The sequence below is a fragment of the Callorhinus ursinus genome, unplaced genomic scaffold (genome assembly GCF_003265705.2).
Source record: "Callorhinus ursinus isolate GAN/ISIS: 27379988/994484 unplaced genomic scaffold, GSC_fseal_2.0 scaffold61, whole genome shotgun sequence".
Classification (NCBI taxonomy): Eukaryota; Metazoa; Chordata; class Mammalia; order Carnivora; family Otariidae; genus Callorhinus; species Callorhinus ursinus.
Window position 1 is genome coordinate 1644058 of NW_027397123.1, and position 68347 is coordinate 1712404.

Below are 68347 nucleotides of genomic sequence, written 5' to 3' on the forward strand. Positions count from 1 at the left end.
CCCTCACACCCACCCAGAGTACAGGTGAGGAAATTGGAGGTTCAAAGGAGTTGAGTGACCAGCTCACTGCTGCACACCTGGAATGGTGGGTGGAGTCTCTTCCCAATGCCTCCCCAGGCTCTCCCAGAGCTGGGTCCCTATCTATCTGGGATACGGCAGGCAGGTTTCATTTTCTCCCCATCATCTCTGAGGCTAGACTGCCAGGCTGCCTAGAAGGCTTGGCAGGGCCAGGGCCAGAATCCCCAAGCAACATCTCCACAAATGAGGAAGGCTACAAAGAAGGACATGAGTATTTGCCCAACTTGCCTCTGGAATAGATTTCTAAGCCCTATGGGGTGCAAGTCTCTCCCCCAGTGCACAGAGTGTGACCTTTTTGGCCTGAGGGGATTTCTAAGAAAGTTGAAGGGAAGGAGGCCTTGCCCAGCTTCCTGAGTCACCTGTGCAAGTGGAGGCCCCAGGCCGCCTGCCTGACCCCATGGGTTCCCTCAAAGCTGCTCCATGTTCATGATTACGTGTGTGGACAAGGAGGAAGAAAGGAAGAGCCGCCAGAGTCTAGAGGCAAGAAGGGAACACCCACAGGTAGGCAGCAGAATTGGGGCCAAGCCTGGAGGCCGAATTCAGCCAGATGGTACCCTGTCCCCGTTTCACTGCTGAAGCACATAGAGACCCGAGAAAGATTGCAGAGCCTCGGGGAAAGATGAAAATCATGGATGCGAAGTGATTTTGGTCAAAGCCACTCCAGTCTCAGGAAGGTCTTGGTCTTCCCTTGGACAGGATGCATCCTCACTCCAATCCTCCTGTGCCCTCAAAGGCAGTGTTTCACGGTGTGGAGTAGTCTATACTGGGTCATTATTTAAAAAACAACAACAAAAACAAAACAAAGAAAAACAAAAACCAATTGAGTGGGGTATGTCTAGAATTTTTCAAAAGTGACATAGAAGAAGGAAATGCCAGAGATTACCACAGGTGGTAAGGCTAAGTGTTGTCTGTTGAAATTTTACGGGCACCCAGTTGAAATGTAAGATGTATTTCATTTAAAAAGATTTGAAAGATGAAATTTTTTTAAGGAGTCCATTTCTAGAATGGGACATCTCACGTAGTGTTGTTCTGTGTTAATTTTGGTAGAGTTTAAATCAGCAATCCCATAAAGAAAGCAAGCACTTGCTGAAATTTATTTTTAAAGGGAAGGCCATTTTTATTAAACTTGTACATTTTCTTCTCTTCCTTTCAGAATCCTAATAAAAAAAGACTTGTTTCTGCTTACTAAAAAAACAAAACAAAAAAAAACCACACAGAACAAAGGAAGCTATTAAGACATGACTTTTGTGATGGGAAAGGACACTACAGGATTCAACGTAAATCAAGAAAACTAAGACCTGGGGCAAAGAACTAAACTGAAGAGCAGCTGACTCTGATCTGGGGCCAGACCGCTCACGGTGTGAGGCAGAGCCCTCCTCCGAGAGGGTTCCCAACACGAACCCAAGCGGGAGAGCGGGACGCAGCCCTCTCACCTTCTGGAGTAACAAACAGACCCGAAGCCCTAATGATTGCACAAATACAAACCAATCACTCTATTTTAAAAAGCACACACACATGCTCCACTGGTCTCCCCTCCCATCCCAGGTGCTCGTCATCCGCAGGGAAGCCTGAGGAAGGGCGGCCTCTGGCTCGCAGGGCCTTCACAGGACGTAGGTGTTCTTCACCAGGTGCTCCTTGTCATCCCCAGAGCTCCAGACGGTGCTGAGCGTGCGCTCCTGGCTCCTCCGGGCCACCCGGATCAGGCAGACCACAGAGGCGCCCAGCAAGACGATCAGGACCATCACGAAGAGCCCCACCAGGACCACCACTGGGGAGGAGAGAAAGGCTTCAGAACCGGAAGGACGAGGAGGAGCAGAGCCAGCGCAGGGCCACACAGGGCTCACACGGGACTCGTGCAGGTGGGCTCAGGGTGAGGACCAGCAGCCCTTGTGCCAGGCCTCCGCCGACCCCAGCCTGGGAGGGTCTGGAGAACGGGCACCGCCCGCCTGGGAGGTCAGCAAGGAGTCTACAGTCCCGAGAAGCAGATTCCTGAGAAAAGGAGGCGTTGTGCTATGTGCACCCACTGGCTCTCTCTGTTCTTTCTGAACAAAAAGATCCCATTTCCACCTGTATTTCCACCTCTCAGGGGCAACCGGTGCAGGAGTCCCAAGCCACCAAATGGGTACCAGGATGTAAAAAGCACACACCTCTGGCTCGTGTGTAAACATGAAACCCCAAGGTTGTGTGTTCACACAGCACACTGACCAGCCAGAGAAGGAGGTGGCCGGCAGTGGCCGGGGCGGCTGCCTGCGGAATGAGGTTAGGGCAGAGGCAAGGGTGTGTTCGGAGCGGCGCTGGGAGGGGACCGTCGTGCTCCTCACTGCCCGGGGGGGAAACCACACCGCGGCTGCCCCACCGCTGTCTCCTCGGTCAGCCAAGACGCTCTCCTCAGGCGGGGCTCCAGCTAAAGAAGGTGGCCTCCCACGGCAGCTGCCTGGCTCCCTCTCCCCATGTGGCTACAGGATGGACAGGGGCAGCCCCCTCTCCACCCGCAACCCTCCACACCCGGGCCGCGTTCTGCCCCTTGCCGGGCAACCCAGATTCTGGCTTCGCTCCTCTAAACCACAGCAGACACGCAGGCCAGGTCTGGGCTCCTGAACAGGAAAACAAGTGGAAAGAGGAGGCCAAACCAGTGTGGCCGGTCCTTTGTGCAAACACGATCATCCATGACTCAGGCTCGGAATCAGAAACAAAAGTGAGAGGAGGCCCGGGGTCTTGTCAGACCAGCCTGCTTCGGGACAACAGCACGGGCCCTGCCTCGCTCGGCCCACACACAGCAAGGGCTCTCCAACTTCCTGTCACCCGTGACCAACTCAGCACACCCCACAGCAGCAAAGTTCCCTCCAAATCTGGAGCCAGTCTCAGGCCTGTGTGCAGCAGACCCCACAAGCCTAACAGCACAACTTGTCCTCCAGTCACCCCAGGGCGCCCGGGTGAAGACTGCCTGCCTCCAGCCCCATTATACTGCCTGGCGGGACAAACCTCCAGCATTATGTTCCAAGCTGTCTGACCATTCTCGTGCCGAAACAGGACTTTCAACCCAAAAGATGTTTACGGTGAAGGATTATGTGTCAGAGAACCACATGAGCCTGCAAAAACACTGCAGAGCTTAAGTCAGGGAAGGCAGGTGGAGGGCCAGAGGCCTCTTACCTTTAGTGCCACGGGGCAGGACAGGATACAACTGCTTGCCTGGAAAGGAACACACAACCCTAAGGTCAGCTCACAGTCCTCCTGCCCTCCAGAGCTGCCACCAACTAGGTGCTCACAGAGGCTCTTTCCGAGGGACTTCTTCCAGCTCTTTTGAGGGTTCTGAGGCCTTGACACCCTGGTTCGGAACCTAGGACACGTCTGTGCAACAGCTGGGCCTAAAGCCTCCCTTTGGGGAGGGAGCCAGAGAATGGTAGCGTCCAAATGACAGCATCGCCAAGGTCTTCCTTTTAGGGATGGGGAAATGGACCCATCCCACGGTCCTCACAAGAGGCCTCACCCACACATCCACCCAACATTGTTTCTTGCATTTAGGAATCAGGTGGGCTCACCAAAGCAGCGGTGCATGCACTCCTCCTTAGAGAGATAGCTGTTTTTATTGCCCCGGCACCCTCCGTAGATGAAGTTGTCACAAGAGTTCGTCTCCACATCGAAGTACCAGCGTGGCAAGGATGAGTGGCAAGGCCCAGTGACTGCTTTGGCAGTGCAATATTCTGGGAACGACACAACCCAAGGAGGACAAATTAGCAGGGCTCAGCTGTGAAGTGGAGCTGGAATATTCCTGAGCAGTCGCACCGCCGCCAGCCAACAGACACAACTCTCCGCTAGAGGGGCCTATAAATACAGACGTGGCCAGTCGGGCCCACTGGACACTCCTCCATGTTTTGGGGTATCTTTCTCTTTACAGCCAGACCCCACTGGTAAGGAGATCACTCCATGTCAGGCACTGTTCTAGGCACTTCATGCGTACTGACTTGGTCTCTAAGAGATCTGTCATGGGCCCCTCGTTTCATCCTCAGGAGGCAGAGCCACCCAGCCAGGGAGAGGTAGGAGCCAGCACACCACACGGCCTCCCGCCGGGAAGCTTCCCCACCCCCGGCTGTGCCACACGTGCTTCCCGCAGCCCTGGGGCATGCCTGTGAGTTCCACCACCTGCGGAAGGTCGGGAAGCTCTGCGCTACACTACTTCCTTAGTGGAAATACTCAAGTGTGTCTCAGTTCCCAACTAAGGAAAACATGTTTTTCCCATACATAAATTTTTTTTAAGATTTTATTTACTTGACAGAGAGTTAGTGAGAGCAGGAACACAAACAGGGGGAGTAGGAGAGGGAGAAGCAGGCTTCCTGCTGAGCAGGGAGCCCGATGTAGGGCTCGATCCCAGGACCCTTGGACCATGACCTGAGCCGGAGGCAGACGCTTAACAACTGAGCCACCCAGGCACCCCCCACCCCATACATAAATATTTTCAAAAACTTATACCTTCGTAGTCGAAAATATCACCAGAGAGGTCATCAGAATCCTGCCTTCTGGAAACTAAAACAGAAACATCCAAGTCAGGGAGGCTAGGATGGACACAGTATGCACAGCCTGGCTGGAGCTGAGACTAACAGGGCCCACTGAGGGAGCAAGGACCCGCCGGCAACTAGGAGTGGAGTCCCCTCCATGGGTAGGCTTGTCGCCCCCCAGTCCTCACGGGCTCTATCACACACTGGAACGCATGCTGGATGGGGAGGCCTGCCTGTCACCTCAGGGATCCCTAAGGAAACTCATCCCAGCCACAATTTCGGGGGTGCTGAGGAAGACGGTCTTGTTCATTCCTTGACATAGTGAAACGGCCCCTCACCCTCCTGGAGAGATTTTCTTCTAAAACAGAGATACCATGCCTGTGCCTGAGGATGCTAGATGACCTTGGAGGCCAGCTTGGGAATGAAGAGTGAACCTAGGCAAAGCAATGGTCAGGACAGTTGCAGGATTTCTGGTCTAGCAAAACTGGAAAGTGACTCTAACGAGCCAGCCAACCACTGAACTAATGAAACGCTCGCTCTCACGTGAGCACTGATGTCAGAACCAGAGGACCGAAGCCAAGGCTGCAGTCAGTGCAGAGCCACTGGCCAATTGGGGGGCTGTGCTCAAATGGGACGGGGGCAGAGTCCCTCCCTCCACAGCAGGTCTTGCCCAACAGAGCCCACTGCCTGGGAACTGGCCTTCAAGAAAGCTGGGCTGGACTTGCCAGTGCATCTGGACCACTCACCCCAGGCTCCTGATGCATGCAGAGTCCTTTAAGCATAAAGGAGGAAGGGGGCAGCTGCTGTCAGCACTACAAAGCAAGCTGACACAAGGCTCGAGATCAAGGACTGCAGTGGGAATGCAGGCGGGGGTGGCAGAAGACAGAGGACTCGGCACAGGGAGGGGGACGGCAAGGACAACCGAGGACAAAGGAGACAGAAGACGCAAGGAGAGGTGGGGTGGGCCAGTGAGACAGCACAGCAGGCAGAGGCCAGCCCAGGGACAGGGAAGGGGCCTGTGCTGCGGGCCACAGCAGCATCCACAATCCCTTGTCCCCCAGGAGGAAGCGGAGGCGAGCCTGGAAGCACGGCAGCACCCCTTGGCCCTCTCGGCCGCTGGACATGAACTCCCCGGTGTAAGGATGCCAGCTAGCAACCGGAAGCTGGCAGCCCAGGCAGAGCCCCGGCTCGTCGATTCGGAGTAACAGACCAGGAGGTGGGAGCCCTTATACGACTCCCAAATCACACATGTCCTTCTCGTGGTCCGGATGGCCCTCACTCCATCCTCGGTGGTTTTAAGAACCTACCACTTGGGACAGAGGAATCTGCTCCATTCCTGCTGGTGGCCAGATCATCAATGGTGTTCTCTACGAGGGGACAGACGACACGGTGAGAAAGCGCACCTCAAGAATGCCCCATAACACACAGCGAGCAGAGTCCCCAAGCAGCCACGGTCCCACGTGCCTCTCACGGTGACTCCCATTTCTCCTTTTGTGGTGGGCCCTTCGATGTACGTGTCAGACCACAAGCCTGCTGGAACTTGGAAATAAGGAACCAAGACTGCCCCTGTGGATTAAACTTTAAGATCCCTCACTGGTAATTAGATCAAGGATGTCTGAAATGACTTTAAAAAAACAGAATGGCTTCCAAGGCCAAATAATCTGTTTAACTGTATTAACTCACCCCATGAATTTAAAAAGGTATGCAGCAGTCCGAACATACTCGATGCCGCCGAGCTGTGGGGACTGGGCACCTGTGCAGCTAGGTATAGTTTACCTCACACACGCACACAGAGTGACGGCGTGGGGCAGAGAGGCCTGCTGGTTAGGGAAGTACGAGGAAGGAAGCACCGGCAGGGTCTAGGAAGGACAGGAGTTGGGCCCCCCCTGCCTCCCCGCTGGTCCCAGCAGAGCTGGGGCAGAGGCACGGGGCCGGCATCACCGGATGCCATCAAACATCCATATCACAAACCAGCGCGCCTTGTTCTGCGCCTCTCCACAGCAAGCGATCTTCTGGGAGTCCGGCGGAGAGGCTCGCCTACACGGACTAAAGCTACAGCAGGCTCTGAGACTGGAGTGTCTGGTCCCCTGGGGAGTTCTGGTTCTCATTATAAATGAATAAACTGACATTCTCATTCTCATTTGGCTTCCCACCGAGGATGCCTGCTTGGGAGAGAATATGCTGGCGGAAGGCTCCAGCGGCGAGCTGCTCTGGCAGTGTTAGCTCTCCTCCCAGACTCGGGAGAGACGCTGCAACGAGACTCAGTGGAGTCACACTCAGCTGCCAACAAACAAGCTTTCTGGGCCCTCAGACTCTGGACCACCTGTAGGGAGACAGCTGTCTGCCTTCTCCCAGCAAAACTCAAGAACCCATGACCCTTTGTAGCAACATCCTGTCTGAATGCCCACTGTTCACTGCTTGTGTTCTTAAAATTTCAACCGTTTTCCTGAAAAATAAGGAGAAACTCAAACAGGCAGGCACATTTCCTACAGCTGACTCTTAATGGAGAAAGGACAGAAAAGGTAGCAAAAAATGTTTCCCTTTAATTCCTGCTCCCATGCCGGATCATAGCGGACAACAAAAAAAGTACAATAAATGGTATTTTCCTCAGTCACCATCTGGTAAGGTTGCCAGTTGCCCCCCAAAAGGTAAGGGACTTGCCTGTATGATCCCAAAATAATACCTGGCCACCTCAGCTTTCCAAACGCTTATCGAATGTCTTCTGGGCAGCACAACACAAAGATCATCAGAATGTTCCTCGAGGTGCTCTGTCAGTGTGGGCTTGTGTGCTCAAGCACTGTTTGGAAGCTCTGGCCACACCAAGGCCACTGTTGTTTCCCCCTCTTCACGTACAACTTTAATAAGATACCTGATTTCTGAATGCAGAAGTCAAAGCCAAGGGAGATTACAGCCAGTGCATGAGGAGACATAAAACCCAACGAGGATGCAGGGGTTGTCTCTGGACGGGGGAATCCCAGGACCCCGGGATCATGACCTGAGCCGAAAGCAGACGCTTAACCAACTGAGCCACCCAGGCGCCCCAAGTATGTTGCAGTTTTAATTTGACTCATACCTTGGCTGGCTGGGTGAGCTCCTCAAGTCATTTGTCCCAGAGGTAAAAATAACCCCAATGCCCAGGGAGCAGGGAGGGCAGCCTGTCTGGGTGGCCTGGAGGACTCTCCTCTGCTAGGCCTGGCAGGGCACTGGCGCTCAGCAGTGAGAGAAAGGAATCGAGGAGAAGAGGCAGTCATGTCCCCCTCCCCCAGCTCCAGCCTGTGGCCTGCTCCCCTTTCTGGGAAGAGGAGGTAGAGGACTGCTGTGAAACCACTGTGTGGGTGACCTTCAAACTGCGCCTGTTTCTTCTGCTTTTTAAAAACATCCCCCAGGGGCGCCTGGGTGGCTCAGTCATTAAGCATCTGCCTTCGGCTCAGGTCATGATCCCAGGGTCCTGGGATCCAGCCCGGCATCGGGCTCCCTGCTCTGCAGGAGGCCTGCTTCTCCCTCTCCCACTCCCACTGCTTGTGTTCCCTCTCTCACTGTGTCTCTCTCTGTCAAATAAAATCTTAAAAAAATAAAATAAAAATAATTAAAAATAAAAAAAAATAAAAACATCCCCCAGGTTCAGCCGTGAAGAATGCGCATAATGCAAAAGGCATCACATCCCAGTTAATAAACTGTCTCTAGGTTATACCATTTCCCCAGGGACCAATGTCTTACCTGTGACACCAGCACATTTCTCAAGACACTCCTCCTTGGTCATGTAGTTATTTTTATTCCCTTCACAGCCGCCATACACAAACTGCTGGCAGGATCCATCAGTGACATTGTACCACCATCTAGGGAAGGAGGCCCGGCATCTTCCCACTATCTTCGGGACTCGACAGAAGTCTAAAATATAAAGCAGAGACCAGTTGGCTTGGCAGGACAATCCTGCCAACAGAGAAGACACACAGACCTATCAGAGGAGGCCCACAGTTTTCCTGAGCCCCAAGATCCAGCACAGCTTCTCTGTGAGCCATTTCTAAAGTGCTGCCACCAGGCTTAGTGATTTCTTCCTTGTTTAGGAAAGAAACACATCATCTAACAGAGATACCCACCCACCCAACTTAACTATATTTCAGTTGCATATTGATTCTGTCCCTGCCCTCATTTATTAAAGACGTACACCATTCAGTGTAGAAATATGGCTTTCAAAGGCAAAACACACAGCTGACTCGAGGGGAAACCTCGCACTGAAGGATGTGTCTTAACCTTCCTTATCCACTGTTTGACCAGGTCAACCACTTCACACCCAAATTTCCACAAGAGCCTCAAAAAGAAGCTCCTAACTCTAGTCTTCCCACCTCCCAAGGCAGCTGAGGGCACTCCTCTGCTCCAGTACTTGTAAGGGCCACATCTGAGCATTCCAAGAGGGGCCTGGGTTTCAAGGTACCCCCAAATGTGACCCTCCTCTAGTACAAGGGAAACAAACAAAATGTTATGAAATACCAGCCAGCTACATTTGCCTCCCAAAGGCCTAGAGAGCTGCCGTCTCTTAAGAAGGTAGAGATAAGCAAGTGCTGGAGGTATCACCTGCACCAAAATAAAGACTTTCTCCTGGAGGAATCAGGAGGATGGAAAGCAAGCTGAAAAGAGAATGACCTGACAATGTGATTCCACGTCTGCCCAGTAGCACCCTATCATCTTCCTGGGATTCTGAGTCCACATCACCTCCTTTACCTTCCCTGGCCTCCACCCATCTCTTGTCTTCTGGCATAAGCTCCAATCTGAGCAGGGTGCTCAATAAACATCGCAAATAAAAGTACTCCAGGGCCCAACACTTGGTTATATGCTGTCATTTACTCCTGATTATTTTCATGTTTGTTAGGTTTACTTCACTAACTAGGGGACAGCTTTCAAAAGCAGAGGGCAAGACCTCGTTTCTCCCAATATATGTCACAATAATGGGCATGAAACCAAATGTTCCACAAAACATTGATCTATGGACAAAAAGGCTTGTAGTACTGAGCAAAACCTCAAGGTGCTCTCATACACACCGATAAATCACAGGTAACTAGTGCAGCAGAAAAAGCATATTCTTTTTTTTAAGATTTTATTTATTTATTTTAGAGAGAGAGCACGAGAAGGAAGAGGATCAGAGGGAGAAGCAGACCCCCCCGCTGAGCAGGGAGCCCGAAGCGGAACTCGATCCCAGGACTCCAGGATCATGACCTGAGCCGAAGGCAGTCGCTTAACCAACTGAGCCACCCAGGCGCCCAGAAAAAGCATATTCTGAAGTAAGAAATTTTCTGTTAATTTGAAAGCAACCATCCTTTAATCACCAATTAAAAAGTACCTTACCTGGATACTTCATATGAAAAGAATCATTTAATATGTCCAGAAAAGGCAAATCAAGAGAGACAGGAAGTAGATTACTGCCTGCCTGGTCCTGGGGGGGAAAGGGGGGGTTGGGGGATGGTAAGGACTGCAAATGGGCACAGGGATTTTTGGGGATGATGGAAATATTCTAAAATTAGATTGTGGGATGGTTGTACAACTCTGTAAATGTACTAAAAATCACTGGATTGTATGATTTTATGGTATGTAAATACTTTAAGCAGTTTAAGAAAAAACAGGGGCACCTCCTGTCACATTAATCAGAATCAGCTGGGTGTGCACCTGTTGCAGATACTTTTGACAACGTGCCAAAGGTCACAAAACATATACAATCAACAAGGCCCAAGACACCAAAGGAAAAGAGTTCTCTGGTGTATGATTTGCTCAATGGCGGCTGTCAAATGTCTGAGGCAGCACTGCCATTAACAAGACAAGATGGAGAAGAGCCTCACAGGAACCACGTATGACCCACAAGTGAAGACGACCTCAAGGCGGGGAGGACCCAACTGCTGCAGAGGTGAACAGCCTATCCAGTGCCCTGCCAATCACTCGGACTGCTTGGTGTCCTTGCTTCCTGAGCAGTTTCAGGGACAGTCTTTCAGACAAAAAATCCGAGAGAGGAACTGCACCCTTTAAATGGGTGAACTGTATCACAGGTGAACTGCATCTCAAAACAGAGAGAGAATGCCGAACAAAGCTCGAAGCAGCTAAGGTGGGAACCTCCAGACACCACAGCAGAGAATGCGACGGGCTGACCACCTACCTCGTTAAGGGTGGAGATGTGGTAGCTTCTCCTGAGCAAGGGTGCTGGATACACGTTCGGTACAGGTGAAGAAGGGGCTGAGAGTATATAATGGAGAGAAAACCCTATCCGGGGCTGGAGAGCAGCTAGCTTAGTGAAGTCACACTGCCCAGAATCTGGCCCTCATCCCTGTCAGCTCAGACACTCGCGGTGCCCTGGCTGATGAGACGCAGGGATGTGGGCGCTTGCTGGCAGAGGGCACAGGAGGATGCTGAGAAACACCAGCCAAGCGTGTTGATGTACACATCAATCAACACACCACCTCAGAAAGCAGGCCGAAACGAGCAGGTCCCCTGGAGTCAGAATAAGGAAGTCTGCTGCAAGATTCCCGTGGACATCCTGCTCCGTCGGGATCTACCAGGCAGCCCAGAGGCGCAGAGCACGCAACTCAGGACACACCTCGGTCAAGACACCGCAGTCAAGGTGTGCCTCTGGGATACCTCCTTCCCTGACTGCCACCACTGCCTGATGCCGCTTCCTGACTGGCACGTGATGGTGTAGATGTGACGGTGTCTTCGCAACAAATCCTGAGGCCGGGGGGCCGCTATGTCCCAGAGAGCGGCTCTCGTCTGCTCCTAATGATGACACACTGACTTCACAGTGTAAGTTTCAGAAAACAGCCTTATTTTGAGGTTCCCTGGGTGGGGTAGGAGGGGGTGGGGAACCTTCACTTTTGTCGCAGGGGAATTTAGAAATTTTTTTTTTTTAAGTAGGCTCCACACCCAATGTGGGGCCCAACATGGGGCTTGAACTCACGACCCTGAGATCAAGACCTGAGCTGAGATCAAGAGTCAGATGCTTACCTGACTGAGCCAGTCAGGCGCCCCTAGAAATGTCTCTTTATTAAGAGAAAACTTGGACTAAAACCATAGTATGTCTGTAAAGACAGAATGCTAACAGTTGCTGAAGCTGAGTGATGGTCCATGTGGGCTCACACAACTGTGTGTATATTTGAAAATTTCTGTAATAAAGACAGAAAAAAAACTCACCTGTTTTTTTTTTTACACAAATTTGATTAGAGTAAAAGTAAGAGCTCCAAGTAGCAGAATAATTGCCTGAAGCTAGGTTCCATCAAGGTGAAATTTAACCATGTGTAAGAGTCCTTTCTGCAAGTCTGGAAACTCCCTGTCAAATGGAGAAAATTCTCACTTTGCCCCATGCTTTTACTAACTAAATTGCTTTTAAGCCTCTATGAGAGAAATTGTTACTGTCTAGGCTTAAGAAGTGAACTCAAGGGGCGCCTGGGTGGCTCAGTCGTTAAGCATCTGCCTTCGGCTCAGGTCATGATCCCAGGGTCCTGAGATCGAGCCCAACATCGGGCTCCCTGCTCAGCGGGAAGCCTGCTTCTCCCTCTCCCACTCCCCCGGCTTCTGTTCCCTCTCGCTGTCTCTCTCTGTCAAATAAATAAATAAAATCTTAAAAAAAAAGAAGTGAACTCATGAAAAAGCATCAGTGCACTCTCACTGTTCTCCACGTGGCTGGTACAAAACGCCAGAAATACTTCAGGATGTTAACATGGCTTCCATGACTTATCACCTTCTTTAAAGGGCTTTTTTTTTTTCATTAAAGCACTGTACTGGGGCGCCTGGGTGGCTCAGTTGGTTAAGTGACTGCCTTCGGCTCAGGTCATGATCCTGGAGTCCCGGGATCGAGTCCCGCATCAGGTTCCCTGCTCAGCGGGGAGCCTGCTTCTCCCTCTAACCCTCCCCCCTCAGGTACTGTCTCTCTCTCATTCTCACTCTCTCAAATAAGTAAATCTTAAAAAAAAAAAAAAAGCACTGTACTTTAGGAGATCCAGATTAAAATAAAAATGAACCAAAATGGGGGCGCCTGGCTGGCGCAGTTGGTAGAACATGTGACTCTTGATCTCAGGGTTGTGAGGTCAAGCCTCAAGTTTGGTGCAGAGATTACTTAAAAATACAATCTGAAGAGGGGCGCCTGGGTGGCTCAGTCGTTAAGCGTCTGCCTTCAGCTTGGGTCATGATCCCAGGGTCTTGGGATGGAGCCCCGCATCGGGCTCCCTGCTCCGCGGGAAGCCTGCTTCTCCCTCTCCCACTCCCCCTGCTTGTGTTCCCTCTTCGCTGTCTGTCAAATAAATAAATAAAATCTTAAAAAAAAAGAGAAGAACCAAAATGCTGAGCATTACTTATTTCTTGAAACCCCTCATGCTACCTTCACTAAAGCATTATGCTAGGTACATTATGTGCACTATTTCTAACAGTCACAATAAAACTGCAGAGCAGGTAGTAACACGCTCACTTTACAAATGAGGACACCGAGGCTAAGCTAACCAGAAGCAGAGCTCAATCTGAATTCACATTGGTCCGGTGAGAGCTGGGCATTAACATAACTACCCCTCCCTCAGACAAACAGAAAGAAAAAGCCACACAACACGCAGTGGGAAAAACATGAAACCGAAGATGCCTAAAAGCCAAAACATTCCTCAGGGTCCTTAACACAATCCGAGGGCTCAACAGGCCAGGCCCTTTGCTGGGCCTGTTTACAGTCACACTCAATGACAGGGTCACGGACAGCACCACACCAACTGGCCAAGGCTGAGGGGAACTTGGTAGGACCAATTTTCAGGAAGTTATTCCTTAATAAATCATTCTATTATATTAAGAGATGATAAAACGATATATTGGTCTTAGAACAGCATTGGAAAACAATCATGAGAAATACGTCTCTAGGGGCGCCTGGGTGGCTCAGTTGTTAAGCGTCTGCCTTCCGCTCGGGTCATGATCCCAGGGTCCTGGGATGGAGCCGCAGAGCCCAATGTTGGGCTCCTGCCTGTTTCTCCCTCTCCCACTCCCCCTGCTTGTGTTCCCTCTCTCGCTGTGTCTCTGTCAAATACATAAATAAAATCTTAAAAAAAAAAAAAGAAAACTATGTGTCTAGTCCTATTTGTATGCTCACAAATGCTAGTGCAAAATGAAATACATCCTGTAAGTTTTCAATGCAGAGGAAAAACGGAGAAAAGCTGAGGAGCACCAAATCTAGAAATACTCACTTCAGAGTATGTAAAAATGGAATTTCTGTCTTTAGGAAACCCTAACGTTCTCTTGGAAAAGCATCAGAAATGGTTAAAAATCATGTATTGTCTGAAATATGAACCTAAATTACAAAACCCCAGCAGGCATTTTGAACATTAGCTATTATAAAATTGCCAAACAGCCTGGTCTTCGTCATGGAAAACAGGTTCCTCCGGTTCTAAAGTCATCAGAACTTCAACCAAGACAACAAGCCAAAGGCTCAGACACCTTCACTCCATGTGCAATCAGCTGGAATAACCTGCTGTCACCTGCTAACAAGAACATCACAGTAATTTTAGGCTTCCAGGCACTGCCAATCTAATTTAACTCTACAGGCTTAAGAAGACGGTATCTAATCATTCTCCAAAAAGGCACTATTGCAGTTGCCTACTCTAAAAAAAAATTTTTTTTTTAAGATTTTCTTATTTATTTGACAGACAGAGACACAGCGAGAGAGGGAACAGAAGCAGGGGGAGCGGGAGAGGGAGAAGCAGGCTTCCCGCGGAACAGGGAGCCCGATGCGGGGCTCGATCCCAGGATCCTGGGATCATGACCTGAGCCGAAGGCAGACACTTAACAACTGAGCCACTCAGGCACCCCAAAATTAAGATATTTTAATAAAGTATTTCAAACATTCTGAAAAGTACAGAAAATACTGTAACACAAGTCTATCTACTTCTCAGCTTTACCAAATTCCAACCCTTTGTATACCCCTTACTTCAATCCTACCTGCTCTCTCCCTTGAATCAACAACCACCCTGAACTTGTTCTTTTGTTGTTGTTTTTTTTAAAGATTTTATTTATTTATCTGAGACAGAGAGTGAGAGAGAACACGAGCGGGAGCTGAGGGGGACAGAGGTAAAAGGAGAAGCAGACTCCCCACCGAACAGGGAGCCCAACGTGAGACTTGATCCCAGGACCCCGGGAACACGACCTGAGCAGAAGGCAGATGCTTAACCGACTGAGCCACCCAGAAGCCCCTTATTTTTTTTATGACCCTTCAGAGTAAGTTTACTTCTAAAACAAGTGAAAAGAACTTTCCTAGGAGTCTAGCCCTTGATACACTTTTTACTCCCCTGGGTGCTACACACTGAAGAAACCTGACATCTCACCTCACTGGCTGCCTAATACAAGCAAGCCTGGGACCATCTCAGCAACCTGAAGACACTCATGAAGTGGTCCTCTCCCTCGCACCCATCTGTTTTTCTAGAGCAAAGCTCAGTAAACTTTTATGGTGGGCCAAACACTGAACACGGGCAGTACTTGCTCTGCACCATAGTGTGGAAAGCAACAGGAAAATTTCTGTCTTCCAAGTCCTTTAAATTTGTCAAAACATTAAAAACTGTGGGTTTTAAATATATAGAATGAAAAATAGTAACATTAGTATTTACTTAGTACAATCTGGCTAAAATATTAGAGATTTGAGAATTAAGGTGTTCAAATTTGCCTTAAGACAAACATGTAAATGAATGAGGATGGCTGTCATTCCAGTCAAACCTTACTTACGAACACTAAAACTTTATTTTGTGTAATTCTTACATGTCTTGAAATATTCTTGAATATTCTTGACTTTTTCAAACACTACAAAACGTAAAAACCATACTTAGCTCGCAGGCCATACGCAGGCAGCAACCATGAACTACAGTTTAGTCTCTTCTTTAGAGTGTTTATAAAAACACCCTGTTCAGATTTTCCACCCCTTTCACTATAGCACTCAGCCAGTCTTGTATGTGCAGTCACAAGCTATCAAATAGTCTCCCAGCGTTCACATTTCTTATAACACTGACCACGCATTCCTCGGGTTTATCCTTTGCCAAGGACTCTGTAGCACACCCTTCCATCACTAAAAACAGCACTTCTCTTTCCATGAAAGCAACTCAGAATTCTAAGGACAATGGCCACAGAGAAATTCTGTTGTAATAATCCTCAGACATTTGAAAATCTTATCTATACACACACAAAAAAGAGTACAATTCACTCCTCCGTATCAAAAAGCAAAGAAAGCAATGAAGAGTCTTGTAATCCAAGTGTTTTAAAGAATGGGGGCAACAACTACCACACCCACAAAGGGCTTGGTGCTCGCAGACCTGTACAGCTGAAAATTCAACGTCAAGACATCTTGTTTGTGCTGGTTAAGTAACTTATGAGACATACACACAACAGAATACTCAGCGCTGTTCCAAACAGGCCAAGGTGTGTGCGCCGGTATTGAAAATGTCTAAAACTAAGAAGGGGAAAAGCAGAATGGTTTACATATTGTAATTCCTTTCTAAACTTTTAATTTAGACGCGTGTATAAATATACGTTTAAGGAAAGGGCCTGAAGGAGGGGTACAGGCTTTTCCCCAGGTTTTCTTTTCCATTTGTATCTTTCAGTACAATGTGAGTGTTCTAATCTTCTGAATGCATTACTTTTGTTTTTTAAGGGTCAGCAGTGGTTTTATCAGGACAGTGGATTATGGTCCCTTCTGTTTAAAATTTTCAGTTAAAAAACTTAAAACTCGGGGCGCCTGGGTGGCTCAGTCGTTGAGCGTCTACCTTCGGCTCAGGTCATGATCCCAGGGTCCTGGGATAGAGCCCCGCATAGGGCTCCCTGCTCTGCGGGAAGAGTGCTTCTCCCTCTCCCACTCCCCTTGCTTGTGTTCCTGCTCTTGCTATCTCTCTCTGTCAAATAAATAAAATCTTACAAAAAAAAAACAAACTTAAAACTATAGGATAAATAAAATTGAACGTGCTAAATTTCTTAGTATCTTGATCAGTACTAAGCAACAAGTGTTTGAATAGCTATTATATGTAAATAGGGTCACCATACAGTATACCCTCTGGATCAAGACATTTTTCAGAACGAAAGGGGGTGTTCTTAGTAGTTGCTCTGTGACATATGGTGGCATAAATTGGAACCCTCCAAGGTAAACTAGGGTGAGCAGCCATCCTACATAGAAGGCACTGACTGGGGATGTGGTCTTTTGCCCTCCAGGGATTTCCAAGTAGAATAAGACTCATTGGGCAGAAAAACAAAACAAAACAAATCACACATGGTAAAGTATTTCAATCACATCTGAAATTCAAAGAGCTTGTAAGCCAATATAAGGTACAAAGGAAATGACCAAAGGCTCTAGTGTAGGGGTGTGACACTTATGGAACAGGCATTTGGCAAAAGCATGTAAGACAGATCCTCATTCTGGTAAAAGATCTCTGTTTGCAGGAGTCCCTGGCTGCCTCTTACGAGCCCGCTGTCTTACCTAGATGAGGCAGTCCTAACCTTCCTGTGCCTATCTCCTCACTCGTAACATGGGAACAACAGGACATGCAACAAACGCATACTAACCTAACAATAAAGCCGGAAAACATATAAACCCCATATTCTTTAATTCAGCAAGCCACATATTCACTGATTTAGGCCTGGCTGCTTAAAAAAAAAAAAATGCAGATTTTAGAGGCTTGGAGTATGTAAACCGGAAGCTTGGGAGGCTCAGGAAGATAAGGCAAAACTCTGATTATGGATTCCACCTATCTCTGACATAGTAAGGGATAGATACTTGGTCACTGCCCCCACCTCCCTGTGGTTTCTTAAGTGCTAGGGGCACCTTTGTTCTAATAATTGGTTTTTGACCCGGGTTCCTGACACAAGAGCTAAGAGCCTGGGAATCTCTGGAGTGATAATGAAATGACTGGTGGCTGGGGGGGGCCCCTAGAGAGCTTCAGGATGGGGGCTGGTTGCCAGAAAGACAAGGGAAAGACTGATGGGTTGTTAACTTTCGCCCCACCCCCATCCTCCAGGAAGAGGTGGGGGATGGGAGTTTGAATTAATAATCAATCATGCCTACATGCTGAAGCTTCCTGAAAAACCCTAACCAAAGGGGTTAGAAGAGATGGGTTGGTGAACACATCATGTACCAGGAGGCTGGCTCACCCCAAACACCACAAGGACAGAAGCTTCTGTGCTGGGGACCCTCCCAGACTTCCCTCCATGTCTTCATCTGGCTGTTCATCTATATCCTTTATAATACACTGGTAAATGTATCTGAGTTCTGTGAGCCATTTTAGCAAATTATTAAACCTGAGGGTGTTGTGGGAACCTTTGATTTATAGCAGGTAGGTTGGAAGTACAGGTGACAACCTGGGACTTTCAACTGAAGGTGTGGGAGGAGCAGGTTGTGGGACTGAGCTAGTAACCTGTAGGGTCTGTGCTAACTCCACAGTGTCAGTGTCAGAACTGAGTTAAATGGGTGTCCACTGAGAACTGGAGAATTGCTTGATGTGGAAAAGCCCATTCATCTGGTGTCAGAAATATTCCGTAGTAAACAGTTTTCTCTTTAAAATCTAATTAGTTTAGGGGCGCCTGGGTAGCTCAGTTGTTAAGCATCTGCCTTCGGCTCAGGTCATGATCCCAGGGTCTTGGGATCGAGCCCCGCATTGGGCTCCCTGCTCCATGGGAAGCCTGCTTCTCCTTCTCCCACTCCCCCTGCTTGTGTTCCCTCTCTCGCCGTCTCTGTCAAATAAATAAATAAAATCTTTACCAAAATAAACAAAATCTTAAAAAAAAAATCTAGTTAGTTTAGCGGTAAAAGCTGAGACTGTTAGCAAGAGAACTATCTTTAGGACATTAGAACTCAGCCCAAGTTTAAGTGAGGGGGTCTCTGTGTGATTTATACATGATCTAAGTGTTTTCTGGCAAGTTTGTTAGCAAAAAGTCCCCTTCTGTGACGTCTAGATTTATGTTGCCTGCTTTGGAATGCACTATTTATTAATCTTGAGGCTGTCCTGACAATGGCTTATCTGGGAAAGGGCACTTGAATTCACTGTTGAGTAATAAAGCAAGGAGATTCATCAGCTTTTCCTCCATAGTCCCTAAAGAGATAAATTCTGGGGGCATGCACAGATGCGTTGTTTTTTTTTTAAGATTTTCTTTATTTGTCAGAGAGTGAGAGAGAACGCACAAGCCAGGGGGTGCGGCAGGCAGAGGGAGGCAGGCTCCCCGCTGAGCAAGGAGCCCAACAGCAGGACTCGATCCCAGGACCCTGAGATCATGACCTGAGCTGAAGGCAGACGCTTAACCGACTGAGCCACCCAGGCATCTCAGATGTGTTTCTTAAAAACAACTCAAATGGGAGGGATTTCTTTGACACACAGACAAGTGACGTTAAGAGTGTTGTGAAGATTAAGGGAGTTTTGTATTCCATTATAAGCCCTTAAAACAGGGCCACCTGGGTGGCTCAGTCTGTTAAGCGTCTGCCTTCAGATCAGGTCATGATCGCAGGGTCCTGGGATCAGGTCCCACATTGGGCTCCCTGCTCAGCTGAGTCTGTTTCTCCCTTTCTCTCTCCCTCTGCCTCTCCCCCCTGCTCATGCTCTCTCTCTCTCAAATAAATAAATAAGAAAAAAATTAAAAAAAGAAAAAAGCCCTTAAAACATTTAGCACAAAGCTTTGAATAAATAGTAGATAACATATTTTGATGAGGCCAGACTAATAAAGGGACAGTGGGAATGAAGGTAAAAAAAGGGATGACACAGTTCACTAGAAAGTCCGACTGAATATGGTAGCTGACAGGACACAGGGGATATGGAAAACCACAAATACAACCTCAAGTCAGAGTTGATCAAACCAACTCAACCATCACTCCTCCCTTTGTTTTTCTGCTGTGTGACCATTTACCGTGCCTCAAGTGACACCACTCCTTATCTTCACCCAGAGTAGGACAATGGCAAACTATCACATAGATCAAAGTCCTGCAGCCCCACATTATCCTGGATTAAGTGTTCAGAGCCTGGGGAAAATAAGAAAAAATATGCCCTGGTTACCCATTTGTACCTTCCGTATCTCTTCACCGAAGAATGAGAATCTTTAAAAGTTCTGTGTAACTGAAGAGGTACTGAGTATCAGGGAGGTACTCATGGCTGTTTTAATTCCACTGTGCCAAATTCCAGAGTTGACATTTATTTTACGATCAGTTTTATTTCAAAATGGTCTAGAAATTCACCTATTTTGGTTAGCTGAGTAGGTTCTACATACTTGAGTGCTTCTGATTTCAGTAAAGAAAGCTACTGACTACCCATCTCCTCTAGGTTTGGGTGCCTGGAAGTTGTCATTATTAGGATAAATAATTCAAAAACTTTAAAATAACCCTTAGGTATTTATGAGGAAAGAACATTTACAATGACAAATCCAACTTAAATTATAAGACTCATAATATCTTGTTTTAGATATAAAACCTTGGCATTTTAGATATAAAATATTTAGATATAAAAGTTTACATTTTAGAAACCATCAGCACAATGCAAACTACCACTCCTACCCACTGTCACCTCATATTCATCACTCAAACAAGACTATAAATTCTACCCTTACCGAAATCTATAACTAGAATCACAGTAGCCCATCTGAATAACCTGTAAGGACAGTTTCAATGTCCTTCATGGGACTGCCTGTTAATTCAAGGGATTCTTAACCTTTTCTGAATCATGGACCATTTTCACAAATTGATGAAAGCTAACGAACCCTCTCCCTCAGACAGTGTTTCTCGAACTTTTTTTCATTATCATCCCCCTAAGGAACCTTTTTAGACATGTTTTTTCGATTACATACCATTAAATTTCAATACCACACACATACTGTATATCTATTTATAAGGAGTGGCCCTTTGAAAGGTCACAAACTATGATAAAATTTTTCACCCACTTAAGAGCATGTCCTAGACTCTAAATGACAGACCCAGGGACACATATAAAATATGACATGAACTCGTGATATATGAACTCAAGGACTTTAGAAGCCATGGACCCAGGACCCTGTTGGGTGAGATGCATCTCAAACACTAGCATGTAAAACAACAGCTAAATTTTTTGCCCTTTCTAAAATGGATTTCCAATCATGAAAAATGTACATCAAATAATTTAAAACTAAACTCTAAAGTTACTGGGCCTCAGCACCCATGTTCCAGCATCCCTTTTCAGTTTTCAAAAAAAAGATCTTATAGGAAGCGCCTGGGTGGATCAGACGGTTAAGCGGCTGCCTTAGGCTCAGGTCATGAAACCGGGGTCCTGGAATCAAGCCCCATGTCGGGCTCCCTGCTCAGTGGAGAGTCTGCTTCTCCCTCTGCCTGCCTCTCTGCCTACTTGTGCTCTCTGTCAAATAAATAAATAAAAATCTTTAAAAAAAAAAAAAGATCTCGTCAGAAACAATACATGAAATGACATTTGTGACCAGGACTGCATAAAGACACCCATAATCCACATGCTAATGCTTCTAGGGTCACTGTGAAAAATGCGTCAGTCATATGACCAGTGGGCCACCAAGGCTTCCTGGGGTCCATGAAATCATTTCAGTGTGACCCCTTCAGGGTTCTCTCCCCTCTCACATGAATCTCAGGCTACCTCATCACTTACTTGGCCTCAGCACATGGCAGAGGCTTGGACGCCTGGCCAACTACCTCAAGACAAGCATGAGAGTTGCAAATGACTCTGGGGATAGGAAAAATGAGAAGTGCGCGGAGACCTGGGTGAAAGGGAAATCTGCTTTCTCTATCATGGCTGAGCTCTCAAATGCTGACCAGGGTAAAGGAATGTTTCAGCAGACCTGAAGGTGAGGCCCTCAATGTTCTTTAGGGACTGTCACCACTTGAGCTTCAAAGGCCATGTTTTCAGTACTAGCACACCAAATACATACTCATTGCTCATTTTATTACTGTACTGTCTTCATTACAAGGTAGCTGCCATGCATTCGGAGGTCACTGGTTTTGTTCAATGCTGTTTCCTGGGCCTAAAACTGTACCTGGCACGGGGTAGGTGTCCAATAAATATGTGTTGAACAGGGGCGCGTGGGTGGCTCAGTCGGGTAAGCATCTGCCTTCGGCTCAGGTCACGATTCCACGGTCCTGGGATTGAGCCCCACGTGGGGCTCCCTGCTCAGCGAGGAGCCTGCTTCTCCCTCTCTCTCTGCCTGCCATTCCCCCGCCTGTGCTCACTATCAAATAAATAAAATCTTTCAAGGGACGCCTGCGTGGCTCAGTCGGTTAAGCATCTGCCTTCAGCTCAGGTCATGATCCCAGGGTCCTGGGATTGAGTCCCATATCAGGCTCCTTGCTCAGTGGGGAGCCTGCTTCTCCCTCTGCCTGGCTCTCTCACTCCCTCATTCTCTGACCAAAAAAAAAACACCACACAAAAAAACTTAAAAAAAATGTGTTGAATAAATATTTCAGAGTATCCTGGAACAAATTGCTTTAACTGCAAGCAAAACAAGTGCCTCTTCTGTGAAGGCAGGAATACCAGAAGATGCTTAGGCACGCCTGGGTGGCTCAGTCAGTTGAGCGCCAGACTCTTGGTTTCAGCTCAGGTCATGATCTGATGGGTAATGGGATGAGCCTTGCAGCATCAGGGCTCCATGCTCAGAGTCGGCTTGAAGATTCTCTCCCTCCGCCCCTCCCTGCCACTTCTGAGGGTGCCCTCGCTCCCTCTCAAATAAATAAATAAATCTTAAAAAAAAAAAATACTAGAAGATGCTACTTTGGAGAACCCTCAGCTGATCACCAACACCAACTGCACTTTAGCTCTTTGTCATATCTCTGACCGCTCAGTTTACAACCATCCATGGGGGTGAAAAGATAGGAGTGGTGACTAAGAATATGCTTATTGGAGAAGTGCTGGGAAGTTTGTCCTTTAAGTCAAGGTGCTGGAGAAACTGTAATTAACCCAAGAGGTTAATGGAAACTGAAGATCACTTGAAAGTGCAGTAGAGGCTCTCAAATGAAGGCTGCTACATTTTTCTCCAGTGGAAAGTCCCAAGAACAATCAACAAAAGACCATGAGCCCAGTACCCATTAATGCCAAGCTTTGATGCCCAAGGTCAGGCGTAAAGTTATTGGCAGCAGGAACTACACTTAAACTTCCCAAAGGAATTTTTAAGGTTTTATTCTGAAAAGGAATACACAATTGACCTTTCTCTTGATGCTTTTCTTAATAACATTTTCTTTTTTCTAGCTTACTTTAAGAATACAGTATTTAATACATGTAACAGAAAATATGTGTTAATTGACTGTTTATGTCATTGGTAAGGCTTCCAGTCAACAGCAGGCTATCAGTAGGTTAAGTTTTCGGGGAATCAAAAGTTACATGTGGATTTTCAACTGCACAGAGATGCCCCTAACCCCTGTGTTATTCAAGGGCCAACTGTATTATCTGCCCTTGAATTGAGTGAAAAATTACGTATTTTGGGCCACTCCAAATAACAGGACTTGTCACCAGGGGAAGATTAAAACACACACACACACACACACACACACACACATTTGTGGCCACCTGATAAAGGCTTTTCCCTCCCTAACAGCAATGATACACACGCCCCATACTATACAATTTATAAGGAGCTGTTATGTTTTCTCTACCTCCATTTACTAAATGGAGCATATTCTTAAGATGGGGGGGGTCACAACTCAAATGCTTAGAGATACGGTGGGTGGGCCAAGTACATAAAGACTGAGGGAAGGCGCCTGGGTGGCTCAGTTGTTAAGCGTCTGCCTTCGGCTCAGGTCATGATCCCAGGGTCCTGGGATCCAGCACGGCATTGGGCTCCCTGCTCGGCAGGAAGCCTGCTTCTCCCTCTCCCACGCCCCCTGCTTCTGTTCCCTCTCTCACTGTGTCTCTCTGTCAAATAAATAAATAAAATCTTAAAAAAAAAAAAAAAGACAGGGAGAGTAGTACATGTCCTTTCCAAAACGAGCACTATGGGTGCTATGCAGGAACACTGACCTGGTGCCAATGATCTTCACATTTTTCAGGCAGAGCCCCAGCCAAATTTTTCCATAAAAAAAATTCCCAATTCTAGAAACTACAACTCACATAAAGCCTGTTTGAGGCCTCTTGGGAACAGCCAGTTTATGATCTCTGTGCGCTTTCCATGGCAGACTGGCACTCTCCCTGAATGCTAGAAACACCCAGAGCAGCATCAGCTTTCCCCCCACCTCCATCAGCAGGGGTCCGGATTCAGGACACCCTTTGTCCAGACTCCAGTGTCTGCTATACCCCAAACCCCTTCCTGTCTGCCCTCCAACACCCAGTGCCTGCCCAACATTGTCAGCCTTGAAACCACATGGCACTCCTATCACTTGCTTATCACCTCATCAGCCCCAGACTCCTGAATTACCCCCCTCATCCCCATACATCCTATTTTGTTCCCATCTCTCTGTCCCCTAACTTCCGGGACTTGGGAACTCAGCAACTACCTTAAGCAAAATCTCTCATTTCCTCAATTTCGTCTTGGAACATTCTCATCACTTTCTTACTCTAACCAGACCCTGCTTTCCCCTGAGGACATGCCCAAGAGGGGAGGTCTCCTTGCTCCTGGTGCTGCTTCTACACCATTCACCCTCTGCCCTCTCAAAACTCCAGCTATTAATCTCATCATCAAAGTAGACTGTACCCCACCTTGTGCATCATCCATTAGCCCAGATCACTACTCCTCATTTCGTGACTTTAGCTCCTGGCTGCCTCTCATCATTCTCAGTGATTTCCGTATCCAGGTGGGTGACACTCAGACCACCCTGGCCTCTTGGTTCCTAGACCTCTTCTCCAGTGATCCTGTCCTCTCCTCAGCCTCGCCCCACCACGGTTATGCCTAGACCTTGTCTCAATAAACACAACTTCTTGGAACCTCTGCTCCAAGCGTCTCACTCACTGCCCATTGTATCCTGTCTTTCTAGTTCATTCCCTCCAAAACCTCAACTCCAACAATCCACTGACCCTACCACCTTTCCTCTACCCCTCAGCCCCCTCATGTCTTCACACAGATCAAGTTCCTTGACCAACTATTACGATCGTCCCCTCACACACATTCACGACACACTTCCCCACCTCACCACACTCATCAAAGCAGTCAGAAGGGGGGAAAAAAATCAAAACTACTTCCGGCCTCAAATTAAACTACTGAAAGCCTTCAAACAAACAGAACTTCAGATAAGCAAGGTCATTAGTTCACCCAACCGGACAGGAGTACTTCTGAAAGGTCAGGAGGTCCAGCCAGCTGCAGCAGCCAGAAAGGCCACTAGGAAAAGAAAAGGCCTCTGAAGCCAGACTTGACTTTGTCAATTACGATTGTGTGACCTTAGGCAAGACCTGTCTAACTTCACCACCCCACCAGGTTGTTTCAAGGATTAAACACATGGGAGCTCAGAGCAAGCAGTAGAGGTTAACCCTAAACTCAGTTTTGTTTTGTTTTTTAAGATCTTATTTATTTCACAGAGAAAGAGACAGCGAGAGAGGGAACACAAGCAGGGGGAGTGGGAGAGAGAGAAGCAGGCTTCCCGCCGAGCAGGGAGCCCGATGCGGGGCTCGATCCCAGGACCAGAAGCGAAGGCAGAAGCTTAACGACTGAGCCACTCAGGCGCCCCCTAAACTCAGTTTTGATAAAGTCCCAGGGCAGGTAACTGGAGGGTACATCCTAACATAATTACATCAGTGAAAAAAGTCCAGAAGGGCTGTCAAATTCTAGTCCAGACTGCAAGAAAGTTCAACACCTGCATTTTTTTTTAATGAGTTCTGTTTTATTTTTCTAGATTTATTTATTTGACAGAGAGAGAGAGCGAGCACAAGTAGGCAGAGCAGCAAGGAGGGGCAGAGGGAGAAGCAGGCTCTCTGATGAGCAGGGAGCCCCATGCGGGGATCCATCCCAGAACCCTGGGATCAGGACCTGAGCCAAAGGGAGACGCTTAACCGACTGAGCCACCCAGGTGCCCAACACTTGCATTCTTGATTCCTTGACCTACAGAGCTGATTCTCTCCCCAATGACCCTGGATATCCCCATTAGCTCGATTTCTCCTCTCTGCCCCTGGCGTGGGGAAATTAACAGCCTTCAGAAGCCACCACAGGTGATGACTTGGTGTACACACACCCTGCTTTCTCTTTCCACCCAAAATGCTGGCCTAGGAAGCCACCTGGCTCCTGCCTACTTCTCCCACCTCACCTCCTCCTCCAATTCTCTCCCCACCCCCACTTCTATTCCAGCTAGGATGGTTCTTGTCTTTTCCTTGAATACCACCAGGCTTGCGCCAACCTCGAGGACTCTGTACTCCATTACCTCCAACTGGACTCTCATCTACTAGGTCTTTGTGTTAAGGCTCAAGACGTCACCCTCCTCAGAGAGACCTCCCCTGACGACCTGAGCTAAAGCAGGCCCATCATCTAAAATCACGTTGTTTGTGTACTTCACCTTGTTCATTTACTTCTTAGTAATTTAATACTGCAGTGACTGCTCTTTATCTAAATGTTTACTCATTGTCTCTGTCTCTCCCACTAGAATATAAGCTCTTTAAGTGCAGGGACCTGGCTTGTCTGAGTCACAACTCAGTGTTATCACCGATGCCAGCATCATCCCTGACACATCTGGGGCTCAGTAAGTTTTGCTTGAATCAATGAATTCTTCTTTGAAAAGGTTTTTTCCAAAGCCTGGCTGTGCTTGTCTGAAGCAGCTGAGGTTATGACAACACTTGTTCAAAAAGACCTTCCCAGACCAAACTTCCAGAGAATGTAGAAATTTAAATTGGGCCTTATTCTCCACCAACCTGTTAAGGGCCAGTTCCACGAACCCAACCCCAGCTTCTCAATGCCAATACTCTTCTTACACCAAGGGGTCCCCCCTCTTGCACCTTGGCAAAGTTTCTCCCCTCCAACACTTTTGTTCTTCTCCTTCCTTTGGATATCACTGAGAAACACCTTTCTTTTTGGAGGCGCTCTACTGCAACCGAACCAGCTAAGATTTCTCGGGAGGCTGTGGTCCAATAAATCTAAAGAGGTGGGCGTGGGGGCTTCTTCCCAGAGGCTAAAATTGCCATTACGTCACCTAATCCAACCCCCACCCTCTCAGGCCTGGCCTCCCAGGGATCTCCTGGGCAGCTGAACTTCCCTCTGCCAGGAGGAGGCTGGTCTTCTGCTGGGCCTCTCACCCCCTTCCTGCCACAGGAAGGGCCAATGCCACTCCTTCTTGGTCAACAGTCCTAAGTCTCCTCCCTCACCCGCAAGAAACTTTCCCAACCCTGGCTCCGCCGCCCGTCCTCACTCGCAGGGGCTCCCAAGCCTCATCCCCAGGCTCAATCTCCCAGAGCCCGCCCCACCACACCCCCTGAGCTTCACCAGGTCGCCCCCAATTCCCTCTCCCGCCGATTCGCCCCGTTCAGACCTTGCCCAAGGCCCCTCGCACCCCAACTTAGCCCCCGGACCCTAATGTCCCGCCCTCGGCCTTCCACTCCTCCCGGGAGACCCGCCCCGGCCCTCACCGTGGACGCCACGTTCTCCCTCGGCCGCCTCAGCCCGGAAGAGGAGCAGCGAGACCAGCAGCGCGAGGAGCGCCCCGCACCGCCTCGGCCCACACCGCTGCGCCATGACCGTCTCCACCCGGTAGCGCAGGCGAAGCCTCGAGCAGCCGGCCGTTAGGGTCTCGCGATCAGGTGCGGGAAGACCCTTGCCGCGCACGCGCGCTGGAGAGCCTCGTGTTCAGGTGCGGGCGCTCCCAGAGGGTGTGCGAGGTGCTGCGCCGGCGCTCCTGCCGAAGTCCCCGGGAAGACCCCCACTCGTCGGACCTTCTGTGTGCGGACACTCTGCCTCCTACGCCCACGATGTTTCTGTCCGCCCCTCACTCGCCCCTTGCCCCCGGCGACACTCAGCGACTCTCCCACGGCTCAGAACCCCACCACACTTCCAAACACTGAGTGGGCGCTAGAGCCAATGGCGGCCGCCTCCGAGCGGCTATCGAAGGTGGCTGGTCAGGGAGGGGGGCGGGGCGCACCTGGCGAGGCGGGGCGCGCAGAGCGCAGGCGCAGGGAGCCCGCACCTGCGCGGCGATCCTCCTCCCTCGGCGCACCTGGGCTGGCCCCAGGATTGGGTGGGAGGCAAGGGTGGGGCTTGAGTTGGTCCGCCCAGGGTAGGAGCTAGCCTGCGGGGAGGCGCAAACCTGCTGAGCGCTGGGGCCCCCTGCCTCCCTGCTCCGGGGCTTGGTGACGTCCTTGTACCTTCACCCTTGGGCTGGGCCTCGGGGTGGGAGAAGAGGGTACAGAATGCTCTTCCTAGAAGTCTGTGGTTCCTGAAAGTGTGGCGATGAAGCTCGCCTCATTTCTGCCCTCCTTTGAGGTTGAGGGATTGATTCCTTCCTAAATTGAACGTTCACTGAACGCCTATTAGGCGCATTACTGGGAACCCAGCGATGACCAAGCCAGACTAGTCCCTTCCTCACCAGACAGGAACAACCAAGAGTAGTGATGACAGAAGCATAGGACAGAGTGATTAGAATGATTGGGGATGTGACAGGGAAGCACAGACTGAAGGATCAGGGACTGAGGTGGTGGAAGTGCGGAGGTGGCTTTGATAATGTTAAACAGCTTAACAATAACCCACAACCCTCGGACCAACTTGGCTTTGATAATGAACCCTGAAGGATCAGAAGGGCTGATGGACAAACATTCCAAGCATCCGGAACAGAAAATGCAAAAGGCCTGAGGCAAGAAAGGCAGCAGTGCCTTACAGGATCCAGGGCCACTCCCACTATTCAGCCTCCCTCCTGGCATAATAATATGTGAGGAGCCTTAATTGGGTTATCAGAACGGTGTTTACCTGCAGCAATTAAAGTTTTGTGTACATTTTAAAAAATTATTTTTAAGTAATCTCTACATCCAACGTGGGGCAGGAACTCAACAACCTCAAGATCGAGTCGTGTGCTATACCAACTGAGCCAACCAGATGCCCTCACCATTTTTTTATTTAAAAAAATATTTTTTGCCTAGCATCTTCTTTAATCTTGCAGTGAGAGCCAAGGACTCAAGGTCAAGAGTCTCAATGTGAGGACAAAGCTCTCTCAGGCACGTGAACCCCCCACCCACCCCATTCCTCTAAGCCAGGGCTTGAGCTGGAAGCTCAAGCAGCCCCTACTGATAACCAGCAAGAAAATGAAGACCTCATCTTTGCAAGGTCAAGCAGTTGGAAGCAGATCCTTCCCCAGTTGAGCCTCTGATGAGATGGCAGCTCTGGCTGACACCTGGATTAGCTCAGTGAGACCCTGGAGCAGAGGACCCAGCTAAACCATCTCTAGAAACCATGAGATAATAAGTTTTAAGCCACAAAGTTTGTGGTAATTTATTCTGTAGCAATAGAAAACTATTACAAATACAATGTTTACTAAAGGATACAGTAATAAAAATGACTAACTGGAAGCCTATTATTAAAACTCAACAGGCTAAGGGGAGCGCCTGGGTGACTCAGTCCGTTAAGTGGCTGCCTTTGGCTCGGGGTGTGATCTCAGTTCTGGAATCGAGCCCCCTGCTCAGCAGCGAGTCTGCTCCCTCTGCCCCTCCCCCATTCATTCTCTCTCTCTCTCTCTCTCTCTCTCTCAAATAAAACCTTATTGAAAAAACAACACAAAAAACCAGGGGAGTCTGGGTGGCTCAGTTGGTTGGGCGTTTACTCTTGATTTCGGCTCAGGTCATGATCAAGATTGAGCCCATGTTGGGCTCCAAGCTCAGCGGGGAGCTTGCTTCTCAACCTCTCCCTCTGCCCCCCACCCCCCGCTTCTGCTCTCTCTCACTCTGTCTTTCAAATAAATAAATTGTTAAAAAATAAACTCAAAAGCAATTGCATCAATTGCCTATAAGCAGACCAACAAAAAGATTTTGGACTATTTTGGAGGATTATTTTATCACTGATACTGCTTAGAATTTGTCAGTGCATGGTATAATAAACACTGGGCCAACTTTTGGCCAGTTTTATTTATTTATATTTTAAATTCTCTACAGACAGTGCACCCCCTTTTTGCCTGTACTCCTTCTGCCTTTTGGCACATCACTAGTTGGAAAACAGACAATAAATAAAATGAGTAAATTATATACAATGTTGAAAGGCAATATTATGGATAAAACATAGAGCCAGGTACGGGGCATGGGACTGACAATATAAGGGAGGTAGGGTGTTCAGACAAGACCCCACTGCGCAGGTGACATTTGAGGGAGATGAAGGAATGAGCCCTGCTGATATCACTCTCAAGGAAGAGCTTCCCTGACAGAAAGAACTATTAGGGCAAAGGTTTTGAGAAGGTAGAGGCTACTTTGAGACAACAGGCTTGAGCAATGGAAACCTGATCCAGGCAAAAGGGCCCACAGCGACCCCCTGGCTGAATCCAGACAGCCCCAGCAGGCGACCCACCTCAAAATAGCCACAGGCCTTAACTGACCAATGGCCCTATGTACAACACCTTCCTGCTTTAAGTACTGGCCCCCAGCCCCTGCTCAGTGGGAGTCGGCTTCTCCCTCTCCCTCTGCACCCACCTTGTGCTAAAATAAAGTTAAAAAAATAAAATAAAGTTAAAAAAATAAATAAAGTCAAAAAAATAAATAAAATAAATAAAATGAAATACAGCCCCCACCCACTGCCTCCTTGAAGATGGCCTCTTCTCTGCTGTCCTGACTGCCTCTCCCTTGCGGTGTACTCATTAAACGATTTCCTTTGTTCTGCCTTGGGTGAATCCTCTCACCTCCTGTGCCACTGGCCCCCAGCCCACCTGATTATAGCCCCACATTTGCCCCCCGATCCAACTGAGAGAGATACCACAGGCTTGGCAGAGCTTTGAATGCCCTCAGGATGATGGGGAGCTATGGACAGTTGTTGTTTTGAATATAACAACTTTTGGGATATAAGCCACATACCATACAATTTACCCTTTTAAAATGTACAGTTGGGGGTGCCTGGGTGGCTCAGTCGTTAAGCGTCTGCCTTCGGCTCAGGTCATGATCTCAGGGTCCTGGGATGGAGCCCCGCATTGGGCTCCCTGCTCGGCGGGAAGCCCGCTTCTCCCTCTCCCACTCCCCCTGCTTGTGTTCCCTCTCTCGCTGTGTCTCCATCAAATAAACAAAATCTTAAAAATAAACAAACAAATATAAACAAATAAATAAAACGTACATTTCAATGGTTTTTAGGGTGGTTTTTTGTTTGTTTGTTTGTTTTTGGTATATTAATGAAGTTATGCCACCATCACACTACAATTTAGAAAATTGCATCATCCTCAGAAGAAACCCTGTACTGGCCAGCAAGTCACTCCCTTTCCCCAGAATTCTCTCAGCGCCAGGCAACCACTAATCTATTTTCTGTCTATGGATTTACCTATTCTGGACATTTCATATAAGTAGAATCATACAGCGTGTGGCCTTTTGAGTTTGGCCTCTCTCACTTAGCGTGTTTTCAAGGTTCATCTCTGGTGTAGCATGTCAGTACTTAATTTCTTTTTATTGCCAAATACCAGTCCCTTGTATGGACTTACCACATTCTATGTATCCAATAATCAGTTGATGCGCTGTGTTGTTTCCACCTTTTGGCTAATATGAACAATGCTGCGACAATGCTGTGAACATTCACGTACAAGTTTTTGTGTGAACATATGCTTTCAGTTCTCTAGTGTAGTCCTAGGAGTAGAATTGCTGAGTCATATGGTAACTCTAAGTTTAACCTTTTGAGGAACTGCCAGACTGTTTTCCAAAGTAGCTGCACCATTTTACATTCCCAACATCAATGTATGAAGGTTCTGATTTCTCCACAGCCTTGCCAACACTTGGTATTTTTCATTTAAAAGAAATTATAGCCCCCTGGGGCGCCTGGCTGGAAGAGCCTGTGACTGTTGATCTGGGGGGTCATGAGTTCAAGCTCCATATTGGGTGTACAGCTTTACTATAGAAAATAAGTAAACATTAAAGAAGAAATAAATTATAGCCATCCTACTGGGTATGAAGTGGTATCTCCTTATGGTTTTGATTTGCATTTTCCTGATAATTAACATGTTGAGCATCTTTTCAAATGCTTACTGGTCTTTGTATATCTTTTTTATTTATTTTATTTTTAAAAAATATTTTATTTATTTATTTGAGAGAGAAAGAGAGTGAGTGAGAGAGAGAATGCACACGAGCCAGGGGAGGAGCAGAGAAGCAGACCCCTGCTGAGCAAGGAGCCTGATGCAGGACTTGATCCCAGGACCCTGAGATCATGACCTGAGCAGAAGGCAGACACTTAACCGACTGAGCCACCCAGGTGCCCTGTATATCTTTTTTAGAGAAATGTTTATTCAGAGCCTTTGTCCATTTTTTCATTAGGTTATTTGTCTTATTATTATTATTGAGTTCCACCACTTCTTTACTTTAATTACAAGTACCTTATTGGGGGTGCCTGGGTGGCTCGGTCAGTTGGGTGCCCAACTCCTGGTTTCAGCTCCAGTTGTGGTCTTGGGGTCATGGGATTGAGCCCTGAGTGGGCCTCTGCACTCCGTGCAGAGTCTGCCTGGGATTCTCTCTCTGCCTCTCTTTCTGCCCCTCCCCCACACACTCTCTCTCTCAAATAAATAAATAGGGGTACCTGGGGGGCTCAGTCGATAAAGCGTCTGCCTTCAGCTGGGATCGAACCCCACGTCGGGCTCCCTGCTTAGCAGGGGAGTCTTCTTCTCCCTCTCCCTCTGCCCCTGTTCATGTGCTCCCTCTCTCACTCTCTCTCAAATAAATAAATAAAATCTTTAAAAAATTTCAAAAATCAATAAATAAAATCCAAAAAAAACCCAACAACAACTTATCAAATATATGATTTGCAATTCTTTCTCCATTCTGTGGGTTGTCTCTTCACTTTCTTAATGATGGCCTCTGAAAAACAAAACTTTTTTTTTAAAGTAAGCTCTATGCCCAACATGGGGCTCGAACTCACGACCCCGAGATCAAGGGATGCAAACTCCACAGACTGAGCCAGCCAGGCATCCCTGAAACACAAAACTTTTTAATTTCAGTGAAGTCCAATTTAGCTATTTTTCTCTTGTTGCTTCCGCTTTTGATGTCATATCTAAGAAACCATTGCCTACTTATGGATAGTTTTAAACAGGGATGGGACATGGCCAAATTTAAGTTTTAAAGTATCGTTCTTGCTGCTTGTAATTAGAAGTGGTAAGACTGGTGAAGTAAGGGACTTCTGTGATTACCCTTGCTAAAATTGCAACCCCTCCCTCACTTCATTTCTCCTTCCTGCTTCATATTTCATATCATATTCTGGGGCGCCTGGGTGGCTCAGTTGTTAAGCATCTGCCTTCTGCTCAGGTCATGATCCCAGGGTCCTGGGACTGAGCCTCACGTCGTGCTCCCTGCTCAGCGGGAAGCTTGCTTCTCCCTCTCCGACTCCCCCTGCTTGTGGTCCCTCTCTTGCTATGTCTCTCTCTTTCAAATAAATGAATAAATTCATTAAAAAAAAAAAAACCAAAACTTATCGGGGCACCTGGGTGGCTCAGTCGTTAAGCGTCTGCCTTCGGCTCAGGTCATGATCCCAGGACCCTGGGATCGAGCCCCGCATCGGGCTCCCTGCTCCGCGGGAAGCCGGCTTCTCCCTCTCCCACTCCCCCTGCTTGTGTTCCCTCTCTCGCTGTGTCTCTCTCTGTCAAATAAATAAATAAAATCTTTAAATAAATAAATAAATAACTTATCATAGTCTAATAAGCTGTGTAATAGTGCTTATTATTGACTGTTTCCAGCACAAAAATGTCAACTCCCTGAGGACGGGACTTGTTTGTTCACTGCTCTATCTCTAGTGCCTAGAACAGTGCTTGGTGTGGGTGCGTGTGGCGCGCGCCCGAGATAGATAGATAGATAGACAGACAGATAGATAGATAGATAGACAGATAGATAGATAGATGCGTTATTGAGATTTTCAGAAAGCTGAAAGGATTGAAGAGAGCAGGTGCCGTCTCCCCCTGCTGAGGTCACCAAGAAACCCATGGGGAAGGGAGTCAGGGAGGAGGGGCCTGGTAATACCAGAGGGAGAGAGGACAGTCTGGATGCTATCCTGCTTGAGGAGTCTGATATGAGAGACAGAGGCTAACAGATGTCATGATGTCAAACGAATACATATTTGTTGAATAGAGTGAGTGAATAAATGAACGAAAGGCTGCATGGATGAGTGAATAAATGAAAAGAATGAATAAATGTTGTACTGTGAGTTCTCTGGCTGGATCTTCCCTTGTAGAGAAAGGCGGCACGGGGGCTCCTGCACTGTCCCTTGCAGCCACCAGGGGGCGCAGGCAGGCCCGGTCCCCAAGAGCCTGTCCCGGGACCCCGCCCCCCGGGTTCCAGGTCCCGGGAGCCCCAGCCGCCCGGCCCCGGCCTGGGACTCCCGGACCGCGCGCACACCTGGACTGGGCACGGCTGCGGGCTTTACGCGGTGCAGCGACCAGTCCCTGAGCTGCCGGCGGGGAAACTGAGGCCCGGGCGACCGGGGCGGAGCTGGCCCCGGGGAGAGCCCGAGCCTCCGCCCCCGGCCGGCCCCGCCCCGGCCCGTAAGAGGCCCCCCAGGCGCCGGGCGAAGCCGCACAGCGCGGCGCTGGGGGCCGGGGCCAGGACCGCGATGGCAGCTCAGCGTCTGGGCAAGCGGGTGCTGAGCAAGCTGCAGTCTCCGTCGCGGGCTCGCGGCCCGGGGGGCAGCCCCCGGGGGCTGCAGAAACGACACGCGCGTGTCACCGTCAAGTACGACCGGCGGGAGCTGCAGCGGCGGCTAGACGTGGAGAAGTGGATCGACGGGCGCTTGGAGGAGCTGTACCGCGGCAGGGTGAGGCAGGGAGGGGTACGGGGGCGAAAGGGGGTAGGGATCTCGGAGCGACAGACCCCGGGCCCGGACACCCTACGCCCTTGGGGGTCTCTGGTTGCTTGTGCTGGCCTCGGTCACACAAGAGAGCGCACGCCCCGGGACCAGGCATGCATGGCGCTTGCTGTCTTCTCTCTACGGCTCTCTGCTTGTGGACCCAGAAACACACTTGGGTCTCCAGAGATGGTTGTGCATAGTGGTTGAGCATATGGGGGGTGGGCGAGGAGGCAAAGTTGGGGAGCCAGAGCGGCCATATCTGGAGAGAGGTTGGGGGAGGGGGATGTCTTAAAGCCAAACTTAGATAGGAGACCCAGAGACGCCCAGCAAAGAAAGCAACAGCATTCACAGACGTGCACAGCGACAAGTTAGCGCCCCTGACAGACTCTCGGGGACACAGGCTGTGGTCCCCTATAGATCAGCACCCACAGACACAATAGCACAGGCCACAGCCCAACGCAGACACCCCGCACAGCTACATCCACACAAAAGGACTCCAGTTACAGCCGCTCAGAGACCTGCAATGGAGCAGTGTGCACAGCGATCGAGCTACCCCTCCCCTGGGACCCGGAATGTTTCGAGTAACAGCCATCGGTTGCCTCCTAAAAGCAAAAGCAAGAACCACATGCAAACAGTGACAGGTGCTACAGCCGCTCACAGACGGAAAACGGCAGAAATTACAGCTGCATGCAGACAGAAAACCGCGTGCTGTAGGTACACACAGGACGGGAGCGACAGCCTCCAATGGGACGCACAGGCTACAGACACACATTTCACACCTTCCTCTTGAGTCTCCGCTTGAAGTCACACTGCACCACACACGAAACACAATCCCAGGGACGTGGTGGTTGTGTCGGCGGACAGACAGCATGCACAGCTCGAAGGTGACACAAGGCATGGCCCCTCACGGCCACACAAGGTCCCACTGTTGTCAGGCGCACAGGGAAGCTCCTATAGGTAGACAGAGTAACCCGGGGGCCATCCGTAGGTGGCATCCTCTAAGGTCACCCTCCGATGGTGGGCATTACAGTGGCTGTGACACACGACAGTGAGACAAACACAGCTAAACCAGAGCCACACGCCTCACAGTCATGGGACCATAGCCACCCCCCCCGCCCCCGTGCAGTCCACGCCCATGACACCCCATACCTCTGCACACTCATGCCGGCCCTGGCCCCTTGGCCTCGGCCTCTGGCTCACACACAGCCTCGCGCAGGCGTGTGACCCACCTACAGACTATCCAGGCCTTTGCTGACCCCCCCCTTCTCCGCACACAAACCCGCACACAAACCCGGGACCACCTAGCCCTGAGGCCCACAGTGAAGTCAGAAGGGCTTTGGGTGGGGGAGGAAAAAAGTCTGTAGCCTCAGGGACCTCTTGCTTTGACAGCTGGATTCAGTCCCCCACAGGGCTAGTGAGCCAGCTTGCGTTTGGCTTTTTGCCCCAACAGGCTATCTGAGGAATCCCCCTCTGGGTCGCTCAAAGTTGGGCTCCGCGGCTCATCCCACCCACCCACTCTGGGGGCCGTTGGTGGTCATCTCTCTGGACTGACCAGGGTGCACTCTTGGCCCTGGCGGCTGGCCTCAGCCCTACCCTCCCTTCCGGTCCTCTTAGGCAAGGGGCCTCCCCCAGCCGGCTCTGGCCAGCCTGCGCCCCTCCCCCACACCTAGTGCTTAGACTTTTCCTTGAAAGGGCAGAGCCAGCCCCTCTCCTGAATCCCAGAATCTGACATTCCAATACTCGACCAGGCCTGTTGCCCTCTTGGGAACTGGGGCCAAGGAGAGAGACCTGTGCCAGCCCCAGGGCTCTCGGGGCTCTGGGGCCGCCCGGCATCTGAGCTGGTACAGGCCCCTGGGCCTCTGTCAACCCATCTGTCACCCCTCCCCCCAACACCCAGATGTCGCGCCTTGGCGGTGCTGTCCCTGACTGCCACATTGTTGCTCCAGAACCTGCCAGCTGGGCCCTGGGGCCGGTGGGGCTTCTCCAGAGGCCTGGACAAAGGCGAGGGAGGGACGGGCATGCGACCCTGACCACCCCTCCCTCCCGCCTTAGGAGGCAGACATGCCTGATGAGGTCAACATTGACGAATTGTTGGAATTAGAGAGCGAAGACGACAGAAGCCGGAAAATCCAGGTAGGTGAAAGGGAGAGCTGCCCTCCCCCACCTAGCACCTTCCTGAAAATCCCAACAATAGTCCACATGTTTACTGAGCACTTACTATGTGCCGGGCACTGTTTCAGTTGCTTTCCACTTAACTCATTTAATCCTCACAAATCCTGTGAAGGGTGTATGGTCTCCATCTTCCAGATGAGGAAAATGATTTAATCACTGGCCCCGGGTCACAGCTCAGAAGGAGCAGAGCTGGGAGTGAAAGCCAGGCAGGCTGGTGTCCTTGCTGTTAGGAAACACTGTGTGACCTTCCGGCCCTCTCTGGACTCTAATCCTGGTGCAGAGTTTCTTGACTCACACCCCCCCCCCCCCCCCCCCCCCCCCCCCCCCCGTTGCTCTATAAGACCCTCGGGCCATGTTCTTCCCTGGCAACCAGATGGGAAGTCCACCCTGGAGCCTGATTTCCTTTTGTCTTGTTGCCTTGGGGCTTTGTTGGGAAAGAGACGGGGTTGGAGGGGCCGCGGGGATGGTTATTTACTCTTTTCTTTTTTGGGGGGGGCCGGGGGGGCGTTTAGGGACTCCTGAAGTCGTGCAGGAACCCCACAGAGGTGAGTGTCCCCTCCCTGCTCTGGGCCCCTGCATCCTGGTGGAGAAGGGGGTCCCTGGGGAGGAGGGAAGATGCTGCCTGGCCCAGGGGCGGCAGAGGGAGCTCTGGGGAGCCCTCTGAGTCTCTCAGCCCTTTCCTCGGCTCCAGTGGTGTCTTTGTCTTCCTCACCCCGCTTGCCTCTCCCCATCTGCCGCTGGGGCCTGTGATCTCCTCCCCACGGAGACACTCCCCATCTGTGTCCGGCTTCTGCTGGTGCCTCTGCCGCCCTCTCCTTTGGGCGGCCAGTCCTGGGGCTCAGCCTCACCCCTCCACTCGGTCCCCTCCAGCTGCTTCTGCCGCCCTGGGATTCCCTTCCCCACCTCCCCCCCCCCCATCCCTCCAGGCCCCGAGCGGCCCAACCCCTCCCACTTCCTTCCCTGCTTTAAAAGGGAAAAATATGTTTCTCCAGCTCTGGGCTGCCCGAGGGACAAACGTCATTGTGTGTCTGCCCCTGGAGCTAAGGCCTCTGTCCCTGGGGACCTTCCTGTGATCCCTTGGCCTGAGAAATACCTTGATGTCTCTATGGCTGTCTCTTTCTCTGTCCTTTTGTCTCTCCCTGTCTCTCCCTCTGCATCTCTGCGTCTCTGTCTTGGTCCCAGTTTCTGGTTCTCTGTCTCCCTGTCTGTCTCTCTGTTTCCTTCGCTCTGTCTCTCTCCCGGTCTTTAGCTGAACCCCCCCCCCTTTCCCCAGCTCTGCCTTTCGATCCCCCTCCCCAACTACCTCCAGGCCCTCTCACTGTCCGGGAGGGGAGGCGGAGCAAGTAGGGGCAGCCGCGCCCCTTCCCGTGTTCTCAGGACCCCTGCCCCGTCCTCAGGACTTCGTTCAGGAGCTGCTGGGGAAGCTACGAGGCCTCCGCAAGCAGCCCGGCGCCCACCCGCCAAGCCCCTCCGGGGACCGCAGCCTGAGCCCCCTCCAGGGCCCAGCCCGGACCGCGCCGCCCTGACCTTCTTGTCTCCGTGGTCCCCTCTCTTCTCCCCGACCCTCCACACCACCCTGGCTTGTTTGTAAGTTGTATGTAATGGTTCTGTAACAACATGGTGTGCCTGTTTTTCCTCTCCCTGATTACCGTGGGTTTCCCTGAGCTCCCCCCACACACCTCCGTCGGTCCTGCTGCGTCCCCCCCGGTCCTGGCACCCGCAGCCGGCCCGACAGATGGAGAATCGTTCGCCAGCCAGAGAGCATGAGAACAGGCCCTGCTGACCTTGCCCCCCCTCCCCTTCCAGAACTCGGCTTGTCCTCACTTCCCCCTCAGCCTTGGCCCAGTGCAAGCCAGCAGGGCCCCAGTGGTTGTCATTCAGGGCTCCTGTGGGAATGATGGCCTGTGGTCCTTGTACCACGGGAGATGCACAAAACCAAATGTGCCCAATATCACTACCACACATTGTGAACAAACCAGGAGGGCTTCCTGAAGAAAGTGACATTGAGGCAAGGCTTTGAAGGATGCATAGGAGTTTATATGAAATGGGTACCCATATCTGAACCTTGTGAGTAGAGGGATTGACATTGAGGCTAAGGCAGGGAAGATACCAGATATCGGTGGAGCCATCCACCCATCAGCGTCGGCAAGTCCCCCAGAGCTGGATCAGGGAGGCCGCTGGGCTGGGCGCTAGGGAGGCCTGAAGGGCATCAGAAGTGGGTGGCAGCTATTTACCCCAAACTGTGGAAGTATTTCAGTATTTTTTTTAAAAGATTTTATTTACCTGACAGCACAAGTAGACAGAGCAGTGGGCAGAGGGAGAGGGAGAAGCAGGCTCCCCGTTGAGCAGAGAGCCTGATGCAGGGGGGTGGGGGACTTGACCCCAAGACCTTGAGATCATGACCTGAGCCAAAGGCAGATGCTTAACCGACTGAGCCACCCAGGCGCCCCAGGATTTCAGTATTTTATCAGCAGGTCTAGTTGTAGCAGCGGTCCTGCCTATGTATGGCCAGGAGATTGGGTGGGGGGCAGAGCTAGGGCATTCCCCCCCGGCAACCAGGACAAAGCACTTATCACATCATCCCTCTACTGACTGACGTGGAGCCCTGGCCTCATCCGTACCCTGTGCCACCCAGCAGCCCGGCCAGGATCAGGCACCCATCGCAGGGGGTCTGAGCTCCAGTCCGGCAGGAAGGGAAGATACCACCGAAGGAGAGGAGGAATGCAGAAACCCCTTGCCTGTCCAGCCCTGCGGATGGCTTTGTTCTCCCCGTGCATGCAGACCTCAGGCTTCCAGGGTCCCCTTCCCTCCACCCAGACGTACAGAGAGCAAATGTGTGGAGGATGGACATAGCCCTCCCGGCCTCCAATCACCTGCGCGCATCTCCCAGAACATCCTCCTGGGCCTAGGGACCTCAGACTTCCCTCTCACAGAACCTGTTTTTGGTTCCTCATTCTGTGGAGGTGACTGTGTGCTCAAAACCCAGGTCCTAAAGTCCTGGGTATGCCGTGTGTTGAGCTTCTCAGTTTCCTCATCTGGAAAATGGGGACTCCACAAATAAGGAAACTGAGGCCCAGTTTAGTGCTATCACTTACCCAAAGTCACACACCTGGGAAGTGGCACTGGGCTTCAATCCCAGGCATATGATTCCGGAGCCCAGCTACTGAACTCCTACACTACAGTGCTCCTGTAAACCGTAGCGGTGATTGCTATATGTTAGTGTCAGGAAGGCCGGGTGGGGGGGCGGCAGCGGCGGTGGGTGGTAACTAATTCATACTAAAATGTTAGTGACTGCTCACACTGCTGAGATAGCTTATCCAAAAGGCCATACAAGTTGACTGAGAACAACGCTACAACAAAAACATTGGGAAGCAGCGTACCATAGTGGGTAAGAGCCTGGACTCTGGGGTTCTTGCCTGGATTCAAATGCCATCGGTCTCCCTTCCTGGTTGTGTCGTCTTGAACACATCCCTTAACCTTCCTATGCCTCCGTTTCCACATCTGTGAAATGAAGAGGATTAGAACAGTATCTACCCCCCGCGTTGTCGTGAGGTTTTAAATGTACAGATCAGGGCCCCTGGGTGGCTCAGTCGTTAAGCGTCTGCCTTTGGCTCAGGTCATGGTCCCGGGGTCCTGGGATCAAGGCCCACATCTGGCTCGCTGCTCAGCGGGGAGCCTGCTTCTCCCTCTCCCTCTGCTCGTGCTCTCCCTCTCTGTCTCAAATAAATAGAATCTTAAAATTTTTTTTTAAATAATAAATGTACAGATCATAGACTAGTGCCAGGCACGTAATAAGCATCGTTATCAACCTTATCATCCTAGGGAGGAGCTAGACCATTAGCTCCTCCAGCCATCATCCCTGGCCAGCAAAGATGTGCCTTGGGAACACTGATTTTCGGGCCCTCTGATGTGGCAAAGCTCCAAAGGACACAGTGTACCCGACCTGCCAGCCTTGCATTGTGGCCCCCCACTTGCCTGGTCACCAGGCTCCTTGCCTCCCAGGGTCTGTGCTATTTCCCACTCCACAGCCACAAGGCATCTTTCCCTCACTCTTACTTCGTCTACATCCACTCTGTTCCCTCTTCTTCCTTCCTCCAATTCATCATTTTAAAACATGAATTTCTTGGTATTGTTCTAGGGTTTTTTTCTTTGAGATTTTATTTATTTGAGAGAGAGAGAGCACAAGCAGGGGGAGCTGCAGAGGGAGAGGGAGAAGCAGGCTCCCCACTGAGCAGGGAGCCCAACGTGGGGCTTGATCCCCGGACGACCCTGGGATCGTTCCCTGAGCTGAAGGCAGACGCTTAACTCACTGAACCACTCAGGTGCGGGAGAGAGAACATCTTAAGCAGACTCTGCCCTGAGTGCAGAGCCCAGTGGGGGGCTCATCCCAGACCCCGTGATCACCACCTGAGCCAAAACCAAGAGCCCGACTCCCAACCGACCGTGCGGCCCAGGCGCCCCAGCCCTGATACAATGTTAGTTTATTTTATTGTCTATCCACACTCCCCGACTTTCGGCATATTATCTCCTTTCTTGCCTTGAGCATGGCTCCGCTAACATCCAGAACAGCGCCTGGGGCACACTAGGTGCTTGGCCCAAACAATGCCCCCTGGTGGCCACATTCTCTCCACCCACAGTAGGTCTCCTCCTACCTAAGTGAGGCCTCAGCGCCCCCTCGTGGCTATATGAGTTGGTTTTAAACTGCACCCCAGAGGTTAGTTACGCCGGAGGCGGGAGGGTTGTCAGCGGGATTTTAATTAAAGAGCAGGCTCCAGAGGCATCTGCTGTAAGGCACTCATCCATCTCTGATCAACACTAAGGGCTTTGCTAATTAGGATGATAAATATTTGAAATGGCCTTTCATCAATGATGTGACTGGTATTCACAATTGAGGCAGGAGGGCTCTTAGCAAAGAGATTATCATGGTTGATAGAAGATCAACCTACACAAATCAATATCATCTCAGTAACACTGTAATAACCAACTAAAACATAACTTTAGGGGTGCCTGGCTGGCTTAGTCGGTAGAGCGTGCAAATCTTGACCTCAGCGAGTTCGAGCCCCATATTGGGCATAGAGATTACTTTTAAAAAGATTAAAATAATTAAAAAATTAAAATAAACTAAAACGTAAAATGTCAAAGGATACAGAAGGTAATCTGAAAAAAACGAAACCATGCATGTCCTTGGATAGGGTATCTTAATATTATCTACATGTCAGGTCTCGAAATTAGCCAATAAATTTAAAGCAATCTTAATAAAAATTCCAGATTTTTTTGAAGTACTTGATAAACCAATTCTAAAATTTATATGGAGGAATAAAGGTATACAAATAGCTAAGTCAACATAAAAAAGGAAAGGGGGGTCTTGCTTTACCAAATATTAAGACAAACTGCAAAGCCATAGTTCTAAAAATAGTGTGTTGCAAGAACAGATGAATATACCAAAGGAACAGAACAGACTCACAGGCAGACCCAGGCCTGTATAGGGACATAAAATGATAGAGGTGGCACTTCCATTCGGTGGGAAAGGATGGATTGTTCACTGAGACTTTAGGAAAACTGACTCACTATGTGGAGAAAAAAAAAAAAGAATCCTTACCTCACACCGCATACAAAGATAGACTCCAGACGAAGTAAAGACCTAAATGTAAAGAATAAAACTATGAAATTAATGGGGGTGGCAGGCTGGCTCAGTCAGTGGAGCGTGCAACTCTTGATCTTAGGGTTGTGAGTTTGAGCCCCACATTGGGTGTAGAGATTACTTAAAAAAAAAAAAAAAAGCATTTTCCCACAGTTCTAAAGGTTGGGAAATCTGAGATCAGGATGCCAGCTTGGCTGGGTTCTGGGAAGGACTCTCTCCCTAGCTTGCAGATAGCTGTCTTCCTGCTGTGTTCTCACCGTCAGAAAGAAAGAGAACAAGCTCTCTGGTGTCTCTTCTAAAGAGGACCCTAGTTCCATCATACCTCATCTGATCCGAATTACCTCCCAAAGCCCCATCTCCAAGCACCATCACACTGGGGCTTAGGGCTTCAACATAAGAATTTTGGTGGGGGAGACACAAACATTCTGTTCATAACAGTGACTTCTTTTTTTTTTTTTTAAGATTTTATTTATTTATTTGAGAGAGAGCGTGTGCTTAAGCATGAGCGGGGGGGGGGGGGCAGAGGGAGATGGAGGAGCGCAGGAGGGATTCCTGACGTGGGACTGGATCCCAGGATCATGACCTGAGCAGAAGGCAGACGCTTAACCAACTGAGCCACCCAGGTGCCCCAGAACAGTTACTTCAGAGGCTAGGTCAGAAAAAGCTTTAACTGGGTTCTCTCAGTATGCTTGTTACTGCAAGCCAGCTGCCATGTTGTGAGGAAGCCACACGGAGACATGGAGGGGTTTTGTGTTCTAGACAGCCGGGAAAGAACAAAAAAAACAAAAAAACCCTAACATATGTGTGAAGAAGCCTGGAGAGGGAGCAGGACCCTAGCCCTAGATGCCTTCTGGCTGCAAGGCATGAGAGACCCCCATGAGAAGTGCTCAGCTGAGCCCCGTTGCTCCCAGAACCATGAGACATAAATGTAATAAATGATGGCTGTTTTCTGCCACTGAATTTAGCGGAGTTGGTTATACAGCCAGTGATCACAGGAACAGTGACCTACGGCTGGGGGTGGGGGGCGGGTGCAGCCCTGCGGGAAGGACTTCTGAAACAAAACTTCAAGACTGTAACCCATAAGGTGAAAGAATTCGATGAATTTGATCATGTCAAAATTAAGAGTTTCTGTCCAAAGAAGAGCCTCATAGATGAAGCCTCATAGCTGTTTAATGGGCAGAATGAGGGAAGATATTTACAACATCTACAACTGATGAGTGATTACAATTCAGAAACTACAGGGAATTCTTTTGCAAATCAACACCAGAAGACAACACCCCTTACACTGATCTCGATGAGCACTGAGTAAGGTACAGAATTGTTGAATCACTGGATTGTACCCTGAAACTACTAAAACATTGTATGGTAAATATACAGGAATTAAAATTAAAAACTTAATATGGGGGCACCTGGGTGGCTCAGTTGGTTAAGCATCTGTCTTTGGCTCAGGTCATGATCTCCGGGGCCTGGGATCGAGCCCCATGTCAGGCTCCTTGCTCAGCGGGGAATCCAGGAATCCCTTTGTCCCTCTCCCCCTCCTCCCTGCTCTTGCTCTCTCTCTCTTTCTCAAATAAATAAATAAAATCTTAAAAAAAAAAAAAAACCCTCTAGGGACGCCTGGGTGGCTCAGTTGGTTGAGCGACTGCCTTCGGCTCAGGTCATGATCCCAGGGTCCTGGGATCGAGTCCCGCATCGGGCTCCCTGCTCAGCGGGGAGTCTGCTTCTCCCTCTGACCCTCCCCCCTCTCATGTACTCTCTCTCTCTCTCTCATTCTCGTTCTCTCAAATAAATAAATAAATCTTTATTTTTTTTTTAAGATTTTATTTATTTATTTGACAGAGAGACAGCGAGAGCAGGAACACAAGCAGGGGAAGTGGGAGAGGGAGAAGCAGGCTTCCTGCAGAGCAAGGAGCCCGATGTGGGACTCGATCCCAGGACCCTGAGATCATGACCTGAGCCGAAGGCAGACGCTTAACGACTGAGCCACCCAGGCGCCCAATAAATAAATCTTAAAAAAAAAACAAAACCCCTCTAAATTTAAAAAAGGGATTAAGAGTACACTTATCTAAATAAGTACTGAGAAATGTATAGAATTGTTGAATCATTATACTGTATACTTGAAACTAATATAACACTGTATGTTTTTATACTTGAATTAAAAAAAAGTTCACACCAAAAACAAAACAAAACAATAACATCCCTGGTAGGAAAATATGCAAGGGATTATCAATAGCAATCCAAAAGAAGCAAATTAAAACAACAATGAGAGGGGCACCTGGCTGGCTCAGTCGGTCGAGTGGTGTTGTGAGTTTGAGCCCCATGTTGGGGGGTAGAGATTACTTAAAAATAAAAATCTTAAAAAAATAAAAATAAAACAACAGTGAGCTATCAGTTAACACCTATTGATCAGGTCAAAGTTAGAAAGCTGGATGATACCAAGTGTTGGCCAGAGAAGCAGTGGTATTGACCAACAGAACGGACCAGTAAGCATGGATGAAGTACGTGGTAACGCATGGTAAGTGAACTGGATAAACTGGGTAGCCTAGGGCTGGGGAAATAGGGCCCCCCATACACTGTGGGTGGGAGTGGATCAGGGTCCAGGCTTCTGGGGAGTAATCCATTCATTCAGTCACAGATATTTCTGAGCAACTGCTTTATGTCTGGCACTGTTCCAGGTGCCCCGTAATATCAGGAGCTTACATTCTGGGGCGCCTGGGTGGCTCAGTTGTTAAGCGTCTGCCTTCGGTTCGGGTTGTTATCTCGGGGTCCTGGGATCGAGCCCCACATCGGGCTCCCTGCTCCACAGGGAGTCTGCTTCTCCCTCTCCCACTCCCCCTTCTTGTGTTTCCTCTCTCGCTGTGTGTCTCTCTCTCAAATAAATAAAAACAAAAGATTTTATTTATTTATTTGAGAGAGAGAGCACACATGAGAGGGGGGGAGGGTCAGAGGGAGAAGCAGACTCCCTGCGGAGCAGGGAGCCAGATGCAGGACTCGATCCCGAGACTCAAGGATCATGACCCGAGCCGAAGGCAGTCGCTCAACCAACTGAGCCACCCAGGCGCCCTAAATAAAATCTTAAAAAAAAAAAAAAAAAAGGAACTTACATTCTAACGGGGCATAACAGGCAATAAACAATATCATAAATAAGTGAATTATATATTAGAAGGTGATAAGAATTATGGGGAAGTTTTTTTCTGATTCTTTTTAAAGATTTTTATTTTTAAGTAATCTCCACACCCAGCATGGGACTCGAACTCACAACCCCAAGATCAAGAGTCCCATGCTCTACTGACTGAGCCAGCCAGGCGGCCCCAAGAATTATGGGAAAAATTAAAGAGAAAAAAAATTAAACGTAGCAAAGAGACTGGAAGTGCTAGGAAGGGGGAAGATTGCCATTTTCAATAGGGTACTGTGGTAGCCAGAAAAATGGCCGCCAAAATGTCGAGTCCTAATCTCCAGAACCTGGGACTATGTTACCTTACATGGCAGAAGGGACTTCGCAGATGTGATTAAGTTAAGGGTCTTGAGATGGGGAAGATTATCTGGGATTCTCCTGGGGTGCCCAATGTAATTACAAGGGTCTTTATAAGAGAGAAGCAGGGCTCCTGGGTGGCTCCATCGGTTGAGCCTCTGCCTTCGGCTCAGGACATGATCTCAGGGTCCTGGGATCCAGCCCCCAGTGGGGCTCCCTGCTCATGGAGCAAGGAACCTGCTTCTCCCTCTCCGTCTGCCCCTGCTTGTGCTCTCTGAAATGAAAGAGTAAAATCTTTTTTTTTTTTTAAAGATTTTATTTATTTATTTGACAGAGAGAGACACAGCGAGAGAGGGAACACAAGCAGGGGGAGTGGGAGAGGGAGAAGCAGGCTTCCCACTGAGCAGGGAGCCCGATGCGGGGTTCAACCCCAGGACCCTGGGATCATGACCTGAGCCGAAGGCAGGCGCTTAACGACTGAGCCACCCAGGCGCCCCGAGTAAAATCTTTTTTAAAATTTAAAAAAAAGAGAGAGAGAGAGAGAAGCAGAGGGAAATTTGACACACACACACACACACACACAGAAGAGAAAGTGATGTGAAGACAAGCAGGGAAAGATTTGAAGATACGGGCCTTGAAGGTTGGAGAGCTGGCGGTCACAAGCCCAGGAAAGCCGTCAGCCACGAGGGCCTGGGAGAGGCGTAGACAGAATGCTCTCCTAGTACCACCAGAAGGAGGGGGACCCTGTCTGCACCTTGATTTCACACCAGTGATACCGATTTCAGACTTCTGGCCCCAAGAACTGTAGGAGAAGACATTTCTCTCATTTTAAGTCACCAAGTTTGTAGTCATTTGTCACAGCGGCCATGGTTCTGCCGCTTCCCATCCCCTCCTCACCCCAGCTCTGCCCCCTCCTCCGACTGGAGCTACTGCAGACTCCTCCCTGGTCTTTGTGCTCCCACCCCCCAAAATTTGGCCCACCTGTGCAACCGTGGGGATCTTTCTACAGCAGCATTAGATCGTGCTTGGAACGCACATTGGCTTCCTTCCCTTGGGTTTTAAGGCCCTACCTGACATGGTCTGACCTTGTCCTGAGTCTCAGGATTGTTGTGAGGGTCACATGACTATGCCCTGGCAGGGGGAAGAGTGCTCAGTGACCAGGATTCCCCCCGTAGCCAGCCCGTCAGGGCAGCACACAGGGTGCTTGGGGGTTAGCACAGCCAAGTTCAAGTCCAGGCTTTGGGGTTTATTTGTGATCTCCCACCAGAGACCACCCCTTGGGGGGGGAGGGGCTGGAACCATGCCCATCCCACTAGGCTGTTAGATTAGATAGGTAAAACCTTCAGCCCAGGTGAGGCGCACGGTAGGTATTCAGCCACAGGAATTTATGATGTAAGGATCACATTTATCGCGTGCTAAAAGTGCCAGGCACTGTTCTAAGTGCTTCACATGGACCCACAGGATCCTCCCCACACACCTGGGAAGCTGGAACTAGTACTCCTATTTTGCTGATGGGAAAACTAAAGTTTCAGAAAGATGGAGGAGGTTCCTGCAGAGCCACAGGGGAACACAGGACATTGGCCCACAGAGCCCACGCCCTCCACTCTTGGCTCCGTGGCTTATGACGTGCCCACCTCACTCCGGTGCTTGACAACCTTCCCTTCGACTATATTTTGTTTCTTCTTTCTGTGTTTGTCCTCAAACACTAGCCCAGTAGTTCTCATGCCTTGAAGTCATTAGAAAGATGTGGGGGCTTGCTAAGGATAGATTCTGGGGTCTGTTTTCAGAGACCCTGAATCCCTAGGACTGGGGCATTGGGGGGGATGGGCAGGGATGGCATTTTCACAGAAGACCTGGGTGGATCCTGACCCAGGGAAGTCAGTAAGCTCCCCCTCAGAGTAGCACAGGGAGGAAAAGTGAGGTTAGCTTCTCAGTCAGACCGGGGTTCAAATCCTAGCTCTCCTTGCCTGCTGGGTGGGGGCTCTTGCCGAGGGTGTTGTCCCTCTGAGCCTAAGTTGCCTGACCTCACCTCCCCTGTACTTCAATATCCCCATCTGGTCGGGAGACTTAGGAAGGTCATGTCTGAACATCCCAAGGGAGGCTTAGGGGAGGGTTGTCTATTCTTTTTTTTTTTTTTTAAAAATTTTTTATTTATTTGTGAGAGAGAGAGAGAGATAGAGAGCACGAGAGGGAAGAGGGTCCGAGGGAGAAGCAGGCTCCCCGCTGAGCAGGGAGCCCGACGCGGGACTCGATCCCGGGACTCCAGGACCATGACCTGAGCCGAAGGCAGTCGCTTAACCAACTGAGCCACCCAGGCGCCCCATGGGCTGTCTATTCTGAAGATGAGTGGGGAAGAGAGGGATATGGGGTGGGAGGTTAGCAATGGTGTCTCCCTCAGAGGCCCAGGCGAAGCCCTCCGGGGTCTGGAACAGAGGGTGTCCTAGCGATTCCACAGGAACTTTTGGGGTGGGGTGTCAGACACCAGTGACCAGGTGCTGGGCAGGGTCGGAGGCCCAGGGTGGGTGGACCAGTGTCTCCCCTAGTGGCCCCACTGCGGGAGTAGGGTATCTGTCCTAGGTCTGAGGCTTCAGAACAGCCTGTGTGGACAAAGACTGGGGCCACAGTGCCCTCTGCTGGCCAGATCCTCGGGCTCCAGGATTAGGAGAAGTGACCAAAGGCTGGGACTTCCATGGTCCGTGTTCCCAACACTTGGGTGACATCTTGGGGCCCCAAGATGTCAGAACAGACAATTGCTCCGTGTCTTGAGAGGGCAAGGGGTAAGGACTCGAAAGGATTCCCCTGGAATCCGCTCCAAAAAGCCCCTCCCTGACCCACAGCCTGTGTCGGGAGCTTCCTCTGGGCTCCCACAGCCCCTGTGCTTCCCTATCCCAGCCTTGACCCCTCTGCTTGTGCTTCCTCCACTCTTGGCTGTCATCGTGTGGGGATGGGTCTGTTATCCCACCGGGCTGTGAGCTTACGAGCCCAGGGCGGAGCAGCACTGCTGTGTCCAGCGTGCCCACACAGAGCTGGGGACCGTAATACTCTAGAAAGGAGTGAATGTGCCTGTGAACCCCTCCCTTCTCTTTGTCTTTAGCTCCAGGCCCCCTGTTGGGGGGGCTTCCTTAATACAGCACCCCCCTTTCAGGTTGTGCAAGTGTCTGTGTGTGGAGGGCACAGCATGGAGCCCCCCCTTACTCTCTGTTCTGTTGGTTGCATGCCTCAGAGCTAGACGGTGGGGAGAGACACGGAGCATAACGTCTGGTTGATCCACTTATTTGTTCAACAAATGATTATTGAGCACCTACTACTTTTCAGGCCCTGTTCTAGGCACTGGGAAGACAACAGTGGCCAGGACAACAATCCCTGCCCTCACAGAGCTGATATTCTAATGGGTGGAGACAGACAATAAGTCAAATAACTAAATAGATCGATTACACAATGACAAACTATGATAAGTATTGGAAGAGAAAGTATTTGAGAGGACAGGGTTATGGGGGATGCTATTTTAGCTGAGGTTGGATCCGAGGAGGTGACATTTAATCAGGAACCTGAATAAAGTGAGGGATGAAGCCATGTGGATATCTGGGGGAGGAACATTCTAGGCAGAGAGAAGAGTAAGTGCAAAGATCCTGTGGCTGACATGGGACTGGAATCTTCCAGTAACAGGGAGGAGGCCAGTGTGACTGGAGTAAAGTCAGCCAAGGGAAGGAAAGAGGGAAATGAGGTCAGAAATCTGATGACGGTTGGGGAGGGGATCAAGTAGGGTGTTGAGGGCCGAGGGAGGACTTTGCATTTTACTCTAATTGTGAAAGAAGCCACTGGAGGTTTTGAGCCAGAGAGCATTGTGATGCCATAAGTTTTAGATAGCCCACTCTGGCTGCCGTGGGGAGAACAGACCTGGAGCCGTCCAGGCAGGAGACAATGGTAGATGGTACTAAGTGGAGGCTGTGAAGGGAGAAGACTACATGGATTGTGGATCTGTTTTGTGAATGTAGAGATAATAGGATTTGCTGATGGGCTTTTGGTCTGTGTGTGTGTGTGTGTGTGTGTGTGTGTGAAAAAGAAGAGAGCCAATGATTGATTGCACTTAGAACAAAATCCAATTTCTCTGTAATGTCCTACAAGGCTCTACATGATCTGGGTCCTTGCTCTCTCCCCAGCCTGTCTCTCCCCTCACTCACTCTGCTCCAGTCACACCAGCTTTCTCACTGATCTTTGCACTTGTCAAAGCTCGCTCCCTTTCCCCTCCTATTGCCTGGCTGGAAATTCTCAGGTCTCAGTTCAAATGCCATCTCCTCAGAGAAGCCACTTTATAGCATTCATAATTCTCTAAAATGATTTTGTCTCTTTATTTTCTTCTTAATCACCTATCTGTCTTTTTCCATGAAAAGGTCAACTCCTGGAGGGCAGGGACTTTGTTGGGTCACTGCTGTATGCCACCGTGTCTAGAAGAGTGCCTGGCACCTGGCAGGCACTGAATAAGTGAACAAAGGCAGTGATTAACCCCTGTGCTTATTTACACGCTGGCTTACACAGAAGAGACACCCAGACCAGCAAGCACAGACAAGAACACACGACAGATCCTGGGGTCATCCACATACCCTGGGGAGACCCAGAGGCCAGGAACCACCTGCTCTCACGCCCGCGGTTCCTGGAGGATGGAGAGCCCGAGATGGGAATGGAGGCACCCTCAGGGAGGAGGAAAGGATGCTCTGGGACGAGCCCAGCCCCGCCCTGTATCCTCAGCAGCCAATGGGCGTGTGGTCCTCCCGGCGCCCCCTGGGACGTGTAGTCCGGCCAGGGGCGCCCTCGGGCGCCGCCGCGCGCCCCGAGACTCCACGTCCCGTCGTGCGCCGGGAGGTTCTGGGATTGGCCGAGCCCCGCCCCCGGCCCGCCCCGCTCGGCTCGCGCCGCAGCCCCAAGAATGAATGAAATCGTAGCGCGCTGGGCGGCAGAGCGGGCGGCGCAGGCCGGGCTGGGCCCGCGCGCGGCGGCAGCAGCGCCCCGGGCCGGAGGCGGCCCAGCCGAGCGGGCCATGGCCACCGCCATTCAGAACCCGCTCAAGTCGTGAGTGTCCCCGCCGTCCACGTCCCTCCATCCCGCCCCCCACCCCCGGCCCTTCCCCCGCCCTCGCTGGGGAAGGGGACGCGGCGCGCGGAAGGTAGTTTAATGGAGACCCCCAGAGCGCCCCCCAACCCCTGGGGGACCCGCCGCCCCTTGTTGTCCCCTGGGGTTGGGGGCGGGAGCCCCTTCAGGGTCGCGGGGGCGTCTCTCCTTTGTCGCTGTCAGTGAAGGAATGTGGCGCGCGGGCTGGGGGGTGGCGGAGGCCGTTTCCCCACCCAGAGTGGGGGTAGGGGCTTCCCTCTCTTCCTCCTCCATCTCTCCTCCTCCGCATCTCCGGGGGCGCCGGGCCTGCCCCGGCATAGGGCTGGGAGTACCGACGCCTAAGTCCAGACCTCAGTCTCCGGGGTCTTCACCACCCTCTTTCCTCTGATCAGAACACCTTTCTCTTTCCCCCTCTTTCTCCGGGGACCTCGGCCCCGCGCGGCCGCAGGGTGGGAGCTGAGACGTCGGGGCTCCTGTCTCCCCTTTTTCCTCCCCCGGTCTTCAGGACCTAGAAGCTCCGACGCCCAGGTCAGCTTAGACCGTGGGATCGCTCCCTCTCCCCGCCCATAGACATCTAACGAGAGCATCTCTCATCCCCTTGGGGACCGGATGCCTCGGGAGAGGATGCTGGCAGCGGCCCTCAATCTCGGGGGATTCCCTCCCTTTCTGCCCGTCCGCGTCCCTCCTCCGAGCGTTAGCTTCCTCCTGGGCCCGGTGGCTAGGAACCTGGACGCCTGGGTTCAAGCCCATCCCTGTCCATCCCTCCCCTCTCCTAGCCATCCCTCGCTCTGTCCACCTCTCTTCTCTCTCTTTCCTTCTCTCTCTCTCGCTCCCTCTTCGGGATCCCGGACTCCCGGGTCCCAGCGCTCCCCACCCCCTTTCCTCCGGCGGTGACAGCGGGCTCAGAGTGACAGGCGCGCGGCCGTTCCCGCCCTCCCTCCTCGGCTGGCGAGCGCGGCACTCCCCTCCCCCTCTTCCCGGGCCTGGGGGAGGAGGCGGAGGGCGAACGCCCGCGGCGCCGCACAAAGGGGCTGGGGCGACCTCCCCCCGCAACCCCGCTTCCCCCAACCCCTTGCGCTCGCCGCCTTGACCTTGAGCAACGTGTGCTGGCTGGTGGGGAGGGGTAAGGGGACGGGAGCGCCCCCCACCCTCCCAAGGGCTGTGTCAGACGGCTGGACCCAAGGCCCCCAGTAGTTTCTGGTTTCTGGCGGGGGGGGGCTGTTGGGAGAGGAGGGGGCGGGGGTTGACAGGCACGCGCCTACACGTGTGGCTTTGCGGTGAGCCAGAGAGAGCTTACAGGGCGCGTGTGCGGAGCTGGGGTCAGTGTGGGGAGGTGTGTGATGGTGACACACTTCTGCTTCCCTCTCACTCTGCCTTACACACAGACAGATGTGTCTCCTATGAGAAACACCCTCAAACGGGCTGGGACAGGGTTCCTGTACAGGTTGGTGGATCTACAGGCATTCTGGCCTCCTCACTCTGACCCTGGCGCAGACCTCTTGGAGGAGGCCAGGGGAAGCGCTGGGATGGGAGTGCCTTCGCCCTTCTTTGCCCTTCTTTGCTCTCATCATGGGAGAGGTCTGCAGGGTGGAGGGTTGAGGGCAGGAACTGGCTCCTGAAAAGAATGTGAGAGCGAATTGCCTTGGGAGTGGGAAAGTGGAAGGGGCAGGCCTAGGGGTTCTGACTGCTTCGCTTCAAACCTCATCTTGAGCTATTAAATCACCTCCCACCTTCTCCCCCTCCTCCAGAGCCTCAGTGTTACCATCTGTGTAGTTGGGAATCATAACAGTGCCTACGGCCTCAAGGGGCTGTTGTGATCTTTGTAAAGCACTCGGAACAGAGCCTGACCCTAAGTGTACCGATTATTAGTAGTAGTATCAATATTGATTTCTCGTGTGGTCCACTTTCCGTACGGGGCATCGCAGGCGCCAAGAGGCCAGAATAAGGTTAGGGTGGGAGTGCCAGCTCCCTGCTTTGCTCTCATCTTCTGAGGGGTCCGCAGGGATGAGGGTAGGCTGTGGGGCTAGGAGTTCACGTGTGGAAGAGGGATCGGTGAAGGTGACCAGGGGTAGGGAAAGGGAGGGAAGTGTCAGCTTGGGTCTGTGGTCAATTGCACTGCTGGACAAGGGCCTCCAGGGAGGTCATGGAGTATATCTACACTCAGGCTCCAAAGGGATCAAATTGATGTAAGTGTTCTGGGGTGGGGCAGGAGTGAGCTGGGGTGTCTGAGGCTGGAGGTGTGGGGAGCCAAGTGTCATGTGTTGGGGGACCTGTGAGGGTGGTGGGAGGTGTGAGAGGAAGGTGGCAAGGGAACTCTTGGAGCTGAGCTGATGCGCGGAGGGGCAGGGCTTACTGCGGGTGAGGTATGGGGTGGCCAGTAAAGGAGCCTGGAGGCCAGCATGAGCATGGGGGTACCAGCGTCCCCCACTTACTCCCCATTGCCACCTACTCTCGGCCAGATGTGAAGCTGAGACCCACTGTGTCCTGTTGGGAGTGCAGGGTGGGGGAGTCAAGGCCTTACTTGGGGGAAATCGGGGAAAGTTTGTGCAGGGGGTCTAAGATTAGGGTGTGTGTGTGTGTGTGAGTGTGTGTGTGTGTGTGTGTGTGTGTGTTTAGAAGTGATAAGTGTGGAAGACATTGAGGGTGTCTCTCTCACCAGAGGGTAGCTGGAAGCATCAAGTGACAAAAGAGGGGAAGGCTAGTCTGCCTCTCTGTCTGCTGGAGAGCCCCCTGGTGGACAAGGACGTTTGTGGGCGTTTTTATCCATGCGGGGGCTCAAACTTGAACACAAACTTTGGACCAGGGTGGTTCCAGGTGAGCGTTAGTGTGGTGTGGCCTGGTGGGTCAGCGCGCTGTCTGGGAATCCCTTAGGGGACAGTCTGTGTGGGTGACAGTGGGAGAAAGGAGGAGGTAAGCCTCACTTGGGTCCAGATATCTAGGTGAGTGAATCCTTCTCTTAGTCCCTTCAAACAGCGGCCAGGGCTGAGGGCCTGTCATTTCACCTCCCTCTGTCCTCCATTCCTTATCTGGAAAATGGGGATAAAAAACAGCATCACCTTGGAGGGTCATTATGAGGATTGTAGGAGTTACTCCTCTGGAAGTACTTAGAACTGTGTCTGGCACATGGTGGGTACTGAGCATATTTACTCATTCAACAAAAACTTATTGAGCATCTATTATGTGCCAGGCATTATTCTTTCTAGTAATGGTTGGCTATCACCATTGTACATCTTACTGCACATCAGAACCTCTTTGGGGAGTGAATTTACTGAACGTCTATTACCTGCACATCAGAACCTCTTTGAGGAGTGAATTTACTGAACGCCTACTACCTTTTTAAAAAGGTGCCTTTTACCTTTATAGAGGTGCCTGGGTGGCTCAGTCTGTTAAGCGTCAGATTCTTGATCTCAACTCAGGTCTGGATTTCAGGAAGCCCGGCAGGCAGTGAGCTCCACGCTGGGCATGGGAAAAAAAAAGAAAAAAACCCCCAACACTTTTATGCATATTTACTCATTTAATCCTTATAACAATCCAATGAGGTGTCACCCTCATTTTACAGATGAGGAAACTGAGGCCCAGGAAGGTTAAGTCACTTGCCCAAGGCCACATGGCCCCTAAGGTGCAGAGCCAGGATTTGAACCTGCAAGGTGTGGCTACAGCTCCTTAGGAGCACCTGTGCTGCCTGCCCCGCGGAAGGACGGGCTGCAGCAGGGCGGGGTCACTGTGAGAGTGACTGCCCTGGTGGGACAGATAGGGTGTGCTGGGAGGGCCTGGGGGTGGGGGAGGGAGAGGTGTCAGTGAGCCAAGTGCAGGCATGCCGGTGGGGACGTTTGCGTGGGCACCTCTAAGGTAGCTCTACGTCTCACGGCATCGAAGTGTTTGTGTGAGTGTAAATGTATGTGAGTCTGTGAAGGTGTGGGAGGGAAGTGTGCGTGAGTCTGCGTGGGAGGCTGTGAGTATACGTGTGAATGTGTGTGTAAACTGCCGTACGTGGGTGTGTGCGAGTCCAGGTGTGCATGTGTGAGTGGATGCCGGGGACACTGGATGCGCGTAAGAGCGAGCGCGGGTGAGTGGCCGTGCGCGCTCCTTGGGCCGCACCTCTGCGCCCCCTTCCCCGCGGGGTCCCGCCGGCCCCCAGGTCCGGGACTACCACTCCCAGCATGGCCTGGGCGGGCCCGCCCTGCCGTCGTGATTGGCTGTGGCCCCGGTGCTCCCGCCCCGCGGGAATGAATGGATGGGCGGCCTCAGCGCCCGCCCGAGCGCTGGGAGGACCGACCCGGCGGGGACCTGCTGGGGGCAGGACCCGGGGAGCAAGATGGCCACGGTCATCCCCGGCCCCCTGAGGTGCTGCGGGCCGGCGGGAGACCGGAGAGGGCGCGCGGGCGGGTGTGCGCGGGCGTGTGTGTATGTGTGGCGGCCGGGGGTGGGGCCGAAGGGGTGTCTGGGGGGCTGTCACCGTGGGCCGTGCTGCGCGGGGGTGCGAATGTGTGTGATTGTGGGCTCTGGCAAGAACGGTGTCCGATGCGCTGCTCCTGGAGGAGCGGAGGGTGTGGGGAACTCGGAGTCCTCTTCGGGTCCTTTTCGGCGGAAGGGGGTCATGTCCCGCGCCGCGACCCCCGGGGTTGGGGAGAGAGTGAAATGGCCTGGGGGTGTGGGAGCCTTGGTAAACTCGAGTGAAGCCCACACTACCTTTGTCTTGGCATGTGGAGTGTGTGTCACTTGTTTGTTTGTGTTTTTTGTTTTTGTTTTTTGATACGTGTTGTGGATATGTGTTCAATTTATTTTAGTCTACACTAGGTATCTTTGGATATTTGGGTCTTGAATGTGTGTACATGTCCTTTGAAACTGCACATCATTTGTGTTCTGTGTCTGGATTTGTAGGTATGCATGTATTTATGTGTACATTTTTGTGTGAATATGGCTGGATTTGTCTGTTCCTATGTGGTCTATGTGTGTATCTTTGTGTGAATATGTGGTATTTTAGATGTTGGTTTCTATAGTGTATCTTTGTGATTGTGTGTGAGTGTGCCCTGTGAATCTGTGTGATTTCTTTGTATAGTATGTCTGGATATTGTGTGTGTGTGTGTGTGTGTGTGATTTGTTTGTGTTGTGTCTTTGGGTATGTAAGTGCACGTGTGGGTAGTTTGTTTTAACATTCTTCTCATAATATTTGTGTATCTCTGTGTGTCTTTGGATGTGTGTGTGTGTAGTGCTGTGTGTGTGATCTGTTTGCATGTTGTGTGTCTTTGTGCAGGTGCTTTGTTTATGTTGTGTGTCTTTGGATATGTGATGTGTATTTGTGCATGGATATATGTGTGATGTGTCTGTTTCTACACTAGGTGACTGCGCTGTTAATGTTTTTTCAGTAGATATTTGTGTGTGCACATATGTGAGATTTGTCTGTTTCTCCTTTGTGAGTTTTGGGATATGTCTCTCTTTGTGTGCGAATCCTGTGTGGTTTGGTTGTGTTGTGTATTTTGATATGTGCATCTACGGATGGGTCCTGGTGCATTTTTATCTGTTTCCATATTGTGTGTTTCTTACTCATTGGCTCCAGGCCTGCTTGGGCCCTAGGCTGGGGGCTCCTGAGTCCAGGAGCGACAGGAGGGGAGAGGTGAGGTTGGGGGAGGCGGCCCACCCATTCCCTAGGGCCGCGCGGAGGGAGGGGTGCCGGGAGACCAGGCGCCCCTGCCCTTGCTGACAGCCACTCGCCCGCTCACTCGCCCCCTCGCAGCCTAGGCGAGGACTTCTACCGCGAGGCCATTGAACACTGCCGCAGCTACAACGCGCGCCTGTGCGCAGAGCGCAGCCTGCGCCTGCCCTTCCTCGACTCGCAGACCGGCGTGGCCCAGAACAACTGCTACATCTGGATGGAAAAGACCCACCGCGGCCCTGGTACCGGCCATGGAGGGTGGGGGTGGGGGTGGGGGTGGGGGTGGGCGTGGGGGCGGGGCGGAGCGGCGGCTTGGCGGCCCGCCTTCTTGCCTTGTGTTCTCACGGCCCCTGCCGCCTTCTCACTCCAGGTTTGGCCCCCGGACAGATCTACACGTACCCCGCGCGCTGTTGGAGAAAGAAACGGAGACTCAACATCCTGGAGGACCCCAGACTCCGGCCCTGCGAGTACAAGATCGGTGGGTGGAGCTGCATCCGGGGTGGCGCCCTCCTCAGTGCCCCCAGCCAGTGTGGATCTGAGCATTTGCCTTTATTTCCCTCCTAGCGAGTGTCTGCAGGTGTGAGTCTGGGTATAGCCCAGACCTTCTCCAGTTTTCCCTGGGTGACTGGGCTTGGACTTGGACTGTATCTTCTCCTACTTGAGCCCAGGTGTATCCGGGGGCAGAGTGGTATCTGTTATGTGTGTCTCCGTGGATCTTCCCTGGTGAGCTGGGATGTGTGGTGTCTGGCTGTATTTCTTCCTATGGGTGCCTGCTTGTGTCTGGATGTGTCGGAGTGTCTTTCCATTTGCAGTGGAGTGTATCTAAGTGTCTGTGTCTCTTTCTAGGTGTTTCCAAGAGTACTTGAGGGTTTATTTAGTCTTGTGTGCGTCTGGTCTCGCAGAGTATCCTGCTGTTCTGAGTGTGTCTGGGTGTATCAGGGTGTCTGGCTGTCTCTTCCTTTGAGTGGCCAGATGCTTTGGAATGTCTGGGAAGATGTCTTCCCCTAGTGGCTCGTGTATTAGGTGTGTTTCTGCCCCTGTGTGCTGGTCCAGCAAGAGCGTCAGGCTTCCTCACTTCTTGGATGTGACCAGGACTATCAGAGTCACTGGCTCTTTCTCTTCCCCTGTCCAGGTGTATCCAAGGGTCTGTGTGGGTCCAGGTGTATTGACGTGTCCACCTGGCTGTCTTTCTGGGTGTGTCTGTCTGCCTCGGAGGGACTGGGTGTCTCCTCCCCTGTGTAAGTCCACGTGTATCCGTTTGAGTGATTCTCTATAGGTATGGCTGTCTCTGCCCCCTGGGTGTCCAGGTGTAGGGTTGGGTCTGGCTGTGTCTTCCTCATGTGGATCTAGGAATAGCTGATGGTTTAATGTCTCTTTCTGATGGTCTCCGGGTGTCTCCAAGGGTTTGAATGTGTTTCCTCCACGTGTCTGGGTGTATCTCTTCCTTTGTATGTCTGGCTGTCTCAAGATGATCGGTCGGTATCTCCCATGTGCCTCCTGGTTGAGTATCTGTATCTCTCCGTTTGCATCCAGGTGTAAGTGAGGGTCTGGCCGTGTCTCCTTCTGAGCGGGTCTGAGTGTCTGGCTGGGCCTTTCCCAGGGTCTCAGCATCCTTCCCACGGTGTATGATTGCATCTTTGAGTCTTGTCGCTGGTCGAGTGTGGGAAAGCCTCTTTCCTGAAGCACCCCCGACCTGGGCTTTTGAGGAATCCTCCAGGGACATCTTCCCCACTTGACCCAACCATGGCCTTGTCCCCAGACTGTGAGGCACCCCTGAAGAAGGAGGGCGGCCTCCCGGAAGGGCCAGTCCTTGAGGCGCTACTGTGTGCTGAGACCGGGGAGAAGAAGATTGAGTTGAAGGAGGAGGAGACCATTATGGACTGCCAGGTGGGACCACCCCTCAGGGGCCCCAGCTGCCTTCTCACCCCGGCCACCTGCCCTGGCTCATCCTGGTCCTGCTCTGCAATCTCCCCTGGCTCCCTAGGGCCTTCGGGCATCCTAAGTCTCCATCCTTCCACACCTCTTCTCTTTTTGGAAGACCTCCTGACGTGCCCTGCTTCCCCCAGTCTCCAGCTGTGTCCAGAACTCCCACAAAGCAGGACAGCGTCCCCCATTTTCTTGACCTCAATTTCCCTTCTCCTGGTGCCCAGAAACAGCAGCTGCTGGAGTTTCCACATGATCTCGAGGTGGAAGACTTGGAGGATGACATTCCCAGGAGGAAGAACAGGGCTAAAGGAAAGGTATTGCCGCCCAGTTCTTCATCATCCCTCTCCTCAATGACAGGCCCCGTGTACTGAGCATGCACAATGGTCAGGCCCTGCCCCAGTTTGACCTCATCTAATCCCCAGAGCAGCCTGAAGGGGGGAGGGGGTTATACCCATTTTACAGAGGAGCAAACCGAGGCTCAGATATTCGTAAGCTCTTTGCAAAGCAGAGCTTGTACACTGGCTTACAACCGTCTTTATGCCCACACAACAGATGAGGGAACCGAACCTCAGAGAGGTCAGGGCCCATAGTTAGGAAGAGGCAGAGCTGCGCTTCACCTTTTGGGCTCAAATGATGAAAACGCTCTTTCAGTTCCCTCCCTTTCTTGGCCCTTGATCCCAACTCTTCCCCGCAGGCATATGGCATCGGGGGTCTCCGGAAACGCCAGGACACCGCTTCCCTGGAGGACCGAGACAAGCCGTATGTCTGTGATAGTGAGTCCTTCTGAAGAGGGGGAAAGAGAGAGAGTGGGGCCTAGAGATCTCTCCCCTGCCGGCCCCCTCCCTCCTGTTCTAGAGCCCGGTGGGAGGGGATGCTCAGGCCTCTGGCAGAGGGGGGGAAGGCGTGATCCCCGAGGCCAGGGTGGAGGCCGCATGGGCTGGGAGGGCTGACAGGCCCTCCCTGCTCGCTCTCCAGTCTGTGGGAAACGGTATAAGAACCGGCCAGGGCTCAGCTACCACTACACCCACACCCACCTGGCTGAGGAGGAGGGGGAGGAGAACGCCGAGCGCCACGCCCTGCCCTTCCACCGGAAAAACAACCACAAACGTGAGCAGGCAGGCGGGCCGTGGGGTAGTGAGGGACCCTGGGAGTGGGGGCTGAGGAGCCTGGGAGGGAGGGGGCACATTAGACATTTCTGGAAAATCTCCAGCTCAGCGGTCCCCTCCCCCCACCGACCATGGGGATGCTGGCTCTGGGGTTGCCATGGCAACCAACCATCTCTCTCTCTCTCTCTCTCTCTCTCTCTCTCTCTCTCTCTCCCCCCCTCGCTCCCGGCCCGGGCATAATATTTCTGGGTCTGATTTATTGTTTCAATTAGAGCTTGGGGATGGGGGGTGATAGATGACTCCCCTCCCTCCCTGCCTCCCTTTCTCCCTTCTCGGCGAGGCTTTGGCTGAGGGGCAGGGTCTGCGGCCTGGGAGCCCTCGGCGCCTGCCCATGCCAATCCCATGCCAGCCCTGACAGCTGAGGGGTGGGGGAGGGCTCGGGGGGAGGCTCTGCCAGGGGAGAAACTGTCTTCCCACCCATCTCCTGGTGGGAGAGGGCAGTCTCTTCATCCGGTCCCCACTCCACCCCCAGGCACCTCTGTGTTCAGGAGTTTTCTTCTGAATGTCCGTCTGTCTCCATGCCAGATCTTGGCCAGTGGTGTCCCCAATTTTCATCTAGTTGGGGCTCAGGTGGCACTGGTTTGTCTGGTAGAAGTGTGTGTGAATGGGGAAGCAGGGGGCTCGTCCGAAAGCTGTTCTTTGCAGTTTTACCTAAGAAAAAGAGGGTGTGTGAGTTGTCCTCAGAGAGTTCGGGGTTCCTGAGGAGAATTATCTGGGTCTCCGACTGTTCTGCTCCTGGCCACAGCTCGGGGGTAGCTACTCCCTCTCCTTGCCGCACCCCCCCCGCCTGGGAAAAGGGGGTTCACCCCTGGGGCTGAGGCTGGGGGCAGGGTGGAGCCTTGCCTATGGTGAGAGCCCCTCTCTCTGTCCCCCCAACCCCAGAGTTTTACAAAGAATTGGCCTGGGTCCCTGAGGCACAGAGGAAACACACAGGTAGGGACGCCTCCCTCTGCCCCGACTTCCACAGCAGCCTTTGACTAGGTGCCCCTGCCTGCCTGCGCCAACAGCCGTTTGCTGTCTTTCAGCCAAGAAGGCGCCCGACGGCACTGTCATCCCCAACGGTTACTGTGACTTCTGCCTGGGTGGCTCCAAGAAGACGGGGTGTCCTGAGGACCTCATCTCCTGTGCTGACTGTGGGCGATCAGGTGATACACCCACCCGAGGTTGCTGGGGGCCGGGGTGGAGGGCACCCCAGGAGTCCAGATCTGGAGGGTGGGAGGTAGAGAAGTGCGGCCGGGGCCGCCGGGGGGAGGGGGAGGGGGCGACGACCCCGAGCTGGTGGCGTGGACCCCACTGTGGAGGACTGTGGGAAACTGAGGGGGGCCAGAGAGGCTCTGGGAATAACGGGGTGGTTGTCATGGCATTGCTGCTAGTGGCCCCTGCTCATCATGGCACGAGGGGTAGTGAAAGCAGGCCTCCAAGGCATTGTGGGTAGTGGAGTGTGATAGTAATGGATGGATGGCCACTGTCTGGGTACCGTGGATAAACGACGACTCTTGCCATGGACTTGTGGTTCACAGAATGTGGCTTCCCAGGTGGGCTTGTAGCTAATAGACTGTGGTTGCCTCAGCACAGTGGGTAATGACTTGCGGTTGTCATGGTATTAGGGGAGTGCGATTCGGTTGTCATGGCAACTGGGTCTCGTGGCCTGTAGCTGTTGTGGCCCTGGGGTAGTGGCTGTGGGCGTCTCTGCACGGGGGCAGTGGGATGGCCAGGGGGTTGGCATCGCACGGGAGTGTCAGAAAGACCTTGGTTTCTGGGGTCTCCTGGGCAATGGGCTTGGGTTGCAGGGAACCCAGAGTGTGGGGACCCCAGTGTGGCAGGCTGTTGCCATGGCACCGTGGCTGGGAGACTGTGGTTGCCACGTTACTGTGGTTAACAGAACCTGTTGGCCATTCTGCTGTGGGTAATGGAATGTGGCTGCCTCAGCCCAGTGGTTAACAGAATGTGGCTGCCAGGGTGTTGTGGGTGGTAGAAGGTGGTTGCCACAGCACTGTGGGTAATGGAATGCGGTTGCCATGGTATTCTGGGGAGCAGAATGTGGTTACCATGGTGGCTGGGTAGGAGCCTGGTGGCCACGGAAGCGTGTGGTCGCGGGGGCACCGCAATCGGGTTGGGGTCGGAGTCAGGGTTGGGGTGGAGTGGGGGGGCCGAACCATCTCCTCCCCGGGGCTCAGCGGCCCCCAGGGGCATGATGACCCCTAACCGCACCCCTGCCCCTCGGTCCCCAGGACACCCCTCATGTTTACAGTTTACGGTGAACATGACGGCGGCCGTGCGGACCTACCGCTGGCAGTGCATCGAGTGCAAGTCGTGCAGCCTGTGCGGCACCTCGGAGAACGACGTGAGTGCGCACCGCCCCCGGGACACGCCCCCTGGCGGGCCCCGCCCCGCCCCTCCGCCCGCCCACGCCAGCGGGGCCTAAAGCCGCCCCCCCCCCGGAGCCCCTCCCTGGGGAGCACTCGTAACCTGTATTATTGTTATTGTTAGTGTCCATTAACTGAGCCCGGCACTTAGCACTTAGTGCTCTCCAGCTCTCTGACTCCTCCCAACCGCCCTCGGAGGTAGGTGCTCTTGTCCCCGCCTCACAGAGAAGAAACCGAGCTCAGACAGGGGAAATGACTTGCCCGAGGTCCCCCAGCTAGGACCCGAACCCACATCCATGGCTTCCAGAGCCGGTCGCAGACCATCTGGGTGTCCTTTTAAGTGTTCCACAGAATCTATAAAACCCGGACTAGGAGCTAGCTGCAAACGGGCAGACCACAGGGGCGTTCTGCCGGGCCAAGCCGGCTTCTGCAAAGACCTGCTCGGAGCCCCTTCTCGTGGGAGGGCCCACCTTCCCCAGCCCCTGTGACCTACCCCTGCCCCAGCCCCCCCACCCCGGTTTCTGGTGCCCGTGCCCCCAGGGTGCCAGCTGGGCGGGTCTCACCCCCCAGGACCAGCTGCTGTTTTGTGACGACTGCGATCGGGGTTACCACATGTACTGCTTGAGCCCCCCCATGGCGGAGCCCCCGGAAGGTGAGAGAAGAGGTGGGCACCACACGGGGGGGGGGCGGGGGCGCGGGCGGGGGGCAGGGTTGAAAAGTTGTCTTCCTGCTGGTGAAGACCCAGGACTGTGTCTGCTGGTTGGGAGGGAGTTGGGCCAGCCCTTCTGGGACTTGGGTCTAACTCCCTGTCCTCCCCGCCCCCCCCCAGGGAGCTGGAGTTGTCACCTCTGTCTTCGGCACCTGAAAGAGAAGGCCTCTGCCTACATCACCCTCACCTAGGCCTGGCTCTGGCTCACCTGGACCTCTGGGGTGGTGCTTCCCGATCTGCCTCTCGGAGCTCCTCCATTGCTCTCCCGCCCTCAGTGCCCCACAGCGGGAGGGGGAGAGGGGGAGCCTGAGAGGGGGCTGGGCCACCCCCTTCCCTCTGTGCAAGTGGAATGTTTGCCCTGTGGGTTGGTGGGCCCACGAGGGCCCCTCTCCCTTCCTCCCTCCTTCCCCATCCCTTGGCAAATGGGCACCAGGGGCTTCTGCTCCCCTCAAAGCCATACCCCGCCTCTGGGCGGGAATGAGGGGTGGTAGATGCCAGCCCCGGGCACGGACACAGCGTTTTTCTAAAGAAAGAGTCAAAAAGTTAAAAAAAAAAAAAGATTAATATATACAAAGAGTCCTCTAAGGCCTGGCTGGGTGGTGGGGGCCCTGCTGAGCGCATCCACTGGGCACCAGTCTATGCCAGCTTCCTGCCTAGCAGCCTCCCCCACCCCAGTTTCTGGAGTTGCAGCTGTCCCACCTCCTCACCCCAAGTGGGCACCGTTCCCCCCGTGTGCCCAGGGCAGGTGGGTGTGGTGTCCACCCTCGCCCCCCTCCTGGTGCCCACCGTGGATACTGCATGACGTGAACCATGGTTTTGAACTCCGTTCCTGCTCCCTCCCTGAGAGCCCCGCCCTGCCCGCTCTGAGCCTGCCGTGGCTGGGGCCCCGCCGTGGCTGGTGGGCGTCGGCTGGGGCAGGGGGGGGCAGGCGGGCCCCTGCCCAGCGCCTGCTGGAATGAGAAGCACAGACTCTGCAACGGACTAGTTTTTCCTCCTTCCCCTGCTCCAGGTCCCCAGCGGCCAGGCCGGGCTGCCCCCCTGCTCCCCTCGCTGGCCATTTTGGGGGCGGCGAGGGGGCGTGGTTGTTTCTTGTGGTTGTGTGTGTTTGTTGTTCGGGTTTAAAAAAAAAAAGGGAAATTGAGACTGCAAGTGGGGGAGGTGGTGGGCTTGGGGGGGTCTCCCCCAATCCGGGCATGCCCCCCCTTGTAAACGAGTCTCCTTTATTGCCTGCCTCTGCTGTGAATTAACTTGTTCTGTGTATTAAACTGGGCCTGACCCCTCTGCCCACGACTGCCTCGTTCTCCAGGCTGGACCGGGGCGGGGGGGCATCGCCATGAAGGGGTGATGGGGGCCTTGTTGAGGGAGAACTGACCGAGGTTAACAGCTGGAGCCGGCCCGACCTCCCTCTCCCTCCATCCTCCCCCCCCCCCCCCCCCCCCCCCCCCCCCCCCGCCGCCTTTCTCTGGCTTTGTCCCAGCTCCTCCCAGCCTCGCCGGAAAGGAGAGGGGGGGATGGGGTGGAGGGGGCTCCCGCCCAGCCAGCTGTGGTTGCCCTGGCAACGGCCTGCGGCAGCTGCAGCGAGCAGCGGTGAGGGGGGGAGGCGGGAGCTGGGACGGGGCGGCGGGGGGGGGGGGGGGGGGGGGGGAAAAGAGGGGGGGGCGCCCCCGGGGGGGGGGGGGGGGGGGGGGGGCCGGGGGCACCCCCCCCCCCACCCCCCCCCCCCCCCCCCCGACCTCCCCTGGGGTCCTCCATCCCAGGGATGTTGGGAGGGAAGCAGATTTGGGTGAGGTGGGATGAGGAGGGAACCAGGACGCCGAGAGATCAGGAGGGAGACACAGAGCTACACATTTATAGAGAATCGGAACAAGAGCAGGAGAGGGAAGAAATAGATCTGGGGAGAGAGGTAGAAGAGCGAGCCACAGGAGTGACGGGGGGTGGGGGTGGGGGGGAGAGAACAGAAGAGAGACGGAGATTCAGTGGGGGAGGAAATAATAGTAAGAAAAAATAGCAGACACATCAGGGAGAGACAGAAGGAGGAAGTCGAGAGTGATCTGGAGAAGCAGGAGAGATTCGATGAGGGGAGGCAGAGAACCCGGGCACATAAATTAGGAGAGAGACAGAAGAATAAGAGGGAAGCACATTTGGGGGGAGAGAGACAGGATCCGGGGACAGGTAGAGTCCCGGGACAATGACACAGAGATGAGACTTCAGGGGAGAGGACAAAGAATTTAGGGGACAATAGAGAAATGTGGAAAGAGCCTAAGGTATGAAGGGCTTCAGAGCTTGGCTGGGGACCGAGCCAGGGGTGATGGGCGGGAGGGCGAGACTGGCAGAGCGTCCAAGAGGGCACCCGCTGCAGGATCAGGACGTGACCGCGGAAGGCGAAAACTGGGGCAAGATGGGGACGGGACCAGCGGGGCACCAGTGTGGGTGCGAGTTGCGGGGCGTCGGACGTTGGTGTGTCACAGGCGCCAGGAGAGGATGTGAGAACAGCTTGTTCTACCGTTCCCGTGCTGGTGGGGGGAGGGCGGCACGGGGAGAGGATGGGGCCTCAAGGAGGGTGGAGACTGGGAGAGTGTCTGGAACACTCTAGAATTTTTGGGAGATGTGGAAATAGCTGGTCCACCTCCTCTGGAAAAAGGCTATGCCCGTTTTGGAAAAAGATATTTTTTCGGGGGGGGGAGGGGAGAGGCTGAGTCAGAGAAGCATCAGGTTTTAGCTCAGAGATGGAAGACCCAATGACAGGTAAGGGGGTGAGGTGGGTCAGGAAGACTTGGTCACCTGGCCAGCCCTGTCACGAGGTTGGGCTGCTTCTCACACAAGAGGCCAGACCTTGGATTTTCACGTGGAATTCTGAGATTCAGAAAATCAGGGGGACCCTGATCCCCAGGTCAAACTGCGAGTGTTTCATCAGGGCAGCTGCGGAGCCGGGCCACGAGAGGCCCTTAGAGGGAGGCCTGGCTCAGGGGCGAGGTTGTGGGGCACCCCCGCCTCACTGTGTTCCCCCCTGGCCTGGAAGCAGGGGCTGATTTGCACCCGAAACCACGAACCGGACGATTGGCGGTGGGAGGCCTCCTCCCACCGATGAGGGCGGGGCCATGCAAATTAGCCAGGGCCGGGAGGGTGTGGCCTGGGGAGGCCTCAGCCGAAGAAGGCAGGGGGCCCCTTGGCTCGGAGTCCCGCTGCAAAGGACGGATTTACCAAGCTGGAAATCCGGCTGTCTGTACTACCTCCAGATTTTTAAAAGTTTGACCATTAAATCTAAAACCGGCACACTCCGTGGGCCTGGTCTGGCTTTCTGGCCGCTACAAACGGTTTCTTCGGTGCAATCTCTCCCTCTGTTCAACTTAAGGACTTTTTACCTTCTGAGTGCTGGGTTCCTGTCATTTGGGTTTCAAGGAAAGGAAGTTTGCAAGGCTGGTGCTGAGGGGAGAGGTGTGTGTGTGAGGTTGCGTTTGACAAGGGGGACAGGAGAAGGGGGCTGACGCTGGACCACACCCTCCCATCAGTGACTCCAGGCAGCTGCCCATCTAGTGAACACACAAGGCATTTCTATGAAACATTTATTTGCTTTGAAACCTCCAGAAACATGCCAGAAAAATCTCAAGACCGGGATGGGGGGGGGGGGAAACAAAAAAAAAAATAAAAAATCCAAATGAAACAGATCAACATATGAAAAAAAAAAAACCCCTGCTATCTTCAAGCCTTCAGATAAAACACCAACCTCAAATTAAATAGATTTCTTTTGCAGAGATCCTTAAAAAAAATAACAGAAAACAAAACCAAAAAAAAATAAATCATAATTTACACTTGTCAATGTACATGATTAGGTCCCCAAAATGATTCGAATGATCTGAAGATGTGAGTAGAACTTAAAAAAAGAGCGGGGGAGGGGTCAGCCTCCAGGTTAGGGTCTGAGGAAAGGGCGGTGGGGCAGGTCCTGGACAGCCCTTCCAAAAAGGGGGTGGGGAAGAGGGGCAGAGATATCACAGTAGTTGGCCAGGGCTGAGGACCAAGCGGGCCCCACCTTGAGGCCCTCTCACTCCGCGGGTGAGGGTAGGGGTGAGGGACAGAGACGGCAGATCTGAGGGCTTCTCCCTGACTGCCGCGCTGCTAGGGTCAGGGGTGGATCGCAGGGAGACAAGAGTGCCCTTTCCTCTTGCCCCTGCTGGCCCAGCCTGGCACCTCTCCGAGTGCCCGTGTCCCGTGCGCTCCCCACAGCCCCCTCTCCTGAGGTCTCTGGCCCCAAAGAGAAAGCGGTGGGGTCTCTGGACCAGGGCTGGGCCACCTGGTGCTGGCTTCCAGAGAGTGCTGCCTGCAGTGGGGCCAACTCCCCTGCCTGGGGCCTCCCCAAATGGGAAAGTCCAGTGGCCTGCTCCCCCTGACTGCATCCCTCGGGAGTCCTCCCACTGAGTCCCAGCCCGTGGGGGACACCCCTTGATCCTCAGCTTGAGGTTGGGGGGAATCCAAAGATTGTGGCCATACAGACTTGTTCTGGCGCAACTCTACATGAAAAAATAAATATATATATATATCTCTTTCTTGTTTTTAAAGGAAAAAAAAAAAGAAACTCTGTTTCCTGGGTGAACAGCATAGTACCGCTCTGGCCTGGCCGACTGGCAAGCTGCCCCTTATTGCCTTGAGAGAACCAGCGTCCCGTGGGGGTTCACACGGAAAAGCCCCCCCTCCCCAGGGAGCACGGTGAGGGTGTCCGGACGTCCGCTTGCGAAGGAAGAACAAAACCAGAGAGGAGCTGAAGGCTGTTTTCTCTCCAGCCCTGACCCGAGGGCTGCGTGGAGCCCCTCCTGGTGCCCGGAAGAGGCCCTGGCCGTGTGGTTGTTGCTGGCGGGGCTGGGGAGGAGAGATGGGCCTTTACAGCCCAGGCCTGCGCAGGAGATGGAAGGTGGTGGAGCGGCCCAGGCGCTGTTGGCCTCTGGCGGTTGGTCGAGGGGCTGATAGAAAAGACTGCAGAAACGGTCCCGAGTGTGCAAATAGAGTTTCCCCTCAGAGAAGCTGACTCTGGATGCTGGGGCTTCCTCTCTCCACCCTGGGGTCCCAAGAAAAGAACTGAAACTCTAAGAAAGTGCTCCTGGTGGCTTTTTGGAAGAATATGGTTGGAAGGGGGTCACACCCGTGCTTTCTGGAGCCCCGACCGGTGTCCATACAGGACCTCCGCTCTCTGGGGCCTGGGGGAAGCTCAGGCCGGTCTCACACTGATTTCTCATGCAGGGGTCTTAGCCCCACAAGCCCAAACTCTGTTGTATGCCGTGAAGAAACCTGGTTTGTGGACTCCCAGAGCTGTGGAGTTTGGAGACACACTCTGGTCCTCCCTTCTCCTCTTCCTATGGCTTCTGATGGCTTGGTCCTAGGAAGAGGCTAGAGGGGCCTCCCCCGGCGGGCCGGGCTGGGCACGGTCCAGTGTCCAGTGTCCAGAGCTTGGCAGTTCAGAGGGGCGGCCTGAGACTGGGTCACCTTGTGGGGCCGGAGGACCGGTGAGGCCTGCTGCCGTCCAGGGTCTCCGTGTCCACGAGGAGGGCAGTGGGGCCTTGGCTGTGTCATCTCGGTCACACCTGCAACCGGGCAGCGAGCTGAGGGAGACGGGAGGGCGGGAGCCCACAGCCGGCCCAGCCAGGGGACCACTTCAGAGCTCCTTCTTCTCCCTGCAGAAGATCTCGGCGAACTTGCGCAGCTGCTCGCTGGCGGCCTGTGACTCCTCCTGCAAGCGCTGGTTGTTCT

The 68347-nt window shown here is 52.3% G+C and overlaps 4 protein-coding genes across 26 annotated transcripts in view; 2 read left to right on the top strand and 2 right to left on the bottom strand.

Moving 5' to 3' along the window:
• Positions 1–1170: 1170 nt before the first annotated feature.
• On the bottom strand, positions 1171–27555 carry SPINT2 (serine peptidase inhibitor, Kunitz type 2). 2 transcript variants are annotated; one of them, XM_025854343.2, is made up of 7 exons: positions 27044–27545; positions 8289–8459; positions 5879–5938; positions 4546–4599; positions 3618–3779; positions 3229–3267; positions 1171–1846 (listed from the first exon to the last, which is right to left on the bottom strand). In XM_025854343.2, exons 1-7 carry the CDS (start codon positions 27147–27149, stop codon positions 1680–1682), a joined length of 759 nt encoding a protein of 252 aa, XP_025710128.1. In that variant the 5' UTR covers positions 27150–27545; the 3' UTR covers positions 1171–1679. The 2 variants fall into 2 exon arrangements, with proteins under 2 accessions (XP_025710128.1, XP_025710129.1); XM_025854344.2 differs by lacking the exons at positions 4546–4599; positions 5879–5938 and having other exon boundaries at positions 27044–27555.
• A 6407-nt stretch (positions 27556–33962) lies between these two features.
• On the top strand, positions 33963–38188 carry PPP1R14A (protein phosphatase 1 regulatory inhibitor subunit 14A). The gene is made up of 4 exons (XM_025854361.2): positions 33963–34367; positions 36453–36533; positions 37085–37117; positions 37970–38188. The coding sequence occupies exons 1-4, from the start codon at positions 34167–34169 to the stop codon at positions 38096–38098; spliced, it is 444 nt and encodes a 147-aa protein (XP_025710146.1). The 5' UTR covers positions 33963–34166; the 3' UTR covers positions 38099–38188.
• A 12431-nt stretch (positions 38189–50619) lies between these two features.
• Positions 50620–63898, top strand: DPF1 (double PHD fingers 1). Of its 16 annotated transcripts, none has more exons than XR_012375994.1 (13): positions 54976–55135; positions 56526–56686; positions 56815–56922; positions 58204–58331; positions 58595–58684; positions 59065–59143; positions 59346–59477; positions 60419–60469; positions 60562–60681; positions 61788–61880; positions 62027–62100; positions 62473–62554; positions 62732–62786. XR_012375994.1 is itself a non-coding variant. In XM_073885164.1 (12 exons), the coding sequence occupies exons 1-12, from the start codon at positions 50721–50723 to the stop codon at positions 62800–62802; spliced, it is 1197 nt and encodes a 398-aa protein (XP_073741265.1). In that variant the 5' UTR covers positions 50620–50720; the 3' UTR covers positions 62803–63898. The 16 variants fall into 16 exon arrangements, 11 of the variants coding, with proteins under 11 accessions (XP_073741265.1, XP_025710462.1, XP_073741267.1 ...); XR_012375991.1 differs by having other exon boundaries at positions 55018–55135; positions 61768–61880; positions 62732–62779; XM_073885164.1 differs by lacking the exons at positions 54976–55135; positions 62027–62100 and adding an exon at positions 50620–50752 and having other exon boundaries at positions 61768–61880; positions 62443–62554; positions 62732–63898.
• A 2259-nt stretch (positions 63899–66157) lies between these two features.
• SIPA1L3 (signal induced proliferation associated 1 like 3) overlaps positions 66158–68347 on the bottom strand; it is a 222508-nt gene continuing 220318 nt past the window's right edge. For 6 of the 7 annotated variants that reach the window (XM_025854293.2, XM_025854295.2, XM_073885184.1 and 3 more), the window contains one exon: positions 66158–68347. This exon is cut by the window's right edge and continues 49 nt beyond it. In XM_025854293.2, coding sequence (XP_025710078.1) covers positions 68253–68347 — 95 coding nt within the window. In that variant the 3' untranslated portion in view covers positions 66158–68252. The other variant, XR_012375996.1, reaches the window with a different exon arrangement.

Excerpts from the sequence above, each read along its gene's own strand:
- SPINT2 (XM_025854343.2), bottom strand. The coding sequence starts at position 27,149 with ATGGCGCAGCGGTGTGGGCCGAGGCGGTGCGGGGCGCTCCTCGCGCTG. Across the intron at positions 5,939-8,288 it reads GAAATGTGCTGGTGTCACAG|AGAACACCATTGATGATCTG; the intron begins GTAAGACATTGG and ends GTCCCCTCGTAG. Across the intron at positions 1,847-3,228 it reads CCTGCCCCGTGGCACTAAAG|TGGTGGTCCTGGTGGGGCTC; the intron begins GTAAGAGGCCTC and ends TCTCCTCCCCAG.
- PPP1R14A (XM_025854361.2), top strand. The coding sequence starts at position 34,167 with ATGGCAGCTCAGCGTCTGGGCAAGCGGGTGCTGAGCAAGCTGCAGTCT. Across the intron at positions 34,368-36,452 it reads AGGAGCTGTACCGCGGCAGG|GAGGCAGACATGCCTGATGA; the intron begins GTGAGGCAGGGA and ends CTCCCGCCTTAG. Across the intron at positions 37,118-37,969 it reads CGTGCAGGAACCCCACAGAG|GACTTCGTTCAGGAGCTGCT; the intron begins GTGAGTGTCCCC and ends CCCCGTCCTCAG.
- DPF1 (XM_025854675.2), top strand. The coding sequence starts at position 55,026 with ATGGGCGGCCTCAGCGCCCGCCCGAGCGCTGGGAGGACCGACCCGGCG. Across the intron at positions 56,687-56,814 it reads AAAGACCCACCGCGGCCCTG|GTTTGGCCCCCGGACAGATC; the intron begins GTACCGGCCATG and ends TTCTCACTCCAG. Across the intron at positions 58,332-58,594 it reads AGACCATTATGGACTGCCAG|AAACAGCAGCTGCTGGAGTT; the intron begins GTGGGACCACCC and ends CCTGGTGCCCAG.